The 60,174-nt window shown below is 33.0% G+C and overlaps 3 protein-coding genes across 6 annotated transcripts; all 3 read right to left on the bottom strand.

Annotated features, from left to right (window-relative positions):
* Positions 1-408: 408 nt before the first annotated feature.
* LOC128191849 (uncharacterized) lies at positions 409-17,049 on the bottom strand. 2 transcript variants are annotated; one of them, XM_052864178.1, is made up of 3 exons: positions 16,925-17,049; positions 1,632-1,728; positions 409-1,122 (listed from the first exon to the last, which is right to left on the bottom strand). In XM_052864178.1, the coding sequence occupies exons 2-3, from the start codon at positions 1,711-1,713 to the stop codon at positions 545-547; spliced, it is 660 nt and encodes a 219-aa protein (XP_052720138.1). In that variant the 5' UTR covers positions 1,714-1,728; positions 16,925-17,049; the 3' UTR covers positions 409-544. The 2 variants fall into 2 exon arrangements, with proteins under 2 accessions (XP_052720138.1, XP_052720137.1); XM_052864177.1 differs by lacking the exon at positions 16,925-17,049 and adding an exon at positions 2,203-2,272 and having other exon boundaries at positions 1,632-1,730.
* On the bottom strand, positions 12,434-15,678 carry LOC128191848 (transcription factor Sp5-like). Its single transcript, XM_052864176.1, has 2 exons — positions 15,447-15,678; positions 12,434-13,976 (listed from the first exon to the last, which is right to left on the bottom strand). The coding sequence occupies exons 1-2, from the start codon at positions 15,492-15,494 to the stop codon at positions 12,963-12,965; spliced, it is 1,062 nt and encodes a 353-aa protein (XP_052720136.1). The 5' UTR covers positions 15,495-15,678; the 3' UTR covers positions 12,434-12,962.
* Positions 17,050-19,411: 2,362 nt separating the features above from the next.
* Positions 19,412-57,428, bottom strand: LOC128191847 (myosin-IIIb-like). Of its 3 annotated transcripts, XM_052864173.1 has the most exons (39): positions 57,249-57,426; positions 52,341-52,510; positions 51,687-51,862; positions 49,920-50,124; positions 48,488-48,564; positions 43,963-44,108; positions 41,603-41,623; positions 40,114-40,179; positions 39,356-39,446; positions 38,774-38,932; positions 38,030-38,146; positions 37,637-37,741; positions 37,416-37,499; positions 36,804-36,954; positions 36,667-36,718; positions 36,436-36,531; positions 36,065-36,176; positions 35,100-35,229; positions 34,611-34,821; positions 33,910-34,054; positions 33,557-33,710; positions 33,338-33,426; positions 32,868-32,997; positions 32,471-32,592; positions 31,833-31,847; positions 30,301-30,413; positions 29,838-29,987; positions 29,295-29,406; positions 28,921-29,083; positions 28,688-28,768; positions 28,340-28,498; positions 27,581-27,765; positions 26,562-26,822; positions 26,245-26,465; positions 25,969-26,037; positions 24,531-24,611; positions 24,121-24,198; positions 22,898-23,323; positions 19,412-22,150 (listed from the first exon to the last, which is right to left on the bottom strand). In XM_052864173.1, exons 2-39 carry the CDS (start codon positions 52,477-52,479, stop codon positions 21,925-21,927), a joined length of 5,118 nt encoding a protein of 1,705 aa, XP_052720133.1. In that variant the 5' UTR covers positions 52,480-52,510; positions 57,249-57,426; the 3' UTR covers positions 19,412-21,924. The 3 variants fall into 3 exon arrangements, with proteins under 3 accessions (XP_052720133.1, XP_052720134.1, XP_052720135.1); XM_052864174.1 differs by lacking the exon at positions 19,412-22,150 and having other exon boundaries at positions 22,894-23,323; positions 57,249-57,427; XM_052864175.1 differs by lacking the exons at positions 19,412-22,150; positions 31,833-31,847 and having other exon boundaries at positions 22,894-23,323; positions 57,249-57,428.
* Between the last annotated feature and the right edge of the window lie 2,746 nt (positions 57,429-60,174).

Genomic DNA, 60,174 nt, shown 5'->3' with positions numbered 1-60,174 from the left:
ACACCTTTGGCTTTCACGTTCCCGATAATACACATTATGTTTTCACAAAAAGCAACAAAAAGCAAAAACTAGTTAATGCATACATTTGTAGTGAATTATGACATTCCTTAAAAGAAAAACAAGAGCTAATTTTTCTTTTGTTTCGTTGGTTTAATGTACGAAGTGGGCTTTAAAAACGCATTTGTCAAACATACAGAATTTTGCTGAAAGTAATGGATGCTACCTTTGGTAGCTGGTTATACGCCTCATGCCGGAATCTGTTCAGAACAGAATATTCTTGTTGAGATCAGGGGTTACTTACAATATATATAACGGTACACTTAGTAGTTATCTTAGTAGGTTATCCATAGATGTGGAATAGATTGTCCATCAGATTTAAAAAATAAAAAAATAAAAAAAGAATTATCAGTAGTAATTTGTTTATTAATGAACGTAAACAAAACTGTTCATGCTTTTTAAAAGCTATATGGTGTATATCAATAAAGTCTTCAACATAATAAATGTAGACCTTGGCACACGTATAATCATTTGTCCAATTTGCCAATCACTCTACTGGCGGATCAGGTGACTCCGTTTGCTTTTTGGAGGTTTCCAACGATGGAGGTGGCTTTGGTGGATTTATTGCTGACGGCTTCTGTGGCGCAATAGACAATTCCTTTTTTGGTAGCATCGGCAGTTTTATTTTTGGTGGCAAGCTTTTTGGTGGTAAAGACATAACATTAACTGGCGGTTTCGGTGGGTTAACTGGTAGAATTTTTTTGGGCGGTAATGACATTTCTTTTTCCGGTTTTTCTGGCGGATCTTGTGGCGTTATAGATATGACTTTTGGCGGACGTTTCACTGATGTGTCTTTAGGCAGATCAAGCGGCTGAAATGACGATGCTTCAACATGCGGCTTTGTTTGTTTCTTTTTGGGTTGTTCTTGTGGTAACTGAAGTGGAATGACCGAGGAATCTGATGGCAATTTGTATGGCAGCAACGGTTGCAGCAATTTTGTCCTCGGTTTTGGTGCTTCATCTGAGTTCGTCTTAGGTCCAACCTCCGGTGGCAGTTTAGGTTTGAGCACGGACAAACCAGGAAGCAGTGCTGCTGATCGCTTAGCCAGATTGTGCTCTATGTTCTCTAATTAAAATGTACATATAAAATCCATTAATTAATGCCATACAGTGTTTTACGATCATATACAAATAAATATATTTCAAACAAGATAGTTTTAATTTAATACAAATCATTTTAAGATACAAGTACTTTGAATTGGAGAAATTCCACAATGATTTTAATTTATTTAAGCTTAATATATTCGTGTTTAGAATAAAATACAGCAGGTATTAGAGTTCTTAAAGTTTATAAAGACATCCGATTCCATATATTATGTAACCTACAATCGTCTCTTTAAAAAAACGACGTTGACAACTATTTTCAGCATTGAAAAATATTCGTGGACTATTTGTAGAGGTTGGTGAGTTGTTTCTATAAATATATAGTTCTAAGGTAAAGCAATGGTTTACTTAGTATGTCTGTCAGCTTCGTGCAGTAATCTAATGTGTCAAAGAACTATGCGCTTTAAATGGTATATTTTGACTATTAAAACTAGCAGCAATAACACGCTAGATGATAACATGCGATCTTACCCCTTGTTAAATGACCATAGAGAGGCTCTGACGTCACGTAAACCGGTAATACCAATAGGAAGGAAAAAACACTTGTAGTCATCTTCTGGTAACAAAACTGTAATTAAATTCTAATCGTTTAAAACTGATTGAGTACTTGATGAAAACGATCTTTTATCAAGGTAACTTTACAGTTATAAACAAAATACAGTGTAGATAATATGTTTCTGACAACATTAAAACATTCATTTTGCCAATAGTAAAATTGCATAAAAGAAAAACCTTTACAAGTTTGAGTTCTTTTATAGCTCTATATTGTTTAAACGTGGTTGAAATTAGGAATAATTTAAAGCTCTTGAATATTCAATCCATTTAAAAACAAAAACAATTTTTAAGAACAATTTATAATATTTTTTTCACGCTATCGTAAAAAGTTGATTTGTAAAAACTTTCCTTTGGGATTTTATTATCCACAAAAATAAAACCACAAACCAACATGAAAAAAATTCTCAAAAGATAATTATCTTCTACCGTATACAAATATAAAATCAACATGAAAGCTTTGCTACTGTATAAATTATCACTATACCTTTTCTTTGTAAGTAACGTTAAAATTCAACCTAGCTGTTGGAATCTGAACACAACCTGTATCAACTAAAAAGAGTGGACTCTTTTTACCTGGTGTACTAATATCTTAAATATATTACAATGCTAGTCACGTGATATTTGGATACAAGTTTTCACAGCGTTTAAGATATTACCTCCAATTAATCAAGAGAATTTTTTTATGGCGAAAACAAAACGTTTTGTTTTCATTTAATTTTTTAACATCTACTGCTTTTGTAAATTAAATTAATGGGTGTCCATTTGTTGAAAAAGTTTGTTTTTATTTAGGTTTTTCAGATTATTCATTAAATGTGCAAAAAACAAACAAGGCAAACAAATGATTCAACTTATTAAAGCAGTTACAGTCGCATCTATGCTACAAGTACAAATAGAAATAAAATAATATGAAAATGATTTTGTTAAGCTAGCTAAAATACATCATAACTTCAATTTGACTGAAATTAAGAAACAACAAAAGTTGCATCCCGCAATTAATGCTTATAAAACAAAATCAATACAAAACCCATTTGATGCAATTGTTTTGAAGTATAAAGGTACAAGTGTACTGAAGCCATTAATTTCATTCATTTATGAAGCTGTAAAATGACTACATTTATTTGAAACTTGCTCTCATTAACCCATTTTTGAAGAGGTAAACTCCTTTTGCATGGCTTGGTATAAATTTACATTATTTACAGAATGTGCTGCAGTTAAAAAAAATTTATTAAAACAAAAGATTAGCCTGCGTATATATTTTAGAATACATGCACAGGTAATTATAAAATGTTCGTAAGTGCTTGTTACATAACCAGTTTATTATCCACGAAATGGTAGCCCAAGACAGTGGTATGACGTTTAAGAACATTTACTTGCATGAGCAAATATTGTTACCTATATATACATACAGAAGAGCAACGACGCTCGTTTTTAAAAGTATTAAAATTCTTAGTTTTTGCTTTCCTCTAGGGACTATAAATCCTTTTCCAGAACATGATATTTTTAAAGCGTAGAATGTAAGAGGTATTGGAAGCTGTGGGTTTTTTTAATAAAACGTCCACAAATACAAACTCTTATATTTTCGAAACATTGAATATCACATCTCAAAAGATAATATGGCTACAATGAAAAAGATAAGTATCTGATAGACCCAAATGATATTAAACAAGAAGCCCAGGGGCCACATTGCTTACTTGAGTAACCTTGGTCATAAATCTAATTATCAAGCGGCAGCATTTTGAATCAAAGACAAGGTATTCAGTCTTATACAAACAATGGAATCTTATAGCGCAGTGCAAAATATCAAACTACAGATCAAGTTTACACTTTTGTAGCGTCTGGTTGACATATTTTCGAGAAAATTAATTTTTTATATTTTTAATGTTCGGGTTCGATATTCTGCATAACAGTGCATTGTTTTCACAATTTCCACAAACCGGTAGGGGACGTGTATTGCTTATGCAATACTCTCAGAATGCTTGTTTATTCTAATTCAATTCAATTATTCTATCTCTGCTTCCTATAGGAATATAAATTCCGGAAGGATTTGAACAAAACTCCTACAGGATATTAAACCCGATAAGAAATCTCTAACTCCTATAGGAAAACTTCCTGTCTGTATAAAATTCCTGCACGAAATACTTTTCTCCTATAGGAATTTAATTCTAAGTCCTGTAGACTAAGATTTTCAATAATTTCTCTAGGAAAGTTGTTTCTCCTATAGGAATCGCTGTTTTCTTATTGGGTATTTTTAAAGGTCAATATCTCACCTTTCAGGTGAGACACACTAAAAACAAAAGTCGATATATACTCTCTAGACAATGGTCTGTCATTTGGTATATATGGATTTTTATGAAACAGTTACTGCATATTAACCGGGTGCAAAAATGCCACCTTGGCACTGGCATAAATATCCGGCATAGTGGGTTGTTTTGTTATTACGGGCTAATTGGTTCTCAAGAAAATATGTTAAATACCCAACCCTATTTTCAAATTATCTTCCCTTAGAAAAAAGAACTGGCCCCTTATTCAAAACAATGATAGCCCTTCCCCAAAGGACGCTTTGTTCCAAGTTTGGATGATATTGGCTCAGTGGTTCTGGAGAAAAGTTTTAAACCATCGAACCCAATTTTCACTCTCTCTTAATTAAATCACTTAAGAAATGGACTGGCCCTTCATTTTAAAACTTTAAAAGCCCTTCCCCAATCATGGTTTGTGCCAATTTTGGTTGAAATTGGCCCAGCGGTTCAACTCTATGTTCCATTTTTTCTAATTATCTCCCCTCTGAAGGGAAACTAGCCCTTAACTTGAAGAAACTTGAAACCTCTTACTCCAAGGATGCTTTTGCCAAGTTTGGTTGAAATTGGCCCAGAGGTTCTCGAGAAGATGAAAATGTGAAAAGATTACAACGACGACAACAACGGATAATTTTTGATCAGAAAAACCTTTGGCTCAGGTTAGCTAAAAAGTATCCGATAACCCCAAATGATGTTTTAAATCATGATTTGGCTGCTACATGAAGTGTAAGGGTTATTCTAGAATCATGGGTGATTCACTGTATATTAATACCATTTATCCGAAAAGTTATAACACATATAAAGTATCATTCGGATCACGCTCGCCCTTTTCCGTAACCGATAAAAAGATATTTGCGGTGACGGAAATGGCCGAGTAGTTACGATTGATAAAGTATACATCAAATCACGATGGGATACATTTTTGATATTGCACTGTGTGTTCTTACGCCACGTGACCTCATAATTTAACATTACGAAGCTTCAGGCGAACGATTGACGCATTATGAACAAGTAACAAAATAATTCAGTTGAAACGTGTAGAGTTATAAATGTGAAGCATTTAATGTTGTTTCATTTATTTTTCATGAATTCAAAAAAAATGTTCGAAAATAAAATGTTTGTTTGCTAAACTTCAAGGAATTTTTTTATGCCTAAACTTGTTGCCGTATTGTTGTTAATGTGTTGTGCCGCTCATAATATAATTTTTACAGAAAAAAGTTGAGATTAACATGAAACGTGGCAAAACATGTGTTGAAAAGAATCTCTCATAATGATGGCATATTTTTTTCATCCAACTCGTGGTGTGTTTTGATTTTATTGAACTAAATAAAACTTATATACCATCGCAAATCATGAGAGATCCTATATCTATCTCATCAAAGTCTTTTAAAAATGTTATTCCACTGTCATAAATGACGTCACGTTTTTGTTGTCATTTCGACAGTGCGTGCATAGAAGGCAGTGGGGTTTTAAGGCATTGATCTGTATTTCGATTTGCTAGCTTCTTATATTATATTAGCGATATAACCAGCTTACCCTTGTATGAGATTTTAGACTTGACGACAGTACTTGCCTTAAAGCTTTTCATTCTGATTCGTTATTGTTTCAGTTTCGTCTTTATTTCACAATCAATCGTAAAATCAAACAGCATTTGACCTCCCTTGGATTGATGTAACTATCTTATTTAAACAGTGATCCAGAAAAAAATGTTAACTTTTCTTTAGGCATGAGATACTTATTTATTATAAAACGAATGGTTCATGTACTAGTACCAGTAACTCTTTCTTCGATTAAGTGTCACTGAATTTATTAGTTATCTCTCTTGGTTTACAACAAAATGTACATGTTGAAGATACAAACATATATTACAATTTAATAATATGTCAACCATTCATCTGCATACATCAGTATATGTAAATAATATAAAATCAACCAAATCGTTATTTGATATGAGGCTATAGCCGTGAAGATTTATTTACATTGCTTCTAAAAGTACAACAAACAACAAGATTTGTTTTTCTTTGTTCATCATGAATCTTGGTTTCAAGTATTTGAATGCTGATTGTTCAATTTTTCGGTAAAATATAACCATTTTTTGTGCATGATAATGTTGACATTTGATTTAACTATCATTCATTGTTTTATATTATGCAAAGATGCTCGTATGTTCTGTATTTAGGGCTGCGTATTGTATTCTAAAAAATATCGACGTGTCATGTAATGCCTTTCCTGAATCATGCTTTTATCCACTAGTCAGGCTGGATCAAAATTTACCCAATTTAGTCCCATGGTTAGGTTTTGAGCTGTGACATTGAACAAGTTTTCTGGGTCAAAGGTCATTGTCAAATAACTTCTTTGTGTATATATTCCTTAATTTAGCTCTGTCGATTTAGTTTACTTTTTCCGTCTCTTGTCTATAAACGGCGAAAATGGACAGAATATTTCGGAAAAAAGACTGAATAACGTTGAAAAGTTCACAGGGATATGAATATGGTCGGTCCAAGTTTCTGAAACGTTCATGTACTAGGTGACCAATCAAGATTGTATCACAGTATTACAATTTTATGCAGGTTACATTAATTGCTTGCTTATTGTTTAAAATATACTTCCTATGTTGTTCAAATATTGAATCGATCACTGAGGAGTTTTCTGTCTGGAATTTTCGAATATAATGTTTAGTCGCTTCTTGTGGACGGATTGTGTGTATTCTGTGACTGTTTCGCCATCCATGTATGTATTTTGCATGCATGTTATCCCTACATATATTGATATGTACCATTTAAGATGTTTGCACAGTTGTAAGTGCTGCAAGATCCTAAACTTGGAATAGACTAATGACAAAATATCTAATTGCTATCTAATAACTCTTTGTCGAATTTGATAACCAATATGTTATAAAGCTATATCATACATAAGTTCTCAGTTTATGGTTTTTGGGTTCAGATATATTATGAATTTTATAAATGAATGTATTTTGTTCATATATGTTATTCTGCCATTATTATTAGTTTAAGAAAAATTAAGATGCATGTATGCAGAAAGGAAGAAGTTAGCCACAAGGGCCTTGAACATAAACTTACATTACCAAGAGAAAAAAAAATTGTTCAATTCCTTCAACAGTATATGTGGTGTGTTTTGGGGGCTATCAATACCGCACATAAACATGCTTATTGTTACAGATTGTGTTTATATTTTATTTGAAATATGTATGTTTTTTTCAACTCAGTTTATTGAAATTGCCGTATAATGTATCAAGGTGGCATTTTTTTTTTTTACAAAAATTTTAAAATTGTCTTATATAATAGACTAATCCTGAGTGATTCGTAGCTTGTCAAGTGAGATATTTACCTTTGAAAAACGATGTTCCTATAGAATATCAGTAATTTCCTATATGAACAAAAGTCTTGTAGGTTTTCAAAATCCGATAGAAAATCTTAAATTCCTAGAGGAAAACTACTTTAATTTCTGTATAATGAAATTCCTGTAGAAAATACGATTATCTCATAGGAAATATAATTCATGTAGGATTTTGTAAAATTCCGACAGAATTTTTAATAAATATCCTGTAGAAAAAATAATTTTCTCCAGAAAATATATTTTAAACGGTGAATATCTCACCTGTCTAATGAGCTACATGTACATTGAATATCTAACCTGTCAAATAAGATACATAAAAAAGTAGTAATATACTGTCTAGGCAATGGTCTATCATTTGGTATATATATATTTTAACGAAACTGTATCTTAACTGGCATAATTATCCGGCACAGTGTTAATTCTATGAATATACTCGAATAGTCAAAGTTTAGATTAGGAAAACAAGTTATTCTATTACAATCAATAAGTATGAATGTTTTATACCCATAGATTTCAATTTTTGACAACAAACAGAAAGGCAACTAAGGAAGTAGCTAGGAATACAAAATAGAAGATATTAATTTTAGTGACAGCATTAAATATGTTTGTCATTACATTCTTCTCGGCAAACTATATCACAAACATTACGCCAAGACCACAGATGGCACAGCCCATGCAGAAACAGTGATATACACAGAATGTAAAAAGTATTGCTAGCGTTATACAATTTTCTATTGCAGCTCAAACATCAAAGGAAAGTTACACTCCCACAGGTGTTGTCTGAGGATATTTACCTACTACACGCATTACCTTAAGACTCATGTATACCCGAATCTTGTCATACAAACGCTCGTCCAACAGAAAGACTATTCCCAGGTGTAAACTGGGGTAGTTTTTGTTTTGAAAAAAGCAGGTGCTTGTTTTGAGAACTTAATCCCGATTTGATTAAATTTAGCAGCTTTTTGGGCTTTTGTTCTCTAAATATTCGGTTTCCTGTGTGGGCTTATCCATATTGGTTCCCATGTTAATTGATCTGTGTATAGTTAATGCAATACTGCTGCGTGCAGCATACAAAATAAAGGAAAAACTAGAGTTGCATGTATTTATTTATTTTTTCTATCCGTCTTTTTGTCTTCTTTTTTTCAATACAGAAGTTTCTGTCAAATAATTTTTTTAAATGAACATGTAGAGGTTTTTCTTCAACACGTGGTTTGATCAAAATAAAGGATATTACACGCAAGTAAAATGTTGCTGTGTTAAAATTTACTTAATATATATACATATGCTAGACACATTTATACAATGTATATGAGAGCCCAATACATTGATGGTACAAACATCTTCAGTCAAAAGAACAAGATTAAAAAATTGCAAATGGCAATTGATGTTAATTACAAAAGTTTTCTTAAAATCAAAGTTCCACAATTTTATTTATTTATTCATTTATTTTGGCCGCAACCAAGGAATTGTCAATAATTTAAAGATTTCCAATAAATATCGACCAAATCCACCTTCAGTAGGTAGTGTCTAAAGGTGTAAACCGTATTTCGTTTAATTTTATGATACTTTCAGTAGAGTAAAGTGAGTAAAACTTTACTTGAACACCATCCAACTGCTGACGATTGGTAAATTTTTACAGTTTAGGATCTTCATTAAGAGTTAGTATATATACACTGGTTTTCGCGACAAATGTTCTGTCAGATCGTTTCACGGCAGCCTGCTAACTGTGAAATCGGAACCTAACCCTCATCGTTTGATAACATGGTTATCTTTGCTCTGAAGTCCTATCGTTTTGCGGTGGGGCGGCGCTGCAATGATGCGAGCGACTGCGCATGAACGCACAAGAGCGATTCCTTGACTTGATAACAACAAACCTGCCCAAGTTGATGGTAATTTATTAAGCTTATTGTAAAATATATATACTGTATTAAGAGAATTTTTTCTACAGCTGCAGTTTGTCGGCGGTAGATCGTTGAAAATTAGGTAAAATAAATCAATTTCAATATAATTGTTAAAAAAAATTATCGTTTGAATCTTCATGATATGAAATATGCTATTTCAAACAAATATTCCCAGTATTAAAAAAAACGACTGTAAATTTAGAGTGCGTTTCACCCTGCAATAAGTCTGTGGGTGTTCCAAAATATGAGTTCAACAAATGATATGCTGCTTTACCTATAAATGGAAACCCCTCTCATTGGTGATAATACATATTCTATTTTTATTCATCTAATGAAATATTTTGTTTATTAGATCTTGGGTCGTTGGTTTTTTTTCTTTTTAATGTATGTAATGTACTTGCATTGTTTGCTTATGATTTAACATACATGTACATATACCAACAGAAATCATGATACCTTCATGGAATGCCGATACATGAAAAATCTCTTGAATGATAGGTAAAAGAAAAATAAGACTGAAAGAAATAACAACAGAAATTTGAAATAAGTTAAAGGTGCTAACAGTTCGAGAAATACGGGGCTTTAATGGGGACCTTATATAGTTAGGACCACAGTCTGAAAAGCTTTACAATTCTAAGGTCTGCTAATGACCCGGCCTTTTGGTCCTATCGCCACGCAGGTCTTTTATGCAAGAAAGATCAAAGTTACTACAAGCTGCACCCAATGCCAAGGGCTTCTTGCTAATTATTTGATTTGTATCGCAAAAACCAAGGATTTAAAGCAAAAGGAGCTAGGCCGAACAAGTTCGTTGGTGTTAGAGGCTTCTGTACTCGGGGTTCCTTGGGGTTTATCTGGATCAGTGGCAATAGTCTTGTCCATTAACATAAGTGCTATGTCCATTTTATGTATTAAAGGTGTTCCAGATATCACTTTACTTCTGAATGAAATTAAAATAAAATTAAAAAAATCATATTTAACTCTTATAAAGAACATTGTGATTTTCATTTTATAGGGCGAATTTAAAGAATGCGTTAAGTATTAAAATGTGATTTTCTAAGATGTGTAAAGTATTTAATATCCGTGTGGTAGAAGTTAGCAAGTCAAAACAGATGCTAATACATGTACATGTATTCATTTACAATTCAGAATCCAAAGACATATATAAGCTATATAAGCGCAATAAGTATTAAAACACTGCTCTTTAATTCCACAAGCAACGTTAACAAAGTTTTCGTAGCTGCTGTAGTCATAGGTGTATTTAATGTTGTTTCTTACATGTTATCAGTTTAGCTATGTTTTATTCCAGGTAAACAAATAAAATATAGCATGCCTAACTTACGGCTAGGGTACTGAAATTAATGTAGTTGTTTTAGAGATTGTTTTGAATTAAGGAAAGACATTTTTGTCCCGCTTTACAACATATTTACAGTGATTAAAGTAATTCCTTGCTAAAAAAAAGCATCTCCAATTTGGTCTGCAGTGTGTTGCTTCTGGGTTTAACCATTGGCTTAAAAGTTTCAACTTACATCTGACAATACGAAATCGTGTATTGATCAATGAAACAGTACCCGTAAAACCATATTCGCGATTCTTCAAAATATGGCCTCAATATGTCGTAGGAGATTTAACAAAAGTGGAAAAAAGAGGTAAAATTCGACAGAAATATTCTATATTGGGGTTCGCAGACGGCTGAAAAACATTTTTCAAGTTTAAGAATTCGTAAAGTCGATTTTTTTGTCAGCCATAAACCCACCCAGATCTCAGAAGGAGAGACTTTTGTTACTGTGGTCCTTGCAACGCGCAGGAAATGTCCCCTACGTGTAAATGTTAAAAGATGACAGTCAGATTAAAGATCCACAAAGCTCCTCCATCGCCCAAAGTTTAACTTGATCCTTGTAAAACCCAGATTAATCTGAAACGAATGTTGACAAAAGCTGACATCAAAAAGACTAGAAGGGTGGCTAATGCTATCCAACTTAAGACAAAAAGTCGCGCTGGGGTCAGGCGTGGAGTCGCTCCTGTGTGTCTTTCAGATTATGGTGAGGGCTGCACGCTAGTTGGGGTAACGTGATCACAGAGCAGCGAGTTTTTTCAAGTGTTTCGTGAAAAGTAATTACATTTTATATGAAAATCCCAATATGCTTCAAGCACCTAACTTTGTGATCTCGAGATTGTGTTTAGAAATATGAGAAATCTGCTTATATCAAAGAATGAAATGTTTTAGATCAAATGCTTGTTAGGATAGGGTGCTCACAAGTGTTCGTCTTGTGTGCAAAATTGAAATTGATCTAAGGAAACGTTGGGAGGTCCCTTTTGTAGTGGACAATTTTAAAAATGTCAGAAAATATTAAACTGCCTAAGCACAGGGGGAGAAAAATATATAACTGTTTTAATAAAATCAAATTATTGCTCTTAAGAATTGGTCTTTGGAACTGAACAGCTCGAAACAATGAGCGAATGTTTAATTTTTTGTCTCTTTCGCGTTGTTTGTTGTGAGAAAACTGAATCATTATGACATATGTTTTTGTTTGCCTTTCAATATATCCCTTGTTTGATCGCGGCCTTTATCTAGCTCGTCCACTTACTAGGTTCTTGAAACAGCATGTGTATATCCAAAGAGGTTCTTTTGATCCTAATAAACTAATATATTTTGATAAAATATTTGAAATGTAGTAAATAGACGTTTTCCTATTACTTGATAAGTGCGCTACTTCAAGTTATAAAGCAGTCATTACAGTTTCTTATTTATGATCGGCTATAGATTTTGTATTAATTTGCTTAGGGAACTGACTTTGGCTGATTTTTTTCATTTTAAAATAACTTTTATTTTCTTTCACTAATTTTAGCAGGAAATATATGTCTTAAATTAAAATGGCGCTGTTAAATTCGGTGGATGGGTCCTTGATTTCTTTAATAATTGTAAATTGTAACTAAGCAAACGTTTACTAGCATTCATTTACGATTATTTGGAAGTGAAATCTCTTTATGTTGAAAGTATTGAGGCTGAACAGAGAAAATGTAAAATAACTTATGCTCTTATTTAAATTCATTTCTTTTCTTAATTTTAATTGAAAAGGTATAAAAAATAATAAAGTAAGATTATAAATAGATATACATTTTTTTTTTTAAATTCTCTTGCATATTTTAAAATTTAAAATAAAACTACCAATGATCCTAAATTAAACATTTATTAAAAGGAATCTATCAACTTTATGAGATGTAAGCAAATTTTCCCGAAAAAACAGAGAAACTCTAGCAATGCTATACCAAATTTATCATTTTATAAGAATATCTCCACTATAGACGGGGAAATTTTTATGGAATTTTAACTTAATTAATACACTGTATTTAAAGTTATTTATAGTTTAAGATACTAAAAAACGTCAGAAGTAATTTGCGATACTTTTCGAGTGTTACATCAACAGTTTGGTATTTAAAACACATAGATTTGTACTTCGTAAAATTTATATATAAAACTACAAATGAATAAATTTTAAATGGCCACGATGAGCACTGAAATCAGAAAATCGATTCTTAAACAATATAGCACTAATTCTAGATTAATCACAGTTAGATTGCACCAATAATACATGTACATATATTGCACCAGTAGTACATGTACATACGTGTGTGCGTGTTTATATTAATAAGTCACTTGCATCATTTGTATTCAATATTATAACACTGGTATCACATTATACATCAATATCAACATTTTCACATATGTCATCAAACTCATCTATTCCATCCACATCAATGTCTTCATCCTCGTCATCGGACGCGTTCGATGCGTCATTCTCGGACACAACTTCTTCCTTTGGACGCTTATTGTCATGCGTCTTGATATGTTTGCTCAAATGGTCACTTCTCATAAACCGCTTCCCACACTCTTTGCAAGCGAATCTTTTTTCCCCGGTGTGGGTTCGCAAATGTCTTTGTAGCTCATCCGACCTTGTGAAGCTTTTCCCACAAAATAACCAGTTACACACAAACGGTCTCTCTCCGGAATGCCACCGCAAGTGAGCCTTAAGGTGAGATGTTTTTCCGTACACTTTGCCGCATCCGGCAATATGACAAATGTGTTGCTTCTTTTTGTTCGGGTTGTCGCTGCTTTTGGCTGACTGACAATTTGGACATCTACATCTTCGACAGCGACGGGTCGGGGTCAGAATAGGCTTCATCCCTGCTATTAATGGATACTGAGATCGGAAAGGGAAGTCAATCCCTTGTTGGCCGAACATCATAGCTTGTCTCATTTTCATATCTGGAACTGTCTGCACGCTCCACCACGGCACTTCAGCCTCGGCAGCTGGGGGTGGGGACAATTGCTTGTGGACAGCGTGGTGGGGCAAGGACGGGGATACCGGAGAAAATTGGGGGAGGGGACACACAGGGGTGGATGGGGTTCGTAAAAAAGGTCTGTCACTAGTGAGGAATTCCTGTTGCCGCAGACGGGCTTGATGAAGTTCATAATTAAAAGCCTCTCGTTGTGCCTGGTCATTAGAATAAACGTTTGGGGTCACCATTGACTGAAGAGGGTGTAACGGTGTCCGGAGAGGTGGCATTATATCGGCGGATCTAAGATTCGGCCACATTTGCATTGGATGGTTTGGTGTTGGTCGCACTATATCAGATGGTCTGGACAGGTTTGGGGTCATCATGTGTTCCATACGCCGACCAGATAGACACTGGTCATTTAAAATGGGATACTGAAAAAAATAATACCAGAAATTGCAATAAAAAGCTATGACGCCAAGTATTATAAAGTATTACTGGTGACAATATATATGAAAATGCATGTACATGTTACAAACTTCCGATGAGTGAATGTATAACGTTTTAAAAATATGTGATAGTTCTGATGAAAAAATAACCCAGCAAATTATTGAAACGAATAAAATTAGTCGAAAATAAATTTTTTTTATATTCGACCTTGCTGTAGAAGGATTGTAATTTTACAATTTTTACGACGAAAGAAATTTGCAAAATATATTGTTCAATTTCATCCTTTAATTTTCAATATCAAGAACTCTTCATACTTTATTATCTAGTTAACTGTTGGATGGAAACCGCTGCCTTTTTACATTAAATCTGTAACACGTTGATAAATGAGATAACAAGCTGATGAACGTTTGCGGTAGGTGGGAAGAGGGCCCGGGGGTCAGTCATTTGTATTGGTAATATGCTTTTAGTCCCGGGGGTCAGCCATTTGTTTCAGCAATGGAGCTACATAGTGAACACTGTCCCCCGGATGTGGTTGTCCGTGAGACGAACAAAAAATAATAAACAGGTGTCGCTTTGAGTATGTTGACCACTTTTGATGTTTTATCACAAATTAATCACAGGTGATTAATGTTTAATTTCTGAAAACCAAAGGAGTAGATTTACACGGCAAATGTAGTCTTTTTAATGGTTATTAGTCTTTTTTTTTGTTGCTTCGAGATTTAGTGTAATATATTTTCCTATTTTATTTATATTTTTAGCATTAAATATAGATACTTGCACTATTATGTATACGCAAACTTGTTATACAACTCCTAGATATTTTTATTTCATCAAAGATAATTTAAAAGTTTAACGTCTATCTACAAATGGAACAAAGAATATATTCCATACATACCGAGAAATGATAACATTTTATTTTCAATTTACCTATATTAATTATTAGGTTTCAGTGGGTTTTTCTTCTCGTTTTTGAGATAGTAGAATTTATCATCTTAAAATAAAAATTCAATCAATATAGTCTATATGAAAATTTATTTAAGTCATAGAATAACTACAAACAAAAAAACACCATATAAAGGGGTACAACGAAGAAATAAGGCAGGGTTCGGTCCAAGATTCTAAACTTGTGTTCAATCCCATTTGTATAAATGTAAATTGATACTATATTTATTTTAAAAAATCAGACTATGAAGAAATTTATATCAAAGTTAGCTGATATTTCGTTTTTCTAGAATTATTTTCATATGCGAAATATAGAGATAATATTGTCCCAAAATTATTTATTCTCTTAGAAAATTCAAAATATACAAAGTGCTTGCAACATTCAATACATGTAGATGTACCAGAAAATGTTTCTGATATTTTATAGGAAAGTTATTCATTATACAAATAAAGCGTTTAGCAAACTATATGGAACAATCAAATTAAATTTATTGTCCTAAATAGAATCTCACCTGCATTGGGGAATGGTAAGGGTGAGGTGATGCAAGCGCCGTAGCCATTCTTGTGAATCAGCACGTGTTTATAACCATGGGCAATTAAAAGCCGTGAAAATTAACATCCAGACATCGTCAGAATGAGCGAAAAGTGTACACTCGGTTTGCGTCTCGAATAAATTCAACGTTTTTCTTGTTAAAAATCGTAAATAGTTTACCCCAGTGTAATCTCTCTGATGTTTCCGCGAGCCAATCAAAATACTTGACAATGTCTTTGAAGTTTGCCGCGAGCCAATTGAAATCTATAGGCGGGTTAGTTTAAAAGGAAATTAAATCCTTTCAAAATACAAAGTTCTAAGAGAGAGATTGTTTACAGTCATAATAGAAGCGATTATAACTTGTTATTAACGGGGTTGTCGAGGGCGGGCAAGTAATCTTCTCGCAGGACGTTTACACACATAAATAATTGGATTGAGGAGATCAAAGCTTCAATACCAAGGAACCCATTCAGGTAATATGGCAGGCAGCCCCACACTGCCACCAAAATCCACACCTACAGGGCTACCGGCAAGACCAATACACAAGACTGCACACCATGAGAATACCGGCGGATTAATTTTCTTCGCGGTTAACAATACGAAGAATGCCGATGAAGAGACCTTTAAGCAAGACAAGGTTGATATGAAAATGTAATTGTGCAGATTTAAATAGAAAGAATTTGATTATCATTCTACAACCACCACAGATGTCTTATCTTTGATATCATTGATGATTCATTTTGAAAATTGTGACGAAAGACAAATGTGTTTATTTTCCTATGTAAGAGTCTTTTGAACTTTAAGCCAACGTAAGTAACATGTTTGAAACGAAAATAAAAATATTTACAAAATTTCTTCTCTTTTATTTAGTCACAGAACTGAATTATTACAACGAAGAGTTAGCAATTGGCGGTAGATCCTTCCAATAAGACGTCATGGAAATCAGTATGGTCCATGTCCAAGATGGATCAAATGGTTAACAGAGCTTTGACGCTCTTTTCTTCAAAATCAGTTGTTAGGACGCATCTTCAGAATGTGCCACGGTGGTAAAGTTTTCTGTCACAACAAACCAACATTTGTCACAATGTCATGTCTTTCATCTCCATACGAGGCAAACACTGACGCAACCTAAACAGCACAAACATCCACAAAGCCCCAAATCTCTCGGAAACCCAGTTATGACATCCACCTCAAACTATCAATACGACTGCCTTTTCTTCTCTATTAATTGCCATTTAGATTAATGTTATTTAAACACCGCGCTTTGAGCAGGTGCTATATAGCAGATGACGTCATCTATTTTCTTTCTTTTTTATCACCTCATAAAGCCCGACTTCGCGTCTCGAGCGGTTTACAAAGATCTCAGAGAAAATGTTCTCAACACAGAAGTCTTCCATAATTCTTCATAAAAAGAAATTATTCTTCAAAGAATTACAATTATAACATGAAGTGATATACCTGTTATCAGACGTGTTGGTTTGGCGGGGCCCACTGAGTAACGTCTGCTAATAATCACTGATAGCCATCAAGAAATATTAGTGGGATTGGAAAATAACACGCCAAAGATTCCCCCTCAAAGACCAATGATTAACCATACCGAGGCCAGGTTTAAGAGATCTTTTTCATCTTGGTTTGAAACCGCCATCAAAAAGACTATACATTTCGTTTCATGTTTTCTTATTTTTCGCGCACAAATTGTGTTCCCATGTTTGAAATGTTCTTGTGTCTGGAGGTACAAATTTTTCCTGGTTTCTAGAAAAATATGCGCGTGTTTAAAAGCATGCTCCGTCTATTATTTTAAACTCGCAAAACCATACAAAAACTGCCCGATCGGTTTTTAATTGTCCATGAACCATCCAAAAATTAATGCTACCCTAAATCATATAAATAAAGTAGTATTTCTCGTTGATCAGATATTAATATTGCAGGGTTCAAAATATGCATGTTAAGGCCAAATCTTTAAAAATGGTATAAGGTTCATGACAAATTGCTGCTGTTGTTTTATACTTTTGCAACAACAAATTGATAGATCTACAATCATTTTTGTTAGAAATTTGAATGATGGTAACATACGCTTTCATTCAACAGACGGAGTAAAGTCACTAGAAAACTCTGTTCTGGGGAATGAATGTATATTAGTATTGAGCAAGTTAGATTGAATTCTATCCCACAAATTAACGATATTCATTAATTACACTTGGGTGAAGGATGAGCAAGCTAGAGATAAACCTTTATAGATTATTATACAAAAGATACTGCAATAGGAATTGCTAACTGCCTTGACCGATGACTTATGTTTTATCTTTCAATTGAATAGTAACCACACACAAGGGCCTTTCAGTAGTCAATATTAGAGTGACACCAGATCGAAAAGGAAATAAAATGGCCTAAAATTAGCATTCAATGTCGCTTCAATTTTGAACTTGGGGTAGAATATCAAGATAAGAGCAGTACACTGTTGTATAATTATGTCTTCTGAAACCAAGGACTACCAGTGAGAAACAGGGAGACCAAACTGTAATTAAAACTAACAGACAGAATTTTCTAAATTTCTGCCAATTCTCCGTGTTTTTGTACAATAGAAATATGTTTAAATCAAACAGTTGGTTTACAAATCCATTATACTTGCACTGTACCGTATATATACATCTGGCGAAAAGTTACAACTGAGAAAACTGGGCTTTAGATCGATTCTAGCAATGTCTGCAAAACACAATATCATGACCTTTACAGATTTCTAAAAGTAAAAAATAGTAAAAAAAAAAAACCACAAAAAAATTGATAGCTTATTTGCATACCTTGACACTCTAACATTTTGTCTCCAAGAACAAAAACCAGACTAAAGGAGGTTTCTAATGAAGTAAAGCGCCATGATCTTGCAATGTTTTACAGCAGATGCATTATAAAGATACTTATGTTTGCAAAACCTCATCTCAAAATCATTTCTCACGCGCCCATAGGTCAATAAAGTTGAGCAATTTGTTGAGCACGAAATAAATATTCTTCTCAAGGATACAAAGCAAGCCAGTCTAAATGAACATCCGAGTAGAGAGTGATGTTTTCGGTGACTGATACATCGTTAACAAAACGCCGCCGCAATTTATAAACTATTGATTTAGTGGGAAATAAGTTTATTTCATTCAAAAACTAAAAAAAAAGTGAATTCAAGGTACGCAGAAACGGTTTTGCAACTACTTCTACTCAAGAGCCATCGCGCCGACCAACTCACTTTGAAGAGTAAACAAGATAAAAACGGTCTTTGAAACGGGTTCGATTATCGACATCTTGTAAGCAGCTCTATACCGATTATCAACTTTAAAGGCGAACTTTACAAGAGCTACCACGGCGGTACGATCAAAGGCTAATGCCAGGTATATTGAAATGGGCAATGAAAAAGAAGTAGATCCTCTCTCTCTCTCTCTCTCACTCAAAGAGCGCAGTCGTACATATCTGCTATTGATTTCTTTACACCAGTTTTAACATCGAAGCCAGACGCAGACGTTGAACTTCTCAGGATACATATGCAGTGCAGTGTTCTCAGTTGACGAATATTTTTTTTGCAGACGACCGGTCAAGCGAAGTTGCCCTTTCGCGCCCTCTGGGAATTAAATTCCTCCGTCTGCTAATGTGTTACGCTGCTGCTATTGGGGCGGGAAACATCAAACAGAGTTAGTTAAACAAAGTGTGCGATCCACGCCCCCCGACCCTCCTCTTTGAAGATATGAGAATTGAATAGCTCTTGGTTAGTCATAATCCCTTCAAAGTAAAACATTAAACAAATATTTAAAGTGTTGTTAAAGGGCTGGAGAGGTTATACTTAACCGACATAAGTCAGTATTCCGCGTTAAACATCAGTAGGTTTACAGACCAGAAATTTTCATCAAATCGTTTTCTAGAGTAAACAAGGATTTATATAGGTTGAAAATAAAAAGCCAACATATCACGATTTTTAAATATGAATTTTATATACTTTTTATCATTTCTACAATCGATGAGAAACAGCACCTCATTAAATCATATACCTCTTAACATTCATAAAATATGTGCATATTACAACGGGGGTCAAGAATTTGTATCAACAACCAATGCACTGACATAGTAAGGTATAAAATGTTTCAACTCTGTACGCATATTTCTGGAAAATCGTAAAACAAATACTGTAAAAAAAAACACCAAAAAAACAATCTTAAAGTTAACTGAAATAACATTCTTCATTAAAAATCATTACATTTATTTGCTTTATTTTTAATCAAAATATAAAATAAACTTTGAACGACAATTTTGTTTGTTTTAAACATAATAGCATTCTTTTATATAAATTCAGTTCATCTGATTATAGAAAATCTATTTATTTCAGAATAGAAGTGTCTTCAAGAATTAGACTAGTTTTCTTACTGTATATTTATAGGTCAATCCATAATTGCAAATTTTAAGTGTACAAGTATCATAGACCAAAAATTTTTTAAAACAATCTTAACATTATACGTACATTGTAAATCATAATACAATTAGTTTACACATATATATATTAATTTTAAAAATATAATAGGTATAGTGTTGGACCCTTTCTATTGTAAATTGTCTCCTAATTCTGTATAAACTGTGCGAACTTAATGCTAACTATGAAATGTTGCATTTCAGACAAAAAATAGGTTTGGGGGTGTAAAAAAATGGAGGTTTTCACAATATTTAATCATGGGTATAGTTTTGTAAAATCTTAATATTAAAAATGACAAAAAAGGTATGCTAAAGTTAATAAACACATTACGTGTACAGGTGTACTAAATAAAGTCAACAAAAAAGTGTACGTTTGGAATTCACTCACTGTACCTGAATCATAGTGTGTAATGTATGTTGTAGCAATATGGGATATAAAATTCCATGATTGATATACAGTGGTAATGTGATGAGAGGACATTTCTTTCTCAAATTGTCAACTAATGCTGATTGTGTGGAACACACACTTAGAGGCAATGATTTCATAGAATAGGTCATGGAATGCCATTACTTATATATATCTATAAAAAAAAAAAGTTTCAATCAAATGAATATGTACCTGTTCTGGTGTGGACAAAAATGAAATAAAAATTTAAAAAAATATTTTGATGCATATATATGTCATGAAATAATTGAAAAAATTAAATGGACCAATAAGTAAACCTTTCACTGACTTGTATGTTAAAGCTTCCGACCAATAATGCAAATCTAACAATCAAAAGCACAGAAATATTTAAATACATTCATAAATATATTTCAAATAAAATTATTACACTGCTAATTGATATGTAAGCTTTCCTTGGGAATAAATGTTAAATATGTGCAAATGAATTAACTCATAAACTTAGGGGTAAATATAAAGTATGTGCACTTAGATTTACTTTATTAACTTTGGAGTAAATGTAAAATTGTGCATTTGAATTTTAATAGGGGCTTGTACCATCACTTAATCATAAGATTTGTTGGCAATGATCACCACATCAATCCAATAAGATCTTCGTACGACATACATTTCTGGATATGTTTTCATAAAACTCTGTTGGCATATTCTTTGCAGAGTTTTCCTAGACAACCTCCCAAATAGAATCGACCACCAGGCATTCCTTTGAACACATTTCAAAGTTCAGACTGATCACAATCTAAATAACTTGCTTGGAATTGCCGTAAATGCAGATATCTTGTCATTATATCCATGATTATGCATTTAAAATAACAATTTCTATGGAACATGAAATGTGAACTGATCAGAGATGAATCATCGGTGATACACACAACACTATATTGTATAGGGATTGCACTTATGAATTTGAGCTTGATATTATACAGTATAGAACAACAAAAAAAGCTCTCAATGAGTTAGTGTTAGTCTAACCAGATAATGTACATGAACTACCAATAAAACTGAGAGACAAAAAAGGAAAATAGACAGTTCAGGAAGACTCAAATGAACATGTGTATATGTATTGAAAAATAATTGTTGATGAAAATGGTGCACAAAAAATAATCTTGTATACATGTATATTGATCAACATTTGTTTGGTTCCTTAAATCCCTGTATGATAAGATTATACTCTAGCTATAACAATATATGTTTACTTTCCTGCTTGGCAAGAAAGTATAGAAAGAATGGAATACACCAGAAAATAAATATACACTGTATAATTGCATGAACAATGTACCAAAATTTACCAACAGTCTCTCTATGGCTTAGTATATTGTACTTCCAGTGCTGGTACAATACAAGTCAAGGTAGCACACACAATAATAGAGTTTTGCAGATTTTATCACAGTCAAGGTTTGTGTAACTGGTTTATGAAATATCACAATATATTCTAAGTAAATCTTCACTCTTTGTCTGAAGGTCTAAAACCTCATTCAATGTGTCAGGATCAAGGTCCATTTAATTATCAATATATACTATATAAGTCTGTCCTCACATGGTAATATGGGGGTCACTAGTTTTATTCCTCTTCTTCCTCTCCCTCCTCAAAGTGTATCCGACCTGTTTTCCTCAATAAATGGCGGAAATCAACTTGTGTCACAGAATTGGGATCTTTGCGCCGAATTCCAAGCTGGGGATCAAAGTTTGTTTTGCGTAAACGACCTCTAAAATCGATTCCGTTGTTTAACTCTTCTGCGATATTGGCAGTTCCATTCATCTTGGGGGGTGGAATTACTGATGGCTTCCTATAATGTCAAAAGAATAAAAAAAAATCAACTATATAGATGCAAAAAATATTTCTAACTAAAACTGATGCTTTAAATATGGCATATTCCATGCACAGTGAGTTTACACTAAACAACCACAAAGAGAGTATAAAAACAGATACTCAAATGCATACTAACAAACTTCCATATATAAGGCCCAATTGTCACCCATATTTTGAAACTACTCAACTCAGTTCCTTAAACCTCAGATTCTGTTTAAATATTTAGATTTTTGTGTGACAGTGTATTTTGGTTTTAGACAGTTGGGTCTGAATCATATTTATAAATCTATTAGCTATTTGAAGGTTTGTTTCACTTTCGATTTGCAAAATAAAAAATGTGGAAATATCCATGATCACATTACTCTCAGACAACCTCTTATCTTTCAATTGATCGATATCTAAAACCAATGCTAATTACAGAATATAAAATTAACTTCAAAAAATTAAAAAGATGATATTGGCACAATTACATTTTCGGTCAAATGTTTAATTTAAACTGATCAACTTAAAAACATTCAAAATATCCATTAAAATAAACAAATAATATAAATACAAAGGAAAGGAAACATATTTTATAAAGACATTAAACATAGGACCTGTAACATGAATAAAGAGGAAAAAAAACCAAACATGTAGTTTCCTTACTAAAATAATTCAATGATTCAATTTTGATTTATTTTGTTACAGGTCCTTCGAACATAGACAATAACAAGGGAGGACTTACAGCTGGAACTTGACTTTGGCCAATGCTGTGGGGGAGGCAACACCATTGGGAATACCATTGTTCATTGGGGGGTTTCCATTGGTCAGAGGAATTTCAATAGAAAACGGAGGTGTAACACTGGTAGGAATGGGAGGAGGGGGGTCTGTAGGGGGTGGAGGAATGAAGAATGTGGGAGGATCCCGTTTCATGGGGGGAGGGGGTGGGGGAGCGGGGGGAGGGACAGGAGGCTGGAGGACACCATCCCTTTCTTGTTCCCCATCTTGTCTCTGTCTGTGGTTCCACTGTCCTACAGAACTATTGCTGACTTGTCTCTCTAGTGTCTTCACCATTTCCTGCCTGTTACTCTCCTTATAGAACTCTTCTCTGAAGGAGGCTGGATCCTTACTGATCCCTGACATTGATTGTTGTCCATTGGTAAGAGATCCACTGTAAAAAAAATAATGATAATCTGATAATTCCTAAACTAGTTTGCTGCCAAAAATTTCTGACTACATGTGTATATATATAGATGCCAATTTTTTTTTTTTATCCAGGTACCTTTACTGAATGCCTTCTCAGAACAGGTAGGAGTGAAGAGTGTACAAAACCAAAACCATATCTTTATATGAAGAAAATTTTGATTGCTTGAGTAAAATCAAAATCTTTCTGTCATGTGAAAACTACTGAAAGCAGTCAATACTATGTGCACAAATAGAACTTAATATATGTAAAACCTCACAAACATCTAAAGCAACTTTTAGCTTAAATTGGTTAATGAAGGTAACACAATACACAATACTAGTCTGAAATATATGAAAAATAAGTAAGGATTATACATGTTTCTTCTTCTTTTTAAACCCTTTTGCCACCTATAGAAAATTGCTGCAAGCACACCAGTGACACCACTACATCAATTTCTTCATATTGCAAAGCAAGATACCACAAAAAAATGATTCAGTTCAAAAATCTTAAGTGCAATAAACCCTAAACCAACATTTAATTTCAAAAATTGTAAGTGCAACAAAACCCTAAACCAACATTCAATTTATCAGATGATTTAACATTGATTAGTTGAGATTCTAAAATACCAGAGTCTGGCAAGGTACTGTAAACTAAGCAAAGTTTGAGACAGTCCGAAACTACGATGGTTTAGAATATTTCAAAACACCATTTATACAAGCATTAATATTTAGAACACACACACACCAAACCACAAAGTATTACAGTGCCATCAAACCACTAACTTAGCTAGAATTGCCTCAGCAATACTCCTTGCTGCTCTTGTCCTTTCAAACTCTTCAGTTCCAGCTTTGGGTTTTCTTCTATAAATATGAGATTTACAATAACACCAACAACTCCCTTGCATACAATAGTTCTTTGATAAGGCGTTGCTCCTTTATGCTTCATTATAACTGAACATATTATAATAGAAATAACATAACCAATTGAATATTGGTTGTGATACAATAGGAATATATTATTATATATACAACATGCTTCCTTGCTCTTACAATCCCTCTCATACTATGAACTAACGATGAACCAATATGGCCAATCATTATGTGATATGCATCATAGGCTCTGGGTGTAGTGTATGAGCCAAAAAGTTTTGCTTAGTTTCTCAGGCAACACTTGTTTAAAAAGCCTGCCGTACCTGTCTCTAAAACTCTGGTTGTGCGCTTCCACCAAAGGAATGTCCCAGTCAATCACCTGGTCTTTGGGAACCTCATAGGAACTGTTGAATGAAATTTTGGAATCTCAATACATGTACCTGTCTGCTAAAGGAAGTCATCATTTTTTTTTTTCAATTATGCAAGATTACGAGGGTCAATCAAAAAATACGAAGACAATGTGGCTGTATATCATATATTTTTTCATGAAAGTCATATTTAACAGATTAATCTGTGCACCAACACTTATGTTATTGATATGCGAAGTTTTAGTCCATTTGATGAAACGGTATTTTTGTTACCCCTTTTTAAAAACAACATGTTTTGTCACCACGGCGCACGGTAACGTTCAAAACATGACGTCAATATTAAACACACACAGTTTATAGATAAACCCCATCTTCATATCACGCTTAGTCTCTTGTGCCTTTCTCCTTACAATTTAAAATTGCTCTGAACCACTTAACATCTTATTTGCACACATTTGTTCGAGAATCATAAGTTAGTTCTTCAAAGTTTTCATTTTCTAACCTTCTTTCTCTTGGTTTACAGTAACGATAACCCTGAACGTCGGTTGACATTTTTTATTTTTTGACCAAATATTTACAGATATTCTACTCTCTTTCGGACTGTTTTACATTCAAAATACAATTACCACCACCCCACAAAATTTATTACAGTTAAATACAAACTTGCAAATAATTGTTGTGTTATTTTTTGCACCATTGAGCATTTTTACAGCTTGTGTCGGCTTTTTCCTGGGTTAAATCCATTTTGTTTGTACCTCTCGTTGCGCCGTGACGTCCGGCGACGTCGATGTTTTTAGTCAATTCTAAAGAGGACTATCTGTCTTTAGTTACTAATATCTGTTCGACAAAACAATATATCCCGTCATTATTTGGAACATAGAATACCAAGACAAAACTTAATTTGAGGTTTCAATATTGTTTGGTTTTAAGCCCAATTTATAGAGATATTACTTTCAACATTATATGGTTTATTGTTGACATAACACAAATTTTGACCGTGCGCTGTGACCTCGTTTTTGCAGGATTAGATTCTAAATAATTCTTAGAAATAAAGGAATTTATTAACTTTTTTTCTTGCAAATTGTTTGAAACTATTGTTAAATTATGTCTACCAAATTTAGTAATGATATGACGTTAAGTAACATAGCTATGACAAAAGTCTTCGTATTTTTTGATTGACCCTCGTAGTTAACAATTTTATCATTAACAATAGTTTTCAGAAAACATCAAGGGGAAAACATGTCACACACAATATGCATTGAATTTCTAAATTGCCATGATGCACGTTTGCTCTTACCTGCATAATGTAAGTTATTAAGCTTTGACTTGTTGAAAATATTTCACATGAGTTGAGTTGACTATGAGAAATAATCCTATTATTATTCTTAATTACCTCTTTAAGGGTTGAGAAAACTGATCATAATAGCTGCTGTTCTCTGGTTTCATCAATTCTTTTCCTTCTCTGTATAATGAAATGATAATTAGCATTAATATTACATCATTCACAATATACAGGCAATTTATAAACATTACAGTCAAAGGTATGTTTTTAAATCTCAACTTCTTTCATTCCAAAGTTTTTATACAAAAACAAAATTATCAGTAAAATTTCATTGAACTTCACTGTATTTGTCATTTAAAGTTTTTTTTTCTTGCCAGAAATCCCTACCCTCGCTTCTTGAGGTGATCTGGCAACTGAGGTTGAGGATGAACCTCTGCCTTCACTATCAATACAGGGCTATCCTTCCTCACTGAGGACTCAGGAACAGCCTCATGCCTAATTTCCTCCTTCTTCTTAGTTTGAGGAGCCTCAGCAGGTTGCTGAGGAGTCGCGTTCACCTCTTCTTCATCATGGTATCCATTCACAACAGGACTTTTAACTCCATTTATCTGTAAAAACAAGGATCAGAAAAAACCCACTATAGACACAAAAAAGAGGGACAACTCTAGTCTACACTACATCTCTAAACTGCAGGTAGCTATTACCTGATCATAGTAATTAGTCTCCAGAGTGGGCATCACAGGTTTGAGTTCTTTCATTTTCTTCATGTGGTCCAGTCTCTCCTCTCCCACATCAGGAGGGGGTTTCTCTACTTTGGCGGGAGCTATGGGAGGAGGTGGGGCTCTTCTTTTCTGGGGCTGAGCATAAATTGCTGTATCTTCATTGCTGGGTTTGCTTGAAGGTGAGTGCACTGGGGAATTGTTCCTCATTAAAATGTCTAACTTCTCCTTATTGTACAACTCAACCTTTTAAAAGATGAATGAGATGAAGTATCTTATGACAAAGTAATTGCTTATCATAATATAAAATACTAATACATACTAATTACATTTTCATTTCAAAAACAATTCTGAAATTCTGATTAATTACCTCTTTATCTTTTTTTTATATTACCAATTCATCATATGATAAAGCGAGTTTGTCCGATTAATTTAAAAACTATATGTAATGCAGTTATTCTCACCAGATACAGAGACATAAATAACAGAGATTGGCAACACCGCCATTAGCATTTTTTGTTGTTGAAAAATGGTACGGGACCAACCTTACTTAGATGATGATCTTAATCCAAAAGTATATTGTTTAAATGAAAAGTGTGCATAGGTTTTAGACATTTTTGAAACAAAAAATTTGAAAAATAAGATTGATATATATAGAAAATATATTGATCAGCTATAAAACATCGGCGAAATCTCGGACGGCGGGTAGCCAACTGCCTCCTAAAACTCATCTTTTAATATTGTTTATATGACATAAACTCATGAAAATATAATATTTTGAATGTTTTGGTAGTAGGTTTAAGCTGTTTATATTTCGATATAATTGTTTATTAGAAAGATATACTGATTTAAATTGGGAACACTTTACAATAGGGACTGCGGGATTTCGCGAGATTTCGATCAGCTGCCAATCTCTGTTATTTTTGTCTCTGCATGATACTACCTGAGTTACAGGTACATTCTATTTTTGACCTGAAATGCTATTCACTTTAGCTTTGATTTACCTGTTGGGCAAATAAGCTGAGTTGCACTTCCTTCTGGAATTTGAAGTCCTGAAGTTTCAGGTACTTGACTCTGGTCTGCCACATCCGTACATAGCTCTGTATGAGGACCGCCGCCCCTTCTCTGTCTCCCTGCCTCAGGGCTTGCTCCTTCTTGCTGGCCTTCTTTGCTTTGTGGGAACGGAAGGCTGTAAAAATTGTCATAATAGAGTTTTACATAATCTTGCTTCTATTAATGCTTGGCTTAGGATTCATATTAATTGATTAAATGAGAGATCAAGCAAAACAATTTTGCAGCATGTCAAAATAACAATCCAAAAAGCTTAAATGTTTGCTGCACTAACTACAATTTCTATGACTAAGTTCTGCACAGTCAATGTTTCAAAAACTTCTTTAACAAAGGAAACTTCAACAAAGATGTATGAGAGATTCATTTCATTTACAAAGAAGGTTAATGTTTGGTTTGACATTTTGAGATTAAGATTTTGTTCAAGAGATGTAAAAGACAGGGACAGTAATTAAGAGATTGAAGATCTGAACACTGAGAGAGTCTGACAGTAGAACACTAGCAGAGATTTCACATCACTGGGCTACAACAAGTCTCACCCATTTCCTTGTCTTCAAAAAACAAAAATTTGAGAATCTGTCACATGTTATCAATTTATTCCTAATATTGTTCAGGTAATATAATTTAAAAAAGAATTATCAGCAACATTCAAGGGATATAATTCCCGTCACTCTCGATAATACCACTGTTCGTACCTCTCTGGATTTTGAGAGCACTCTCCTGTTCCTTTTGTGACTTTTTCTGTTTGTTCCTGACAAAGTAGCCCCTGATTCTGGCCTGTATTGTAGTAGCTGCTTTTTTCCTCTCCTCAATCATTGGTTTCATTTTCTTTCTCACCATATATCCCCTAAACACTATTGACCAATCAAATGCAAAAAATTAGTGTTATGTTTAGTTCAATATCGGTATCTGGTAAACAATTCTGCAAAATTGGGATTCTTAAAGTTTTCCCCAAAATCATGCTAGTAATTCAAACTATATGTACAAGTATATTTACCTCACAAAAATTCTAACTGCAAATAAAATATTGTACACAAACTTACCTTTTTGTAGTTGAACAGCTGAAGTTTTCTGTGCAATATACAATTTTTTGTACTGCTTTCTTGCTAAATATGTCCTTATACCTGAAAAAAAATAATGGCATCCTCATGAATCTCAAATTTTTAACCATGAAAATATTACTTTGCCTTATAAAAAAACCAATTCAAACAACCTTTTAACATTTGGAAAAAACTCACATTAACTTTACAAAATGAAATTAAAACACATTACATACATGCTTGAATTTTGGTCACAGCTTTCTCCCTCTGCCATTTGAGTCTGTGGAATTGATTAATGGCCAGGAACCGCCGAACGGTGGCCTGTATACACGTAATCTTCTTGTTTCTCTGCTCATACAATCTAGCTAGCTGCTCCACATGGTAGTACTTCAGAAAAACCTGTAAACAAAGTTTGTATGTAAATCATATGTATAGAAATATTCCTTATGATTATCAAAGGTTTCCCATTCTTATACAAGTCTATTCACTTTTATCTACAGTTACATACAAGTATACAGTACCTGTGGACCTCACCAATAAACTCACATGTAAAAATTCAGAACCCATGAACTCATCACTGTGTCATGTCAAAACCACTGCCTGTACATACCTTGGTCTTGCCGAGCTGGTACATGGACATGTTGAGTCTGTCCAGCAGGGTGAAGCAGCAGTCTCGAGTATGCTCCACCTTCTCGTCCCACCTAAAGGCCAACATGGAGTACCTGAAACACATAACACAGAAACCTGTAAATCCTGTTTGTTGATATATTAATGTAATTAGTAAATGTATTTGTATTCATCTGATACCCACACCCTTCAACAATCCCCAGCAAGAATCGAAATTTAAAGAAGTTTAGTTTGGCAGAGAGCAAGATGCTGCCAATAATGTATGCAGACAAATTAAACTCACATTAGATTAAATATTGAAGGCAGATATTTGAAAATGTATAAGGAAAAATAGTAGAGTCTATCTGTGTTTTTCTTTGTAGAACTTATGTGCATGAAATTATGGTGCACTGTATTACCTGTATTAAAATGCAATGCATAAAGTTGCTTAACTTGTAGTTAATTAAATTCATTTGTCAATGTTTGACAGCTTATTTTTTTGTTAATCTGGAAAATCATTTAATTTGGTATGAGTGAAGTAGGTAACCTTTTGAGAAATTCTCCGAAAGGAATGCGATGGGAGTAGCCCTCCCTCCTAATGCGTGTCGTTTCCAGGACCCCCGTGTAACGGAGCTGTGTGGTCACTTTATCAGGCTCAAAGTCATCAGGAAGCTTCTGTTCATTAGGACGAATGCATCTACAAAACGCACAATATTACAACTTATTAATGATATAGAAAGGGATACTTAAAGGTATATAGTCACATTGTTGTTACAAATACAAAGTATTAAAGACATAATTTCATGGTATTAAATAAAGACTTCTAGCAGATTCTGATAATTTTGTGGTACATCTTCAACAAAATTCTTAAAGTTTACAAACAATATTTCAAGAAATTACAATACTTGGATTTTCTTTTATTTTGAAAAAACCCCCCAATACATTACTTTTCCTCTTTGTCATCTCAGACTTTTTTTTGGATTCATAGGGGTCCTCATTTAGAGACTGACCTAACAAAGTGAGGAGAGCCCGCCACCATCTTGGCCAGCAGATCCATCAAGGAGAATCGAAAATAGGTCGCCACCGTCTGCTGAATTTTGGTCATACTGGTGGATCCTGACCCCTGGATGAAACAAAGCATCAAACTGATCAAAATTATGTCAGAAGAACAGAAAAGACAGAAATCAAGAATTAAGAAAAATTTACACTAAAACGTGACATTAAGATTAGTAGCTTTCAACACCACCTTCCCTGTTACATTCTTAAGATAAACATTGTATAGCTCGATCACCAACAGACAGAAAGCCAAATACTGGTACATATACATATAGTTTATTATGCCACATGTTAGTGACACTGTACCTATAAATCAAATTTTGATGAAATATTACCTTTTAAAAATTGTAATAAGAACACTGTAGATATACTTTTTCCAAAGAATTTTTTCATTCATGCAATTTCTTACTGAGTAAAAATCTTGTTGCAAGAACGGACGAGTTTCCATTATCACAGATATAAAATTTTTATTTATACATGTACATGCATTTAAGTTGAATAAACTATCCTAACTATCTAAAAGGATAAAAAAGATTATTAAAGTTTTGGGTTAAGTTTCAAACAAGTGTGTATGAGAAATATATAGTAAATCATTCTAAATTTGATTTTAAAAATTTGAATTGAAAGTACAGAACAACATAAAATAAAGATTTCTGATTTAAAAAAAGGAAAACTTATCTATAATTACTGAGAGCAATTTAATATTCACTACTCTTAAGTGCATATATCAAGACATTTATTAAAGGAATAGATTTATTAAGACTAAAAAGTGAACTATCACTATTACTAATCTCTGTAAAAAGGATAACTGATTGATCTGTATGTGGTTTGTGATGCCTCGATCTGTCAATTGAGATTTATATTGAAGACTCTTCCTATTTACATGAGATGATATGGATAAAGTTTGGAAGATATCTTAACAGATTTATTTGTGGCTAATAATGAAGTTCCGGTAAGTAAAATATTGTGTTTAAAATTAGTTCATTTGTACTTCATATTTATAAATAACATGTAAACTTAACTGTCATATTTACATGTTGCTATCTACATATACATATATTTATTCTATGAATTTATTTTAAAAAAAATCAATCATACCCATTATAACTGCAGTACATACAGATAGTTTTATTTAATAGACTTTATTATAATGATGAAAACTTGCATGCATTCTGTCTCCACAATGAAGTTCATAAGTAAATATATAGAGCTTAAAAGTTTAAGTGTTTATGCATAAACATAATCAGATAATTCAACATTGCACAAAACACACTCAATCTAGATTTTTTGTATTTCTGTTTGATCATTAGTCAGCATATGAATGGTAGGTGATTATATAGAAATGAAAAACACTTATAATGAAACTGAGAGTTTACCACAAAGCTTTTGAGTTTGTTATATATTTAGTGCGAAATTCAATGCAGCAACAAACAAAATCAGGATGACGAATATGTTTGAATGGCAATGAATTCATGCCATTACTTACAAGAGCACCATAGATCTGCAAATATAGTGTGTTCAAAAAGCAAGACTTAATAACATTCTGTGAATGGCTATGAAAAAAAATCAAGCTACATGTAGGTTGAAAGGAAATACACCATTAGAATTTTTTTTATAACAAACATTCAAATAATTCATACCGGTAAATGCATGTTTTTCTTAATTTGAACACATCATTAATCAAGCCTTATTATTTTATCATATTTGATATTCATCAATTAATTATCATTCAAATAAAGATATTGTTTTGATTTGTCATCATTAATACTTCAAAACAATGTTGACTGAAAATAAAGATGCATTTACATCAATATATTAACATATGAATATCCATTCTATTCTTTTTAGCTTAGATAATTAATAATAGATTTCTTGTGGTTTGAAAATATCTCACTGTGATACTAATAATTAAAGAATTTATTTTACATATATATATATACTCTCTTTGTTCTATATCTCAAACATAAATAAAATCAAGGGAGTAATACTCTGTGTATCATACAAACAATACAAACTGTGAATTCTTTTCAGGGAGAACTTAAATGGCAACACTACGAATCAATTTCATTGGCTTCTCTTGACAATTGGGTTTTCATGCTACAGTATGATTGGTTGAATCCTTACCCGACTTCCTCCCATGCTGGAGGATTTGGAGTTGTAGGACATGATCTGGATTGGTCCAGATGTCCCAGGAGAACTGGCTGGAGTTTGTCGACTGGATCTGATAGTGCCATCTGCTAGATTTCCTGAAATATAAGTTTTGCAAATCTAGTTTGCTATAGGTTTTACAGTTAATCCCTGCTAAACTAATGTAAGTGTCCTCAAAATTCGAATTCTATAGACGTTTTGCTTCGGTATTGTTAATACAAACCTAATCTTACAGTGTACGTTTGTCAGTTGATTAGACATATTAATTTTAACTGAGTGTATCACCCTTTCTGTCTTTTAATTCTCTTACTTCCCCTTCATTATACAACCGTATTACCTGTCGTTGGGAGGAGGGTACTGAACAGTGATTTACCTGTCTTTGTGAGGGGGGTACTGAACAGTGACCGAATGACCTCATTCTTAGAAGCACGCAGCATGCTGACCACATCCCCGGGGAGCCGGTCTCGGTTCTTTTCCAAGAACCCCATCGCATCATACACCACCTGGAGAGATAAGTAAGCATACCACAGTGATATAAGTACACCATGATCTTTCATGCAGTTATACTAAAATCAAACTGGAACCAGACCTTGTAGTTAAAATAACGAAGTAAAAATCTAATTGGATTTTTGTTTTCTTTTGTGCTTTTTAGAACTTCATTGAATAATATGGAACTGAAGAGTTTAAATGAATTTTGTACAAATTTGACTTACTAAGAAGAGAAGAAGCTACCAGTATTTTTAATGTCCTGATTGATAGCGATCTAGCTCAAACTAAAATGGTTGTAATAAAGAACTAGACAAGAAAACAGTCAAGGATAAATTCTTTACAAAATTCTTATACCGTGCCAGCATAGTGGTCTATAGAAAAGGTGAGGTTATTTCCCTTTGGTCTGCTGTAGTTGTTATTTTGAATGTTCTTATGGAATTTTTCTGAAATAAATAAAGAAAAGGAAAATGAAAGAGTGCAAAGCAAAAATCTCATCTTAAAAAAAAAATTCCTCTTTTTTAAAGGAAAGTTGACATTCACTATTTTCGGTGGAGATAAAAGAGTTTCCCTTACCAACAAGGGACATGTCTGTTGCCTTTGGGAAGTGACTTTCCTCGTCCAGCAAGGCCAGTAACCCCAGAGGCTTCATCAAAAACATGTCCAACAGGGGGCGGTTGTCTACGAACGATATGTTGACTCCTTCCAAACCTTCCCCCCGATACTCTTGCTGAAATTGTACAAAATATCATGAGTAAAATTATTGATATATCTTATAAAATATACACACAACATAAGTGTTTGATTCCTATGTCTGTTTAGAATTAAATGCAGTGGTGAAACAGAAGAACTACGGGTACTCTATTTACTGTGATTTGATGTTTATTGTAATCTAATACTGCTACCAAATTTTCAAAGTATATAGTTACCAGTTCCCATGCAAAGATATGTTGATTAAAGTAATATTGGATTTGTTCATTAGCAATATTGATCAAGAGTTGTTCAAAGGAGTTCTTGGGAAAGTTTTCAAATCCAAAGATATCCAACAATCCGATAATGGGCTGATTGTCGTCTCTGTAAACAGCAAGATAAACAACAAAACAATAAGGAACAAAGAATTAAAGAGTTTATATATTTTTAATTGTTATCTGAAATTCACAGTCTGAGATATGGATAATGGAAAGTGAAGGAGATTAACAAGTTTTATAACTGAACTTCAAGATGCACGACTGTAAATAGGTAATTATAAATCAAAAGAAAAAGATCATATAAATATGTTATTAAATTTCTTTGAAGTATATGTAAAAATAGAACCATTAAACATATACTGTGGTTTCATCAATATGCATTTAAGACTAATTTCATGTAGATTTTGCTGTGATCAACAATATTTTAATTGACATGTTTAACAAAGTAAGATACATGACAAAGAATCTACTTGGTAAGATTATTGTCCAAAAAAATTATGCATCCTTAAAATAGTAATTTTCATTAAATCAGCAAAAATTGATGCCCACAAATACTAATGAAACCATAGTATTACAAATCACTTTCAGGTTAACGTGGATAATGGCATATACCGATCTTGTATTATTTGCAAAAAAAAACAGGCTATATTTAATTAGCTTACCTTCCCATCGTGCTTGGTTTCAGAAGACTGTTGATGCGATTTACAATCCAGCTGAATAATCGACCATAGAGAGCCTTCGCCATGGCATCTCTGGCATCAATGGCCTCAGGGACAGAGTTATCTCTTACAATGAGCTCTCCTCGAGCGACCATTCCTGTCGTTGTCAAGGACTCCACAAGGTCAATGGCAGGAATTCCAAGTAAATGGGAAACTAGCGAGTAGAAAGTTGAAACACAATAATCAGACTCAAATGACAAGAACAAGAATTGTGTTCACTTCAGCACCATTGTAAAATAGTGAGTCTGATTACAGAAGCACTGCTTTCATGCAACTTTTGATTTAGATTCTAAATGATATACTTGTATTAGCTAGTAAGCAAAGCCTGTTTTACAAAATCAGTACATTAAATTCAAACCTGGATAAAAATCTCAACAAAAATAATCAAAGTACTGGAAGTACTACAAGACATAGAAAGATCGGTGCACTTACTGGTATTGACAAGGTCCATGTTGGTGATTACACAGGCATCCCCTTTATGGTCAGTAGTTTCTTTCTCATCAAAGTCTATGTTACCCGTATGTAATATTGCACAGATCACACTGTATACTGCCTTTACTTCCTGTGAAATATAAATCATGTGAACATTAGAATGTAAAAACAACCACTGGCATCATAGATTAGATTTTTGGGAGTTGATTTTAATCAACTCTCCTATGCAGTTACTCAGACAAACCGAAAGTGAAACAGTGTTTGGACCTTGGCACAAATCACTGCTGCTGACAAGACTTAGTTCTTGAAAATAATTGATGAATTCGATGTAATGTATGCTAAAGCATTGTTTTTCAAGGAAACTTATTTATAAATACCTTGAAAATAGTCAGATTTTAAATGGTAAGAACATTTTAAATATTTTTTGTAGTCGTATGTATTCCTACGCCAGAGTTCAATATAGTCTCGTTCAACTCGACGCTCGGCTGTCTCCGTAAATCCTTGTCAGAAATTTACGGTGTCAGCCGAGCGTTTGGTTGAACGTCAGCCGAGCGTTTGGTTGAACGAGACTAGAGTTCAATATTGCTTGGATCCATACAATTTTCGAGAAATATTTCTATTACTGATACATAGTTTGATTGAATTAATTCTATCTTTAAATATTATTTAACATAATTCATATGGAGGTTTCTCGACATTCTTGTTGAAAAAGCCTAAAAATTCATATTATAAAAATGTGCGTAACTCAAATGAGAAACTACATGTACTTGTGTCTTGTCATGCAAAATAACATATCATTGATTTTAAAATAAATAAACATCGACAAAATCAACTCCCGTCAGTTCTTCAGTACTTTGATTTCTATTTGGTGCTGAAAAAGTAAATCAGACCAAAAGTACTTGTATACATCCTGTTTATTACCAATGATGATAATATGGTATTTTGAATAAACCTAAAAGGCTTACCTCTGGTTTAAATCCAATGATGTCAAAGCAGTGCTCTATGGCCTTGAACTTGACCCGGTTGACGGACAATGAAGAGACATCTGGATTTTGACTGGAATACTCATCAATGTATCTACAAAAATTGCAGGTTTGATGTGAAGATTTATGATGGGTTTGAAAGAATAACCACCTAATCTTTTCATTGTTTATAACTCTCATATGAAGAATTTTTGTTTGAATATTATCATTATAAAAATGGAAGTATGATGATAACATTTGAATGTACAAATCTATCTCAAAGTAATACCTATATAAAGCTACAGATATTGAATAAAAAAAAATACATGCAAAATGAACTAACATATAGTATATATAACAAAATGATGAATTACCTGTATCTTGTGTTCTCCTTGAGGTTGTATTCTGCTCTTTCTGAAGGACTCAGTCCATTGTATATATAGTAAAACACATGGAAATTCTGCTCCCCTCTGCAAAAAATACATATACCAGTACACTACCCTGGATGCAGAATACAATAAAATCTTGAAATGCAATTATGTTTAATGGTGAAAAAAAATACAATCTAGCATTAGGCAAAAACCCAGTAAAATAAATTATCTTACATTGCTTGCGATATAACTCTAGACTTCTCTAGCAGGTATTCCGTGATTTTAGCTGCAAAGAAAGATAAAATTTTAATGACAATTATTCTTTTATAACATGGAGTTTATTGAAGTACTAGCAAGCAGATATGCCATACCTCCGACAACCATTCCATTGTTGGTGAAGAACATTTCTAGATATTTTCCAAATCGACTGGAATTATCGTTGATGACAGTTTTGGCATTGCCAAATGCCTCCATCAGAGGATTCACCTGTAGAATTCGGTCCTCCAAGTTTCTGTTGGCAGCCTGCAAAAGGTAACATACACAAAAGGTAACATAGTCCAAAGGAAAACACAGAAAGAATGTAACAAAGACAAAAGGTAACATGAACAAAAGGTATCACAAACAAGGTAACGCAGACAAAAGGTCACAAAGACAGAAGGTAAAACAAAAAGGTTTCAAAATTTTCATTTACTGTAAATGGTATTACATGTAATTTTGGCTTTTTCTATTTAGCATTTTTGGTGTAAAGCATCTTCCACTAATTTAAAAACTAATTCAATCACTATGTGTATTACTCTTGTATAATGTATATAAATGGGTTCATTCAGAAATATGCTTAATCAAATCCATGCCAATTTGTTGAAAAATCAATCCTTCTAAACATCATATCCAATATATGATTACAGTACATATGTATCATGAATTTTAACAGAAGTGTTGAAATACTATTCATTTCGGTGTTGTTTGCTGGTACCCAGCCCTACCTTTCCTAGCTGTGTCAGCTGCTGCACCAGTAAATTAGCACTCTCAGTTTTCCCTGCCCCAGATTCCCCACTGATTACAATACACTGAAACCAAAACGTCATCATTTTAGGCAAAAATTACATCATTTCATCTTACATTTCAATGTCGTTAATATATATTGCCTTACAGCTACACAAGCTAACCAATGGTGGTACTAGTAAGTACTAAACAGAGTCTGTACCTGGTTCTTCTTGTTGTGCATCATGCTTTGGTAGGATTGGTCTGCCACAGCAAAGATGTGTGGGGGGTTGTCTTCCTTGCTCGCATTCTTGTATTTCAGAGAGTACTAGTTTTCAAAAATAAAATACATATAATGATATATACATATAATTATATATTTAGATTTTTAATTCACCCAGCAATCCATGCATATAATTCAGGTATCAGAAACTAAAAAATAAAGTTTTATTAAAACTAGTTTTTCAACTAGAAAAATGACTACTTAGGCATACTAAAAAGTTGGTTTTGAAATGGAAATGCAATAAACTTTCATGGAAAAAAAAACTCTTAAAAGTAAAATCAAAAAATATAACACAATAAAACCCCCCATTTTCATTAGTGTTGGCTGAACTACCTCTTCTGTATAAATGACGAGTGGTCTGAAGGGATTAACTGCCAGCAGTATATCCCCGATGTAGGTATAGATCTGTCCCTGGCTGTATCGACTGTCTAGCTGAGAAACTATTGTTTCCTGAAAGACAATGCATCATTGTTAGGCAGTGAACCATCAAAGAAAGTCTTAGAAATTGTACATGCAACCATACAACATTAAAGATATATATACAGTCTGAGAGTGGAGTAATGCTTTCACATACATGTACATAATACATCAATAGGGCAATAGACAGATTTCTAGTCAGATCTGTATAATCTCCCCATTAAAAAGATCTTTAAACAGTTTGTGGACATTTATGGTCACATACGCTTTTGCCTCCAATAGCAAGAATTGCCTCAAGACCCAAAATAACCCATTATACCACAAGGTATAACCTCCAGGACAATATGAAGAGGAAGAAGACCTAAAATTAACTGATCAAGTTCCATTACTGAAGAGAAGCTGCTTATACATGTTACCATTGATTAAGTCTGCAAGGCCTTGTAGGTTCTCAGAAGTTTATAATGTACATAATAGATGACATAGAACAAAAGAACCAAAGTGAGTCAAGGGAACATAAATCAAATGTATATCCATAAATGAAATTGATAATAAATTAATGAAAAATTACAAAAATAAGTCATAAAGCATTTTATACCAATGGGATTAAATCTTATTCTTATGACTGATAATTTCTATTCATTGTTCAAAGAACACATTTACCTCATCTAAGTTCTCCAGGGTGGCTAAATCATCAGTCGTGTTGATGTTCTCTTTGCGAGATTTTCGTCGGGATTTCAGCCTTCCTTTCTTGGCTGTGATTTCTGGTTCATGCAGCGTAGTTTCCATTTTGGATGTTAGTTCTCTAAGTCTTTTCCGAAACTGTTAATGAACATATTATATTTTAGGAGCACTGACCACACCAAGTTACATCATTTTTATTGGCAACAAAATTTCACTATTACTCTGATCTAGCAGTCGATTTTCATAAGGGCATGGGTGTGCCATTGAATGGTCTCATGATAATTAAGATTTATTACATGTACAACACATAGTATCTAAGCCTAAAATGCTCAAACTGCATGACATCAAATTATTTGTTTGAAATAAAATGCAAAGAGGGGCAGACAATTGTCATAGAAGCAGAAGACAGGACAAAAGCTATTACCGTCAATAATCAACACATTTAGAAAAATTAAAAAATTAGAAAAATTGAATGACCTTTAAAATTTGTAAAATTCAAATTAAGTATTGGACAAGATTATAATGTTGTTTGATCTATCTTGCCCTGTGAGATAATTTTACCTGTGAAGTGTCGTCAGGAAGTTTGGCTATAAATGGATGCCGCAGAAGATCATGAGTAAATGGACGCACTTCAAAGTCTTTGATTAAGCACCTTGAATCGAAATAGAAAAAAGACTTACAAATTCATCAAGCATAATATATATACCAGACTTCTTGAGCTCATTTTAACCCACACTTCTGATGATTTCCAGTAACAGAATTTGTATTTTAATATATGTTTAATATCTAGCCATTTCTTCATCAAGTCTCAAATTTAACAACAAGAGCTAGTTTATTGCACACTAGCTGAAATTGCATGGCAGTATTAAGCCTCTTCACCATTTTATTGCAACAATATCCTGACTAGGACCCTTATGTAATGCTTCAAGTCGATTTTAGTAATAAATTTTTACCCAGCAAGATGTCATTTTTCTCTTACCATAATTTCATGAATGACTGTCAAGATGACAAAATTGCTGGCAATTCCCCTTTTGCAATATCAAATCCCGTGAATATATACTTAAGGTGATTTTTTTTAAAGTCAATTAACATAAAGATTTCATTAACATTAAATTTCTTATTTCAAATTCACAAACAAAAATTAGGTACTCACAATCCAGAAAGTTGTTATTTCAAAAAGCCTATCCCTGATAATAATTTTTTGAAAGAAAAATTAATCTATCTGCTACCAAAGCTTTCACTTGAAGTGCTGACAATTGCATGTGTTCCTACCTGTATTAATGTAGAAAAACCTATCGATACAGCTCCTGCATACTTACTTAGCTATAAAGTCTTTGAAATCCTCGGACCATCGATCAGGGTTCGCAAACTGAGGTTGAGGGTTTCTGTAAAGTCAAAAGACATTGCTGAATGAAGAAAAACAAAGGCATGGAAGCACATAAAACATCAGGAAATGTGGAAAGTCCGTGAAATGTAGCAGGAATAAAATTCTTCTGATGCTGAGAGAAGGGAAATAAATAGCTTATCTGGCTATTGAAAACCAAATACCATGGAATAACATCCAATTAATTGCTTTCCTTATTGTAATAAAGAACACCATTGGGACCATTGAATGCTTTAATTATGTTGAACTTGGCATCAGGTGAGAAATTAATTCATTATCTGCTATTGACTTATAATCTCTGCATTGTTTAATAAGTTGCACTATTTTTTATTTTGTCAAGCTTTTTAATTATTTAAAAATTTAAAAATCATTTATAATGATATGAATTAAAATAGATAATATTTTATAGCTGTTAATGAAAGAAAATATAGAATACATGTAATAGAATTTTCATGCTATGCTCTAAAATTCAGCATATGATTACTAATTCACTCTGTACTTAAAGAAAGAAATAGCTTCATCTCTTAGACTAGCATTGCTAATTCAACTGTCAAACATATTCTAACTAGAGAACAAGAAATAGAGGAGAACTAATTAAAGCTTATCTATACAGTAAAAAGGATTGATAATCGCTGCAAAAATTTATAAATCAAGAAAGCCCTCAAACACCCCACACACAAACTAATAATAATCAATCTAATTTTTGTACACATTTAATATAACCTGCAAACCTCTCATTCGAAGCAAATTTCACTATGCCACTCAAAAACAGTATGCACAGTATTCTGTAATCTTTAAAACAACTTTCATAGATACAATCAGTGATCATAAAGTAATATATTAAACTATTTTAAAGTAACCATCCAACATATTGATAAATTTGAGTTCTGAAAGAGCCTGTTAATATATTTACTGTGCCAGAGCTATTTTGCATCTTAATTATATACCTGAATCATATTAATATTTATCAATTACATGTACAAAAAATACAACATATTTGTAGGGCGAAGAATTTTAAACCAAATATACTAGGTATAAATTCTTTAAAAAAAAAAAATTTAAGGTCATGCATTCACATATAAAATTGTTATAATCAACAGAGAAATTCTTTTAACGGAATCTAGAAAGTCTTTTTTCTTGAAAATGGTTCTCCAACAAAGTGACTGTGAAATATATATTTGAATACATTTAGTAACATAAAGATCATTGAACGGTCACAGTGATACAATTTAAGTAAAAGTCCACAGAAAAAAAAAACACATAAGAAAAAAAAAAAGAAAGAGCAGCAGCAGCATGCTATGATATTAAAAATTAAAAATGCGGCTCAAAAAAAAAAAGAAAACTGAGCATTATATATCCTACATAAAGAACAGAGACCTACGGCGTGGCAGCATGCTGACTACACAGCCATAGTCCAAACTCACCTCTGGTCTTTGTTCAACAGACTACATGAGAGAAGATTCAGGAAACTTGGTTCAAACAAGATTCTCACAGGCTAGGTTAAGAAGCTAATCAACAAGTTTATTAAATCAAAACAAAGTATGTTAATTGATGTGATATGGGGATGATGGCTTGATGCTGAAGATGAGGGCATGGCATGCACTATCTTGCTGTGCATGCTATGATTAAATTGTGAATCTCATAAGTCTTGCACTGCTTTCATTCATATACCTTGCAAACCAAACCCTAAGACTTGTTTGTTCAAAAGTTAAAAGCAAAACAGATATTCCTTGATGAAATATTACTGAGGAGAAAAAATGTAAACTTCAGTTTAATTAATCACATTTTGTCTTAATTAGTTTATAAAAAACATGATGCATCAAACAATCCAGAACCTAACATCTGCACCATCACCATGCTAACATACCTTATTTACAAAAGAACCAGACACAACCAACATCTCCATGTTAACAAACCTGTGCAATGAAACTAGACACAATCAACATCTTGATGATGACATACCTGTATAGCAGTACCAGACAAAACCAACATCTAAATTCTGATATATTTGTACAGCAATACCAAACACATCCAACATCTCTATAATGACATACCTGAACAGCAGTGTCTATATGTCAACAATTTTTATATAAATATTTATATAAAGGTACAGCAGTACCAGACACAACCAATATTTCTATGTTGACAGTACTTTACACCAGTACCAGACACAACCAATATATCTTTGTTGACATACCTGTACAGTACCAGACACAACCAACTTCTCAATGTTGACATACCTGTACAGCAGTATCAGACACAACTGACATCTCTTATGTTAGCATACTATACAGTACCAGACACAACCAACTTCTCAATGTTGACATACCTGTACAGCAGTATCAGACACAACTGACGTCTCTTATGTTAGCATACCTATACAGTACCAGACACAACCAACTTCTCAATGTTGACAAACCTGTACAGCAGTACCAGACACAACCAACATTTCTATGTTGACATACCTGTACACATTACCAGACAAAACCAACATCTCTTTAATGACAAACCTGTAGAGTAGTACCAGACACAACCAATATCTCTATGTTGACATACCTGTACACATTACCAGACAAAACCATGCAACATCTCTTTGTTGACAAACATGTAGAGTAGTACAAGACACAACCAATATCTCTATGTTGACATACCTGTAAACATTACCAGACAAAACCAACTTCTCTTTGTTGACAAACCTATAGAGTAGTACCAAACACAACCAATATCTCTATGCTTACATACCTGTAAACATTACCAGACAAAACCAACTTCTCTTTGTTGACAACCCTGTAGAATAGTACCAGACACAACCTATATCTCTATGTCAACAATCCAGTATCTGACACAACCAGACACCCAACCTCTCAATGATGACCATTAAGAACCAGACCAACCAACATCTTTGCTTATAAACCCAGTGCTAGAAACAAACAACATCATATCAATAATTCATAATGTTCACAATCAAATACAAGACACAACCAACATCTTAATGTAAGTAATTTCATTACCAGATACAATTTCCAACTTCTTAAAACAAATTCAGTGCCATACATAACCACCATCTTAACAAACAACTAACATCTTAATGTCAGTATTTCAGAACCAGACAAACCCAACGATTTCCCACTGATAACAATAAACTTTCACTAACAAAAAGTAACTTCATAATACTGGTAACCTTATTCTGGTGTTTTATATCAAATCCAGAATCTAATAACTATAACTTCCATATATTCATAAGCTTAAAATAGATCTAGATACTATGAAATGTCATTCGAATTTACTGTACAGCTTGCAAAACATTAGAAAAGTGAAAATAACTTGCTAAAAGCAAACTACCGATACAATGTATTTAACAACCATTTCCTTGAAATGATATTTATTTTCTCTCTATTAACATCTTATGAAGATTATAAAAAGAGGAAAAATATCTTTATAATTACACTTAGTCAGCCATTTAAGCACTGCCATGAGGTATTTTTTCCTGTGTGTAATAGATATGATTGAATGGATCAACATGCAATGTTTTATGGAAAACTAAATGGAAAAATTATGCAGATGATTAAGACATTCTGCATGTGCAACTAAATTTCATATAAGCTAGATGTATACCATTGAATAGCAAATCTGTATTTCTACAAAACTACAAAAAAATGTAAGTATCTATTACTATATATTATCTTGTTTAATACTACATGTAGTACATAAATGTTAATAAATAAAAATAACTCACAGTGTACTATAGTGTAATTTTTACAGTGATCTTAATTAATCTGCATACCTTGGAATTTTAAACAGCGCTCTCATGGGATGGAGGTCAGAAAGTGGAGGCTCCCCATCAGCAAGCTCTATGGCAGTTATACCCAGAGACCAAATGTCACAGCGAATGTCATAGTTATACTCCACTTGTCTCTCACAGGCAATTACCTAAAGATATGAAATATCACTTTTTAAAAGGGAAAAATAACATTTAACCAAATAACTGCTTCTAAATGTCAAAGATCAAACTCAATGTTAATCTTAATTAAATTTGTACTGAAGCTATTTCAGGGATAGATTTTTCAATACAAGTTCACTGAAAACACAAGCTATTCAATATCTAAAATGAATCTATAGGTAGTTCTGTTACTATCATCTCATCTAGAGCTGATCCCAGAAGGACTGGCTGGAATACCATTAACTGAACAAGCCATCAGACACTGACCACAGATCCATTAAAACATATTAAAACCAAAGCAATATTCACTTGAACTTTACAAAGACTCATTTTTCTACCTTGTATTAAAAAACAAAATCCAATAATTTGAATCAGTTTTTCAGGAGAGCTAGATAAAGCATACATATCCAATTTTAAGTGCTTTAATTTTCCATAAATTTTCTCAGCAGTGAGCTATAAATGTCCATTGAATCACTCTATGTTTGATCAATCTCCCCTCCTCTCTACGTGCATGTACATCAGGTAAATTCCTCCGTAACCAAAGGACTAACACTTCACGTGCGGAACAAACTTACCTAACAATACCCTAGCAATACCTGCTGAACTTCACATGACATCAAGTCCAATGTTTTGACAGTGAAAATGTCTTTATTGCTAATTCACAACCTTGAAATCACTTACACCTGAAGTAAACTGTAGACTCGATCACAACTAGAATCTACCTAGTAAAATGGATGACCACCTCTTCTGTACATCAACTCAATGAGGCATGGCTGTCTGGTGGCTAACCTTGCCATGCCCTGATTTGTACATGATTAGATTTAAGGTGAAGAGTATATGGTATAAGAGTTATAGCACCATCAACAAGTGCACTAGTAGGCTTTATGTCCCATCACCATCATTTGTCAAACTAATTTCTATCTGGATCAGTGCAATTGTTTACTCTCTGCAATTGGACTTGGGAGCAGGTAACACATCAATTCCATGTGGCTTTGGGCAATTGGGAAATAAAACGGAGCTAAATTTATTGACAAATATCTGTGAGAAGGTTATATGGACTCTAATGCATGCCAAATGCTAATAGGTTACAAACATAAAATGTCCTTTTAAAGAAAGCAACAACGACACACTATTCTGACGTTATAGCCATTAAATGAAGTTTTTAACTAAATCAACCATTAGAATAGCATATTTGATCAAATACATAACTTTTTGACAAACTATGACCACAATTAAATTACATCCATATACAATCTCTCTCTCTCTCTCTCTCTCTCTCTCTCTCTCTCTCTCTCTCTCTCTCTCCACACACATGTAAACGATGTAGTATCTATTGTTACTGAAAAGTTAAAATGATTAAATTTTCTGCATCAGTTATAGCAGAAAACATAAATCACATACTTTATAAGATTCAGATGTCAGCTGACAAATGCATGCAAACTTCTATGAATGCCTTATCAAAATGCATAAAAGTTCTAACAAGTATATATTCTTCATCTCTCAGACAGGAAAAGATTGATCCGTGAATCCAGCCATTAGTCCTATATGTAATATTGCGACAAACTCCAAGGATGAGACCAATAAAGCATAAGCTATGTCTTTATGCTGCAATACATGTAGGTGTTTGCACATCACTCTCAGTTCAGGCTTTTCGTACATAACATTATACAGTAGCCTTCAGCAGCTTGATTATATTATTAATAAGGGAGGACACAAAACACTTCTCAAGAGTAAAATTGTCACTCATTATCAGACAGGCAACTTACCAATAAAGAGGTGGATAAAAAGTGTTAATCCCAGGCTGAACTCATGCAATCACAACTGTCAGTTTACAAAGAACTAATTTTTTAACAATCCACTGATATTAAAGTTTTAAGCTATAATACCATCCCATCAAGTAACCAAGACTGATCTGCTTTATACTCCTCCCCTCTGTAAATACCATATAATGTTATACATGCAATATCACTTCAGGGAGGAAATTCAAATTCTACGAAGTGATATTGAGAAAAATCAGGTAGAAATGACTGCCTATTGATCTGATCCTGGTTTTCAAAAGAAAAAAAATTGAGCGAGTGGGTGAATGATAAACATATAAACCTCCCTTCTAAATCAGCTTATGTAAGAAGATGTGTCACAGAGTGAAATGGGGCTTTCTCTACCTTAAGATCAGAACAAATCTGAGGTTTAAATCAGGGAGACATCTGTTTAATTTCTGTTGTTTTTGATACATAAGCTTTTGGTACAAGCCCCTACCTTGACGCAAATGTCTGTGGTTACACATTTATGTTTGTTTTCGTTTTCTTTATAATCATTAATAAGCCAATCTGTTTATGATCTGGTTTCGCAGTAAAACAAGGGAATCCAATAATGAATTCCGTACATGTTTATTAAAAACACATTGTGGTTGGATGGCACCAAAGAAATATCGCTTTGATATATAAAACACTTTTACATAATTATTGCATGTGTGTTCTATATACTTATTGCATGTGATAACAGTACATTACTGATTTAAAATGACTTCCTGTACTTAATTGCAATCACTGTAATTTCATTAATGAAAACAGCTCATTTACAGAGTGTCAGACACCACAACTTAATCAAGTTCGTGGAGTTCACAGTCAATAAAGAAACGAATTATATGCTGTCATGATTGAATAGTATGATAGCTTCATAGCCACGACATGATATGTGTAACTGGCAGAACCAATGTATATACACCTAAACGTGCTTGCAAGCATGCCGGACAGAAAAAATTTACCTATGTCACTCTATAGATTTATTTTTTTCAATAAGCATTCTTAAGTTGTTAGCTTGGCTGCCTGGAGATCATGATTCATACGGCTTAAAAACCATGCATTCGAATAACAAGTTTCACATTTGCATTGTAATTAATTATATATAATCTAACTATTTCGACCTCCAAATAGTTTGCTTATAAGCATGTTACGGAGGCTGAATGGTCAACAAATTATCAGCATTATATCTATGTACCTTCATAATCCAGACCTATTTAGAAGAAATTAGAGAGGAACACTGATGATGAAGATGAATTCACATTTAATCACTCTTAAACAGACTCCTGGAAAATTTTATTGGATATATGTATGGTAAATCGATTTCTTTTAAGACATTGAGTTCTAAAGGGGGTCTGTTAATGTGTATCAATTAGCTAACAATCACATAAATCGAATTGGAATAATTAATTTGTTTCAAATATCACCAGAGAAAGAAAAAAAAAACGGAATGAAAATAGATGTTTTGGCTATGTAACTGGTTTACCGGTAATAATAGTCTTACCACTGAGTGAAAGTTCCCAATTTATTCACCCCTTATTGTTGGTTGAGTAAGACACACATATACCAAACATTGACAGCTACCTCCAACATGTACACAGAGAAAAGCATGAGTGCAAACAAAGGAGGAAATCAAACATTCAATCACCGTAGACTGATAAATATGCAAATCATACGGAGAGTTTCAAAAAGTTTAATCCCAAGACCACAAGAATGCCTGCATAACTTAGAAAGAAACTAAATAAACTTGGCTTATGTTATGAATACAGTTTTGATAAATTGATACCAGGTATGCAAAAATCATTGCACATGGCAACAATATAAATGCAGTAATCTCTTCAGTTTCAGTTGAATTAACCATATTCCTAACAACTCCTGATTATTTAATGGTAGGTACAATAACTTTTAAGGATTAAATGTACTCATAATTTGCCTATAATAAATCAACATACTCTTTCATCAAATATTTAATAAATATTACAACTTAAATTTTTAACCCTAGCTCCCCCATTTTCCCACATTATAATTTCATTTTACTACAAGTATTAGAACCCTCAGCATCTATACAACTTAAACATATTACTTTTAAAAAATATACACATACATTATTTAGTAAAATACATGTAAAAAAAAATTTCTTTTACAAATAACTATGGTAAAAAGAGAAGATAAACTAGGCTTATACATGTAGTACATTACTTCCTTGCTCATCATAACTATCAAGTATGCTATCAGTTGTTGGCTACTTATTCAAAGGTACAGAGTAAGATATTTTCGAATTTCATATTTCTTGCTCTTACTTTTTACCAGAAAGAAGTTCAGATTGTCCTATTCCAGTTACTTTCCAAGAAAAGTTGGATGCTCAAATATCAATAGCAGCTAAGGGACAACAAGACTATTGAAGGAACCTTGACAGATTATATACTGTATCCTAGTATTGTACTATATAGTATAAACAATTCTTTCTCATTCACATATAAAATGAAAGCACAATAGTAACAACGTTAACATTCTATCACCTTTGAAAAAGAAATAGAAACCCCAACTGATTACATGTGTTAACGCCTCACCTCTGGGGCCATCCAATAGGGAGTCCCCACTGATGTGTTCTTTCTGGCTAGGGTACTGGCAAGGTGTCCCGACACTCCTACAACACACAGAAAAGAAGAATCTAGTTTCTAAAAAATAGCGCAAAGGTATAAGCTCCAAATTTAAAAGCATATTAGCCAAGTTAATCAGGGAAAAATTTCCAATAATCTCTCTTTCTCTCATACTTTTTTTTTTTTACAAAATGAGAATCCAGATGCTTAATTGCATCATTTTCCAACACCAAAGTAAATTAAACACTATGCCTTGCTGCAATTTTCAATAACATATGTTCATGATGTGTGGGAGTGTGAACTTGTCTCATATGTTAATAAAACTTTTTTATTTCACACATATTGAGTAATATAAACGAACCTGGATACATTATGATATATATCCTACAGTTCTTAATTAATACACCAAGTGAAAGTCAATGGACATAGCATTCTAATGTTTTTCAAAGAGAAATATTAGCCATATCCTGTGGAAAATAATGACCAATATGCTTCCAGAGTTCAAATGTTGCTTATTTTAAACTTTCAAAATAACATAAGTCTATCTATTTTAAAAAGAAATAAAACAATCATAATAAAACAAAGTAAAAAAAAGAGGAGAAAAGAAAACATGCCACAACATTCCTGATTGATTAGCTATATAGCGTTGACAGCTAGATCATTCCTAATTAATTCTATGTACATAAATACTGTAGACAATCGATAAGCAAGGCACAGGGTCCTTATAACAGTTTTTTTTGTAATGATAAAAAACCAGCACTTTCTGCAGCCCAGTAGATAGATTAAATCAGCTCTGTCCCAAAAAAAAAAAAGAATCGATAGTTTTATCATCATTGCAACATTGAATGGACAGTATTTTAGTTCTTTATATACTTACTATATAAGCTAAGTATTATTCAAGTACTATACAAGATACTTTTTATCCACAAATAGCTAATAAGGAATTAATCTTGGACAAATCATTTTCAATTAAAAAAAGTCATTTTAATTTCCAAAAAAAGAGTGTGTAGTGTGTGCATGTGTGTGTGTGTGTGTGTGGGGGGGGGGGGGGGGGGGGTATATAGTGCTGCTTGTATTACAGTATGTTCAAATAACAATATATGCATTAAAACATGTAAATCCACTAAAACAAAACAATATCTATTTTCTCCCACACCTTTCCCCATTATCAAAGTGAATACAAAGGGTTTTTATTAACTGTTTATACACATATCTTTGCCCAATCCCAATACTATTGTAGAAGATTTCATGCTGTTTTGAATTTCCTTTTTTAAAGGCTGTGTTAGTGTGTTAACAATAAAGAGATAAATTTCTTTTGTTTTAACATCATTATAAACTGACAATAAAACTAGGCTAAAACTTTCCCTGTATATTAGTACAGCACTTACAGTTAAATACTTACCAAAATCAATCAGTTTGATCTGGCCCTGATCATTGATGAGGATATTGTGACCTTTGACATCTCGATGGATCACATGGTTTTTGTGTAAGTGTTGGAGAGCCTTGAGGGTCTCTCGGATAATGTGGGCAATGAGATCCTCCTCCAGAGCCTCGCCCCTCCCAATCAACTCCCTCACTAAGTGGGTCACAGAGCCACGCCCACAGAGCTGTTGATAAAACATTGGGCAAACTGAAATTTACAATTTCTAATATTTCTACAATTCAAGATTTTGATGGTAAGTTGATCCCAATAAAGTCATTAAGACATCTTTGTCCATTCAAGAAAACTGTGGTTCTGAATTAATTTCCAGACAGAATACATGTTTGGGAATGATTGATATTCACTGTAGTAGCGCATTCAAATGAAAATGCCTGCATGCACTTCTGATTTTTCTGCATCAACACACATGGTAATTACTGGAAAAATGTTCACAAATATTTGCTCTAAACAAAGTAATATATCCCACCCTAGCTTTTTTTCAAAAGGCATGAATTTATGAATCACGTTCATATAGATATATTCTATGATTTTTATGCATAATCAGTCAAAAAATGATCAATCAATATAACCAGTACATAAAACTCATTATTCAAAAGTTCCAACATTAATTCTTTGGTAGATTTTCATTCCACATGCACTCAGTAAATCTTGAAACCACTAACTTTAACCTATATACATGTATTACTGCTCAGTACTGTACAGAATTTGATTTATAGGTAGAATATAAAAAACCTTTTACCAATAAGAAGTAATATTATAAAGTTTGCAAAAATTTTAACGATGATCATGTAAATTCATCAATAATTTCACAAAAATTTACAAAGTAATGTTGTTTTTTTAATATTATAAATCAAGAAAATACATCTTCCAGCTATACTATTCGAAAATAATGATAATTCTTTCTAAATTTCAATCTTAATTAACAAGTAAATGATACAATTAGAGCAAAGGGAGACATTTTTCATATGCAAAGTTTCTGTAATGGGGTATTTATAATAATGCATTTAGATCATGCTTCGTTCCTGTTTCAAACATGATTGTACATACTTACATATTGCATGCAGAACCATGTTGATGTAACAAATTTTTACAAGGTGACAATACCAAGTATAAATCAATGTAGTCATATAAACTATATGGTAAGCCTATATTTAATTATAATCAAAATGATAATTATGAAAGTGTGTATATATATATAGATCTCTATGATAGTGTATACTTTGCCACTTTAAAGAGGTTTACAGATAGATCATGTTAGTTTGGATGGATACTTTAGTGATTTTACATACCAATATTTGATGTACAGAAATTAGATTAGGTTAACAATGTATCTTTAAGACTTCGTTAAAGATATAATTAATCATTTCAGCAAAATAATCATTATATATCCCCTAATATTGCTAATTTTTATCATTTTTTCAACATCTCGCAATTATTATATCAAATATTCATATTAATATCATTCAATTGTTTAAATGCACTTTTATGACTATATAATCCATAAAAAATCAAATATGATATATAGTTCAGTTGGTTTGAATAAAAATAAATAATTCATAACAGTTCCTAGACATGAATAATTGATAACAATTAGTTAATATAATTTCTATCAGGTAAACAAATTAATCAGAACACACATTTAAATATTAATCTGATTTTTTACACAAACAACAAATTGATGGTAATTTTCCCATCTGAAGACAAATTTCAACTGTCTCAATAACTGACCTCCATTGCTATCCAGACCTCGGCATCCATGCCTGTGGTAGGCGGTTTGAGGTAGATTCCATGGAATCGAGGCATATTGGGGTGGTTCCCGAGGTCATGGAGGACTCTGTACTCCTCCTCAATTTCCTCAATCTTTTCGTGTATTGAATCCAAGACTTTCATTGCCACCACCTCACCTAGCATATATAGAATATCATTTGTAGGACAAACTATAACTTTATACATCAAACTTACATGTAAAATAACTATTACAATTTACAAATGCCAGCAATTTAATACAGTTCTTTAGAAATCTTAATTGTTATATTGAACTTGATTGGTTTAAGATTATTTAACAATATATTCAATGATTTGAAAAATAAAGAAGATAATACAAAAAGAAACACTGACCAGACTTACATCTCACTTCTATAAATACATTTATATTTACAGTACACTGTATTCAAGATATAAATTAAAGTTCAAAATACTAAACTTTGAATATTTACTTTTTTTTGTTTATATGTAGTAAGATTTATTTTCAGTTCACTCATTTTAGATATAACCTTTTAAAAAGAGTTGTTTTCCTTACAAATTTGAACACCAAATGTACCGATCTACAGTCTGAGTTAAGTGATGAAAAAGATATAAGCTTTCTACTTAGATGTGTCTCACCTGACTCCTTATGGATGGCCTTGTGGATTTCCCCGTATGTCCCCTCCCCTACCAGACTCTGTACCTCCCATGTTGATGAGGGGTCAGGGAGATCCGAGAATTTGATCACTTTGCTGTACTGGTCAAGGATGGCCAACATTGCCCCACACTCTGCTACACCTCAGCTAGATCTGGAAAAGTATGCAGCTATAGCTGAGTCATGGTTCTCTTGATAACGCTATCATGATTATTGGCCATGCAGTCTTGATATTGTGTTCTCTTGTTCTACATCAATTTGACAATCAGAATACAATAATTTGTAACTATTTTGGATTAATTTTAATTGTAGAGAGAGACTGCATGATCATCAATTAATTAAGAAAGAGATGATTGAAACAAACAGTTCTGTAATAAATATAAATTCAGATTTATGCATCTGAAATTGGTGATTGGTAAACTGATATTAATTGATCGAGGCATCAAAAGGGAGATAACTTTAAATGCTTTTGGAAAGTAAAATCTGCTTCAATATTATCTACAAGTCATAACAAAAGAATCTAAGAGATCTTTAAACCTTCCTTGCAACCCCTGAGAATTCAATACTCCAATTACTCTACTGTACATGCATGATGCCAAAAGTCCACACATTTTAGTGCATGTTTATGGTTAGTTTTACAATCTAACCTTATTAACAGCCATAGGGGTATAGCTCATCCAAATCCTTCCTATATATCTAAAATACATGATTTACCAAGTGAATGAATCACATTTCCCTTAAAAATATCAATGAAAAATTATCAAATTCAAACTGATGAATATATGGCAAAGTCAGCAACCTTTCTTAATGTTTGTAAAAGTGGATCCCAAACCCAGTATAACCTTGGTGGATTTAAAGATTCAAAACAGTTTAATATAAAAGGCACACAAAGACTTGTGTACACCCACAATGTAAACCTGATGACTCCTTCTACGAAGCTCTGTAAACACAGATCTACACAGATTTTGTAGAAGACAGCTTATAGCTGTAGAAAACAAAACCTAATTATCACCATTCTCCTGAGGTTCAAGATAAAAGTAACCACCAGTACATTACATAAGACATCAATACAAAATGTTGGAGGGATACATGCAGAAAAACTAAAATGTAGATCAATTAAGCGTATAAAGATCAATGCAAAGCGAGAAGTCATATTTTGGTAAAAAAAAAAGAAAGAAAGAGGAATTGCATGCCCTCATTGATTCTTGATCTTTTTTGATAAATAGCACTGTGTTAATTCAGTATGCCTTAATTTTTTCTGTTATTAAACATTGTATCTGTTAAAAATTAGAAGTTTCTGTTTCTCAATCTTTCAATGATCTGTCCAGTGTGCCAAAATAGAACAAATCGATATTCTTGTCGTCAAAAAACTTTATCAATTTCAAGGAAAAGTTAGATGAATCACATACACATGTATTTCAAAGAATTAAATCATTTCCTGTTTCAAACGTTATACAAAAGATTTAGACTTAACATGTACTGCACCTCAATTTCTTACAAACCATTCTTGCACCCCAATTACAAAAAACCAATTGTGTAGAGCCTAAAAATAGCACATACAGTCAAACATACAGCTATACTCCTCACAAGTCCCACTGCAATCACAGGACTATCACTTAAAACAAATATGGGAATGTGAATTTGAAACATAACTCCCGAAGTGTCATTTAATGCATTGGATATCCCAGGTACAGCATTTAAAGTTTACATGTCATTATTTACTACCCAGCCACAGACCAGGAAGTAGTTCTTACAGAATTGGAATGTATACCCTTATACATGTAATAATTTATCAACTTGTCAGTGGTACACACATTTTTTAAAAATTTAATAAATAATTCAATTACCGGTACTACTAACTCACAGACATATTGTTTACCTGTATTATGATAATATTTTACTGCAGATAAAAGGCTTTTATATATACATGTACAGTGTGTGTAATAACTTTGAGGCAATATATAATTTAAAAAATCCTAAACTTTCAATACATAAAATACCTTAACTCTCATGTACCCATGAATACACCAGCAATAACAATCACATGTGTACATATACTCCACGAAAAAAATAAAAAACACTGATATAATGTAAAAAAAAACCTGACAGATGAAATATATATTGACACCTTATTAGGAGAATTGACATATTGGGGAACACACCCAAAAAGTAAGTAGATTTGTACCTGCAGGTGATTTCAGAAAAACCCTTGTTTTATCTATAAGAACCAGGTGAGGGCTAGGCCTATATTGATTTTATTTGATCTATCTTGCAGTCATGCAGACTGTTTTATTACCATATGAAGAAGGTTCCCTGAGCATATCTTAGCAGTTATTGCATGCCAGCGCTACCAGCAAAAATAAGCTACTGAAATGGGTGACCACCAGATACTGTTACAGCATACCTATCTCAGAGAAGTACCATATACAACCAATTATTATATCACCACAATAAAACTTGCATAAGCGTATGTGAGGCAACCAGTAAACCACAATAAAACTTCTGGTCTATGATACGTATTGCAAAAGTCACTAAACTCAGCAAACTGTGGGTCCACTACAGCATGCATATTTTTGTTGTTATTTTGAGATAATGTGGTTACAAGAGACAGCTGGTGTACAGCGATGCATAAGGGCAGTCTCGATGCAATCTTTTATTATTTTTTTCCAGAGAAGAAAATTAAATATGCAGCATATAGTCAAATCCTTATATCTCAAACATAATGATTAATGGACATATATTTTAAATGAGATGTCTAAGGATTTTTAAAATCTAGGCGTTATAAGAGAGGGACATATTTAAATTTGAATGAGACATCAAAGGATTTTTAAAATATAGAGGGGAAAAATGCATTAAGAGACAGCCGTTGCCATCTATCTCATTTTGACTAAATGCATCTATGGTACTCCATTTATAAATGCTCGAGACACCGAATCTTCATCTACACACGTATACAATTCTGTTAGTACTGTAGAGTTACAGGTTTTTATGGTATTATATCATGTACTTAGTAGTGTATCAGCCCTTATACACGTGTTTTGGACTAGGTGGGATGGCAACCGGAAGCTAAGGCTGTATCGCCCTCGGGGCTGATATTTCTCTGTCTCAGCCCGTCGTCAAGGGGGTGTACTGCCCTCAAATTTGAAATCGATAATTCTCTTATATCTCTGCTTTAAATTAAGACTAGTATGTGAAATAACTATAGAATAACAAATAAATAATACAAAGCATCACCTTACAAGTCTGAATATTTTTATTCATTGCCAAAATTGAAAAATAATAATTCAAAATTAGCGCCAAAAGGTGATATGTTTCTAAGTAAGGGGAGGTAACCTACACAACGGTTGTGTATTTAGAACAATAGCACACTTTATTTGATTTCAATCAACATTTAAATTATGGAGGATATAGAGAAGGATGGAAAGAGACCAAATCGTTGAAAAGCAAAGTTAAGATTGTAAAAATTAGGTGGTTAAAGTAATGGATGCGCTTATGAACGCTCTCAAACAACTTAATTGCTATAACAGTATAGACTTTTATGAATAGATTCTGACAAGAAACTTACAAAATCCCAGTGAAAAAAATTGACTCATTATGAAGTTGCGTAGGATGAAAGTTTCTCTCTCAATAATTTTGAATTCTATAAGGTACTAGTGCTTCATTTCAGATGTATTTCAAACAATGATGGTTTGTCAACAAAGTCCGACAACTCTTACAGTTCTTAATTAACACATTAAAAAGGAATATAAACGAACGAGTTTTGTAAATCCGAATAAAATAAATACTGTAGCTTCTTCATGATGAATTATATTCCTTATTTGGAATTTGAATTTGAATAAAAGTCCTTGATTTTAGAGTTTTTTCGGGCTTGAGCCGATACCAACCGCTCGGGCTTTTACAAGGGCCGAGATCAAAACAACAGTGTGATATTCTATAGATATATTCTTGTGCAAACCACTTTAACAGATCTTTAATGAGTAGAATTGTTTCTAGTTAAAACTTTAAAGTCATCATTCTTTGTTATATCTTGATAACAGGGAAATGTATGTATATTGCATAAAAAGCATTTAAAAAATAAGAATAAACATGATAAAATGAAATAAAGCAACTGCATATGCCAAGCAGTGAAAAAAAAACTTAGTAGCTTTTTATGATCATACATGTATGTCTTTTCTTTCAATGGATACCCTACTGTGGGAATAGGTGATGATATGGTAAAAAAATTAACAGCTGATTAATAAAATAATAATTGTAACAGGGATCAGTGCAGAAGGCCATCACAGTCCATGGAGGGAATGAACAGAGGTAATTTCATCCAATCATTACCAAAGGCCAAAGGGTCTTAACAAAGTAAACTATATGTACATGTAAAACCAACTCTATCTACCCATTTTAGAATTTTATCATTTTTGAAAATGAACTTCTGACATTCTGTCAAAGCTCCCCCCCCCCCCCAAAAAAAAAAAAATAAAATAAAATACACACCTATACATGCAGTTGATGAGAATTTCCAGCAATTGTGAAGAAAGTTAATAATTATGTAGAACTGATATATTGCTTTACTTTGAAGAAAAACTTCGAATGCGAACAAAAAAACCCTGACTGTTTCATTTCACAAGTTAAAAACCCCCCAAAACAAAACTAAACTCATCTGATTATACTTGTTTAAATGCTGTTTCTTAAGTTAATATTCTATAATCAATAGGCCAAATTAACTGTTGTTCACCTTACAAAATAACACTCAAGTTTTATTTGCCTGCAGACTTAAGAAACCATACTCAAGGGAGGGGTCCATATATCGATACAACAGAGGACATTCGGATTCATCTCACACCTTTCGTTACTAACGTGTTCACTTTCGTCTGATTAAAAATTAAAATATGCTAACTTACCTGTATAAAAGTTAAGGTATATCCATGTTTCAAGCTATTTTGTTGTAAATTGACCGATTCATCACTTGTCGAAAAAAACAAACCTGTTTTTATTTTTGGCTCGCGTGTATGTGTACCAAAATTCACCTGTCAAATTTGCAGCGCCACCTATTTTAAAGGAGGCGGATCAAGGATTCTTCTCAGAAGAAGTGTAACGGGTAAATACAAATTGAAGTATAAATATTTAGTTTTAATGGTTCATTGGATAATTATACATGATGCAGTGGATAACAAAATAAAAGGTTTTGAGAGAGAGAGAGAGAGAGAGAGAGAGAGAGAGAGAGAGAGAGAGAGAGAGAGAGAGAGAGAGAGAGAGAGAGAGGTCATGCACCGTCCAAACCGATATAAAGCATGTCAAACCAGAAAGCTTTAGAGAAAATGGATGGGTTTTTTTTTATTTCTCAAATCTATTATATAAATAACATCTTCATTTCAACAAATCCACACTTATATACCTAGTTAAAAGAAAACACCTTAAATTTTAGCGATTCGTAGCAGTTTTGGCTTGAGTTGTCTTTCGTATCTCATATATTTTTTATGTTCACGGTATGCAATTTTAATTAATGACTTGCTTAATCTGCAATATCTTTATACAAATTCACTAGAGTTTTATGTAGAAAGCAACTCATATTTTCATCTATACGATGAACGTTAAGAGGCGATACACATAGAATATCACACTGTTGTTTTGATCTCGGCCCTGGTATCAGCCCGAGCGGTTGGTATCGGCCCAAGCCCGATATATACATGTATAGAACGATCGATGACGCATTTTAAATTTCTTCTTCCTTCATATGATAATTTAAAGATATTTAGCTGCTTACATCAATCTGCAATGAAAAGAAAGGGAGTCTAAATGGTTTCATCATAATTATACTTTTTGGAAACAATTTGAGTTTTCAGACAACATTTAGATATTTTATACCTGCACCTTCACTCACAGGTGTCAGTTTTTTCTCTGATTACATATTTTAATGAAAACCAACACTTTTCAGAGAATTGTTGAAAACTATTCCGTTGATTGATTTTGAAAAGATCCAGTGAGCATGTTCACAAAGCTGTCTTAAGACTAAGATATGTCTGAGACATCACTTAGGACACGTCTTAGTCCTAAGTCAATTTCTTGAAGCCGTCCTATATTTTAGGACATGTCTTAAAAAATATCTTAACTTTAAGACATCCTAACAGGTGTCTTAACTAGTAAAAATGGCAAATTGCCTCCCATACTCGCTTTTTTGTGTTGTTTGTCGTTACCGTCGAAAGTTTCGAAAACAAGACTCCTTTCCATTTCTCCACTTCTTTGAGAATGATTTGAATTTCAGCCTCAAAAAAGTTAGGATTTCTTTTTCTTGATGACATGGCTATGGTTCACTCGCTTAACATGTATAGTTTATATCAACTCTATTATAGCAAATGCTCAAAAGAAATTGGGACTAATGAAAAAACTCAAATTCAAACTTAATAGAAAGTCACTATCATTGTTATATACTTCATTTATAAGACCTCAGTTAGAATATGCATCTGATGTATGGGGCGGGTGCACTTTCACTGATTCCGAAAGGTTAGAACAAATACAGAATTGATTGCAGCAAGAATCGTCACAGGATTACCTATTTTCGCTTCTAGGGATTCTCTTTATTTAGAAACAGGGTGGGAAACACTTGATAGTAGAAGGAAAATGTCCAGGCTGAAAACCATGTATAAAATTGATAGAAACCTTTTACCCAATTATGTAATGGACATTTTCCCAAATAAACGTGTTAATGCATCCAATTATTTTACAAGAAATGCACAAAATTATAGTATACCAAAATGTCGTTTACAATTGTATAAATCTTCATTTGTTCCCACTGTTGTTAATGAATGGAATGCGCTTTCAAAGGATGTCCGTGAAAGTGACTCCATTCGCATTTTCAAAGAAAAAATACATGTTTCCATCATAAATCAAAATGATATTACCTGTCGAACTAAACCTGATTTTTTTACTTATGGTGACAGATTTTTTAATATTATTCATACTAGACTTCGTCATAATTGTGTACTAAATAGTGATCTTTTTCGTTGTAATATTATTAATAGTCCACTCTGTTCGTGTGGCAAGCTCGAAGACAATTATCATTATTTTTTCACTTGTAATAAATATAAAGAGGCCAGAAATGTTATGCTTAATGAAATTTTCAATATTGTAAATTTAAATATTGTTAATACTCATGTCCTACTTTGGGGCGACAACGCAATCAGTGTCAGCGAAAACAAACATTTATTTTCTCTAGTTTATCGTTATATCAAAGGTACAAAAAGATTTAGTTGATGTTTGTACACCATTGAAAATTTATATATAACTGTCATATGATCTGTTGACCTTACATGTTGTGTATACATTATTTTTACTGTATTAAATACTTGTATTGGGAGAGGGCGATCTAAGTTTTTGAACTTGTGTCCAATCCCTGTTGTAATTTTTGTACAATAAAAATATGTTCAAATCTAACATGTATAATGTAATGAATAGGCACTGGACAGAACTGGACGCACGTATAATTTAAGACTGGCGCGAATTAAAACCAATTACCAATATCATTGGCTGATCATATAAAAACATGAACAAGATACACGTGCTTTTACAAGTGTATGTTGACTGCTGTGTGAACCATTCATTTACATACATTAGCTTTTCCTAAAAGTATTTATTTACATGTTAAAATTCCATAATATTGAAGACAATCACTTACATTTATTGGATTAAAGGCAGATAAAAAATCCAAAAGAACAATAATGTAGTGAATGTTTCACAAGAAATCTCTCTCTCTCTCTCTCTCTCTCTCTCTCTCTCTCTCTCTCTCTCTCTCTCTCTCTCTCTCTCTCTCTCTCTCTCACAAGATCGAGT

This window comes from Crassostrea angulata, chromosome 7, assembly GCF_025612915.1.
Source record: "Crassostrea angulata isolate pt1a10 chromosome 7, ASM2561291v2, whole genome shotgun sequence".
NCBI classification, from domain to species: Eukaryota; Metazoa; Mollusca; class Bivalvia; order Ostreida; family Ostreidae; genus Magallana; species Magallana angulata.
The sequence above is the reverse complement of the archived record's forward strand: the minus strand, read 5'-3'. Positions and strand labels throughout refer to the sequence as shown.

Excerpts from the sequence above, each read along its gene's own strand:
- LOC128191849 (XM_052864178.1), bottom strand. The coding sequence starts at position 1,713 with ATGACTACAAGTGTTTTTTCCTTCCTATTGGTATTACCGGTTTACGTG. Across the intron at positions 1,123-1,631 it reads CTATGGTCATTTAACAAGGG|AGAACATAGAGCACAATCTG; the intron begins GTAAGATCGCAT and ends CATTTTAATTAG.
- LOC128191848 (XM_052864176.1), bottom strand. The coding sequence starts at position 15,494 with ATGGCTACGGCGCTTGCATCACCTCACCCTTACCATTCCCCAATGCAG. Across the intron at positions 13,977-15,446 it reads CTTACCATTCCCCAATGCAG|TATCCCATTTTAAATGACCA; the intron begins GTGAGATTCTAT and ends TATTTTTTTCAG.
- LOC128191847 (XM_052864173.1), bottom strand. The coding sequence starts at position 52,479 with ATGTTGGCCATCCTTGACCAGTACAGCAAAGTGATCAAATTCTCGGAT. Across the intron at positions 40,180-41,602 it reads CTGTTGAACAAAGACCAGAG|AAACCCTCAACCTCAGTTTG; the intron begins GTGAGTTTGGAC and ends TTGACTTTACAG. Across the intron at positions 39,447-40,113 it reads TTCAAAGACTTTATAGCTAA|GTGCTTAATCAAAGACTTTG; the intron begins GTAAGTATGCAG and ends TTTCGATTCAAG.